Consider the following 72,089-nt stretch of genomic DNA (forward strand, 5'->3'; position numbering starts at 1 on the left):
CAAAATTATGCCTTAGTACATGGAATGCACTAAGTATGTGAGAATATGCATGAACAATAAGCTTAGGACATAGTCAGTATGAATCATGGTATTCAATACCAATATCTTTAAACCATGTAAAAAGCCATGAAAACAATACGCTACAAGAAAAAGGCTTATTAAAGACAAACATTTAGTGGCAGAGTAAAAATCTGGTCGCTAAAAGCATATTTTTGGGCATGAACTCTTTAGCTGATCTGTAATTCTGAGTTATATGTTTAAATACCCAAGGGATAGAATCTCGTTGCTAAAACTGTGAAAATTTGGTCCTAATAATTTGTACTGAGCGAGGCCAGACAAAACTTTCCTCCAAAATTAATATATTATTAATTATAATATAAAATTATATGGAAATAAAACACTTAACCATTCCTCCATTCATCTTTTCATCATTATAGTGACTAGGGTTTACTCCCCGTATACCAACATTCTCTCAAAATCGCTAAATCACCTCCATTTTTACAACTTGTTCTAATATTTGTTAGAGTTTAATCTTGATTTCTTCATTCCAAGTGACAATTTATGTCGAGAATTGTTCTTCAATCTTCAGTACTTCTCAGGGGTTACGAATCTTTTATTTTAGGTAATTCTTCTACATTTGTTTTTCGACGTCGTTGTACCGTGCGATTGAGTTCGGTTTCAAGATTCAACAATTTGATTTTAGTGGAAAGATCACATATATGGTAAGATGTTTTGGAAATAAGAGTTGTTCACTTCAACCTCCGCATTGAGAGGGGAAGGAGCCATTTCAATACGGTTCAAAGAGATTTCAAGAGCATTAGCTTGAAATTTGTAAGTTTTCTTTCCTTAATTCAAGGTTCATTATCTTCTTTAATTGTGCTTGTGTATGTTTCATTTCATTTAGACTGCAGATCCTTTCTTTCACTCACTATTTTAGACTTAATTAACATTCTCAAATATCTATTTTAGACTTACTAGGTTTGGTGTTAATGCTTGTGAGATTTTACTTCATCTTATTTGTGATTTAACATTGAGTCATTTTTAGAATTTCTTTCAATGTAGCTCTTAATATCATTGATGGATACATGATATTTTTGCTTTTTTTATTGATAATTGGGTGTTTATGCTATAATACATTTGCCAATACTATTATATCCATGTCAAAAATTAATATTAACCACTCCTTTATGTACTAAAAGAAAGTTTTAAACAACAGGGGTTGTTGTACTTTTTACCAATTGATAATAGATAACGTGCTTAACCATATTTTCTAGTATAGGATGATTTTCTAGTCTATGTACATTCTTTATAAAACGAGTGATAGTAATGTTTGCTAATATTAATCAATCATGTGATTTTATCAAACTATGGCTATTCCAAGTGGTGGAAAAACTATTTGCTGCTAAAGTGATTGTAGATTGATTGAAGTTATAATAAAAGTGAAATATTTATTGTGCAAAGTCTTTGTAAAAATGGTAAAACTAAAATTTGTAATTTTTGCCTTTGTTATATGGTTATAGAGAAAAGTCTAAAAATAGTCCATCTTCTTTGGTTTTACAATCAAAGTTGTCCCTCTTTTTTCACATGAAGCACTAATAATCATCTATGTTTAAAATATTGGTGCACTTTATAGACTTCTTCGTCATTTTCATGAATCTTTAACATTTTGATACACTAAACATCTGTTTACTATTCTCCTCTCGTATATTATTCTACTTCCTCTCGTATACTATCTCTCATAAATTGGACCACTTCTTAAATTTATGTTTGTAGATGAAAAGTCTTCATTAGTACATTTTAATATTTATTTTCATGCTCTACATCTTCACTCTTTCAGTGTGCATATTCAAGAGTTTGTTGATTCTTTCATTTTATCCTATGTTTCTCTTTCTCATAACCAATTGATCTGCTTAGCCATATTTTGTACTTTGAATATAGATCTGAGAAAATGAATGAAAGATAAACAATATGTAGAAGAAAAAGTATTAACTAGGAAGAATAGTATAAGCTGCTAGGTTGTGATTATCTCATAAAAAACTTTGGATTTTAATTAAGTCTCTCTATATGCATAAAATTTATAGTTCTTTATTTCAGTCTATGAATTTTGGGGTGTGTTTCACTTCTGACAATAAAGCAGTCATAAGTTTGTCTTGATAATCATAGAGATGTATGCCTTCAATATTGTACTAGTTCAATATATTCAAATTTTTAGCAAAACTTGAGTGTGGAAATGGAATCTATTGAATATGTATGATAATTCTTATTGTACTTAAAGGTTTCTATGATATCAGAGTACTTTTTAAATTCATAACTTGATCTTACTTTGGCATATTAGCCAAAGTTCAAGTGTTTATTCTCGAATGATGTTCTGCTATTTTGAAATTGTCACTCACAAGAGTGAAATGTAGAGCAAAATGAAACAAAATGGTGGAAATCTAAGACCAAATTGATGCATCTTTATTAGTAAATAAGAGTTTCCTTGAGCTTCTTCATGTGTACATTGTTCTTGTTACTTCAAGATCTTAACTTGCTGAAAGAATACATCTCATAAGGATTAATTAGAATGTTAAATTGCTTAAAGACGTCACAGAGAAGAGTAAAGGTATACCAATATCAAATTATGGAGGACTTTTAGTGCTCCATGTCAAAGAAGAGGGATGACTTTGAGTCTAAAATTAAAGACAAAGGGAGTATTTTGGTTCTTTTCTCTTTTGTTTTAAGATATGCTTTGGGGGAACACTGGAATCTCTTTCTTTTACTTGATAAATGTGGTGCTGTGGTTGAATGCCATGAAAGAGATGTAACATGTTTCTAGGATCTCCTCAAGTATGTTGCTTTAATATGTTCATTATTGTTGTATTTGTAGTTCTATGAAGTTTATGATGATATTTTTCCTTGGTACAATAGTTGTTACTACTATCTTGTCATGAATGTGATGGTTGCTTCGTCGAGGGATATTGTGCCAATGAAATGATAGACTTTCTTCTTACAATCTTGAAAAGTAATTATTCTTTTATTCTTCTAATCAACTTCAATATTTTTTTGGCTTATTCTTTCTCCCCACCCCCATAAGTTCTTTACTTTATTCTCATTTAGGAAAGGACGGCAAAAATTCTCTTTGATTCTTTTTCCTACTTCCACAGGTGTACATTCAGTTCATAAAATAATCATGACATAATTTGAAATAAATTTGCGAGAGCTAGGCAACAAGTTCATGAATTTCTTTCACAATTTTTACTTGTCAATTTTATGCTTATGGTACATGCGAAAAAGAATTTATGCTTCTGTGTGTTGATTATCTATCAATAAACTGTCCGACAATTATTTTAGGTTCAAATGGTAATATGGAAATATGTGGGACAATTTCTAGGACAACATAGTTTAGGTTCAAATGGTAATATAGGAATATGTGGGAGAATTATTTTGGTTATAAAGATTCAATAATTGTTAATCATTAATTTATCTCCTCTTATTATTGCATCAGTCGTATTACTGCCTTTACTTGAAGTTCCTACCCTTCAACATAATATTCCGCTGATAGTTGGAGTTCTTTTTGGAACTATTCTATGTAACGCGGCCTTTTGGATCTTGGTTGTAAGTTGTAACACTTAGTTGCATGATTTCCTACATATTCTAATAGACATAAGCATTTGAACATTATTTGATGTAAGGTTTTAAATAATTGATTAAAATTTAATGATTTTCTAGAGTTGCTCTGAAGTTGTTTCTGGACATACCTTCAATTCACTTGGAAAAAACGGTTTGTGAAAGTTAAAGGTATAGCTATAAGTGGAAGTTATTATTTCACTTGCTTGCTCCTATGAATAATATCTTAGTACTTCAAATATTGATGATCAGATCATTATGTGTGAATATTGAAATTCACTTGGATAATCATGTTGCTATTGAGTTGTTTGTCCAATATATTCGCACAAAGCTTTCATCAGCATGATCTTTGCAAGATATATCCGAATTATTCAGTCAACTTTTCAAATGAGAAGTATGCATACATTAATTTGAGATAATGTTATTTAAAAGAATGGCTTTGTTAATTTTATTTTGATCATCTTATTCATCTGTTTGTGGCGCATGGTCTTTTCTATTGGCCCGTCACTGAAAACCAAATAGTCACTCCAACAGGGTCAGTGTACACTAGTTTTTATTTTTTATAATGTTGTTTAGTATCCACTATTCGAAGGTGAGATTACATCAAGCGTTAACATGTTTTCTACACCTTAGAATCTTATTTGTAATGGCAAAATATTTCTGAAATTTCATCATGTTAGTTAACCAATTTTTCAGTTGATTTTTGTAGTCTTTTCTGAATGGAATGTTTAATACTTTTACATGTTATGGAAACTGAAGTTTACAAGAAACAAATTTTTGAGGACAAACAGATCAACCATCATTTTTCTAGGAATGTTGAAATATCCTATAGCCCTTTGTAGGGATATTAGCTATGGAGATTTTTTTCTAAGGATTTATGTACAAAAATACTGAGACTAGCTTACATCAGTAACGTAAAGTGCGAGTGATTGATGTTGATCATCTTTTGTAATGACCATATTTATATATATATGAAAGCAACATTTTTATTTTAATTACTACATTTTCCAGTTACAAATGAAATTTTAAATTAGGGGCTAAATTGAGAGTTGATAATCTTGTTGTGAAAACTCTCTAAGAGACCATATTAAAACTGGACCCAAAAATAGCTTAACAACCAGCTTAACAGTAGTCGCAAAAACTATTTAACAACCATTAATACACTCCCTGAAATATTCAATTAGGTAGCCAAAATATGGTCCCTAAAAGCGTTTTAAGGAACAATTTTCAGGTGGTCTCAAAATCCCTTTAACGACCAACAATATTATCTCGTCCTTAATGGCCTTTAACGAAGGAGGCTGTTAGGATGGGGTGGCGACCAAATTTTTCCCTTTGCTATTGAGCTTTTTCCTGTAGTGTTAAACATTAAATTCATTGGTCAATGCATCAAAACATAATCATCGTTTAAACTTTCTTTAACTTATGTGGGATAGGGTCTTTAATCGACATAAAAGACCATGCAAGCTAATACATGAAATTCGATGAAACCCATATCAAAAGAGGAAGACCACCTTGCCAACGTACACTTCTTGATGGTACTCACTCTGTAATTGTTCTATATGTGGATCCACTAGCTTCTCCATATTGGCTGCTTCAAACCCACACGGACAATGTGGTTAGGGTCTAAAGGTTGCTGCTAGGATTCTCTTGGTTAGCTACAATGGAATACCAGATTGAACCCTACCTTAAACTGCTCTCGGTGCTTAGTCGTTATCCCAAAGGAACTTTCCTGAAAACTGTCTTTAATCATCATAGAGAAAAATATCATAATAGATATAAATCCAAATTTCACAAAATAGCATATAAGTAACTCATCTATCATCATCATAGTAAAATCATAAGAATAACCATCTAACCTCATCATTAATATCTGAGGAATTGCTATCACAATATTTAACTTCTTTAACATGATTAATCAATGAATTAACGTTATTGCACTACAAATTTTTGAATAGTGCATCATTGAAACATCTTTCATACCTTCTTGCTTAAAACCATCTTTGAATATCATTGATAAACCTTTCATAGAACTTAACTTGAAAATCATGATCATAACTCATAAATCATGCTTAAACTATCATATAGAATAAGTCTTTCAAATTCATCTTAAAATCATGCAATGTCATGTGAATTGTGCATAATTTAATAAATAATCATAAACTATCCACGAATAAGAATACCCAATGCAATTTTCATAAAATTTTAAATAGAAATCATAAAGAATTTTGGAGAGAAAATTTGGGATTCCATGGGTGAAAGGACCCAAGGATAAATTCCCACATACCTTGACCTTAAGAAGCCCAAAATTTTAGAGAATTGAAGCTTGACCTTGAAGATTTTCTTAGAATTTGCTTGAGGAAGAAGAAGACTTGGAGAGCACACTTCTAGAGAGAGGGTTTACATTTAGAGTGTTTTGGAGAGAATGAGAGGGTTAGAAGGGGTTAGGGAAGTAAATAGGTTTGGATATAGTCCCAAAAAACTATCCACATTCATTAATGAAATAGGAGAAAAGACCAAAATACCCCTAACTTAAAACAGGAATCATATTTGGAAGGGGACCCACCACGATCCGTGAACAACATAGACACCACATAATAGTCTCAAACTCTTCAAAGCAAACACAACCCCCACCAACTCCAAATCATGAGTTGGATAGTTCTTTTCAGGCACCTTAAGTTTCCTAGAAGCATAGGTTACTAGTCTATCATTTTGCATCAAAACACAACCAAGACAATTCCTCGAAGCATCACAACATACAACAAACCTATCGGACCTTTCCGATAAAGTTAATATCTAAGCAGAAGTAAGTCGATCTTTAAACTAGTTGAAGCACTTCTCACATGCATCAGACAATTGAAATTTCACCTTATTTTGAGTCAAAGTAGTTAAGGGCGATTCAATGGAAGAAAATCTTTCAACAAATCATCGATAATAGTTGGCCAACACCAAGAAACTTCGAATATCAGTAGGAGATAAATTTCAAGCCCAATTCTTCATCGCTTAGATTTTATTAGGATCAACATGGATACCATCGCCAGAGAAAATATGGCAAAGGAATGCAACCGACCTCAACAAAAGCTCACACTTACGAAAGTTAGGAAAACATGATGATTCTTGACAATTTGGATGACAATCCTAAAATAATCGGCATGCTCCTCTTCACTTTGAGAAGTAAAAAATATATCATCAATGAATATAATAATGAACATATCCAAATACTGGCTTAAACTCCCTGTGTATCAAATCTATAAAAGCTGCAGGAGTATTTGTTTGTCTAAAAGACATAACCAAAAATTCAACGTGACCATACCATGTTCTGAAATTCATCTCAAAATGTCACATTCTCTCACTCGATGTTGATGACAACCCGATCAAAGATCGATCTTTAAGAAATAACTTGCTCTTTGAAGTTGATCAAACAAGTCATCATTTCTTGGGATGTGATACTTATTATTGATTATGACCTTATTCAACTATCGAGTATTGATAAACATGAGAAGTGAACCATCCTTCTTTTGGAGAAAGAAAAACGAAGCACCCTATGAAGAAATACTCGGTCTAATGAAAACCTTATTCAACAAATCCTTTAACTGATATTTTTGCTCCTTAAGTTTCGCCAGAGCCATTCTATAAGAATGGATAGATATATGTTATGTATTGGGAAGAAGATCAATATTAAAGTCCATCTTCCTTTCTTGGGGAATTACTGAAAGATCATCGAGAAACACTCTCAGAAACTTATTTACCACCGAAATTGACTCAAAAGTTGGAGCTTAGAAGTTCGTATCCCTAACCCATATAAGATGTTAAATGCAACCTTAATAAATCATTTTTCGAGCTCTAAGTATTGAGATGAATTGAACATTAAACAAGAAATTATTACCTTTCCATTTTAGGACTAGCTCATTAGAAAACTGAAAGTTAACCAATCGGGTTGTACAATCAATGGAAGCATAACATGCATGAAGCCAATCCATATCGAGAATGAAATCAAAATAGGTTATATCATGGTCTATAATATCAACTGAGTTGATTTTATTGAAAACTATGACTGGATAATTTTTATAAACTCTTTTAGCCAAGACTGAATCACAAATAGGAGTATAGACAAAAAAAGACTCTAACAAAATTTTAAGACTAACATCATATTTCATAGCAAGAGAAAGAGTAAATAAATATATAGTAGAGTTGAATCTAACAATGCTTAAACATCAAAGTCAAAGACTTATAACATACAAGTGACAACATCGAGAGAATCCTCTACATCCTATCGAGCTTGAAGAGAATAAAATTTCTTTTGGCGCTGACGTCCAAAACAAGTAGAAGCACTAGGCTAAGCCTGACAACCATCTCTACTGTCGCCTGAAACCAAAGGCTAATCCGTCACTTTATGGCCAATCTTTCAACAACTAAAACAAGAATCATTGTCGGCTCTACACTTTCTCGAATGAACCTTGCCACACTTTTGGCAAGAGGGGATAGAAGATCTACTAGAACCACCTCTTTGAGTTTTAGGGTTCGACACCCTATCCTTGTTATGATTTGACCCATAGCATTGGATGAATTCTAACCATTGAACCTTTGTCGAAACTTAGACTTTCCATTTCCACCAACCTATGAGAAGAATCACCACTCGACGTGGGTGAGAGTAGCCACCACTATCCATTCAAGCTCTTTTAGACTCTGTATCCTTCTCCTTGAGTTTTTCCTTCTCTATTTGGTCGGCATATATCATCAACTGTGAATATCCATCGTCTTGATAAGATGGTACTTCTACACTCTTTAACTACCAAATATGAAACACCCTAGAGAAACTTGCTCATACAAACTTTAGAGTCTGCAATAATGAATGGAGCATAATTTTAAGACCCTTGAAGTTGGAAAGACCTAAAACAAGGTTCAGAAGATGAAATTTCAGAAAAATGCAGCCTTTGTCACCATGTGATGACCACAAAGGCCATCATTGGTCGTGTTCTTCATCATGGTCGTGGTGTGCTGCTGTGATGGAGGTTCAAGAACTAAGAACATACAGGCATATGTCTAAGACAAAGACCATGACTCGTGGTGAGCACCAGGAGTTGTTGTGCCCTTCGTGGTTGACACCTCCCTAGAGACGCCCAAACCTTAGCCCAAGCCCATCATCACGGATGACCTTCATGAGCCGTAGTGCCCATAATGGATCGTGGTGGGTTTTGTGTTAGGAATCCATGAAGAGCCTCTTGTCCACAACTTAAGTTAGGGACCACATCCTCACCACCACGGGTCGTATTGCCTTTCACAGACCATGGTGGATCCCATGGTGCACAAGACCCCTTTTTCAAAAGTCCGGTCCAGCTTTATGATGGGGACCACGACCCATATTGGTCTTCAAAGGCCTTGGTGATGGTCCATTTTAGTTGCGGGTTTAGCTTTAAGTTGGCTTTATTTTGGTCTTTTTGCTATATATCATTAATGTCTATTGATGTTTTTTGTGACTAGTGTCTCACCTATTAACTACCCTAAAGTGTTCTAACCCTTTCATTCTCAACCTATCTCCCAAAATCCAAAACCTTCTCCCCCTAGTTTTATCTTAAAGGCCTTCTTCTTCCTCAAGCAATTCACGGGATTCCTTCAAGGTGAAGCTTCCATTCTTTTCAACTTAGTGCTCAAAAGGGTTAAGGTATGTGGGACTTTATGCATGTATACCTTTCACCTATGAAATTTCAAAGATTTTTTCTCAATTCTCTTATGATTTCTTCTATTAAAAGCCCTAATTTCATGATTTACATTAGGTCTTCTAAATTATGTTGTATTTCAATGCTATTAGCCTAATTATACATAATTCACAACATATTGCATGATTTCAAGTTGAATTTTAATGACCCATCCTATATTCTAGTGTCAATTATGATTTATGATTATCATTTTAAAGTTATTTGAATGAAGGATTTATGAACAAGTTTTAAGATGCTTTGTGCAAAGAAGTTTATGAATGCCTTATGAAAGGTTATGAATAATATTTTAATGATGTTTTAAGCAAGTTTATGAGAAAGGGTAACTTGAGATCCTTGAAGGTGACTCAAGACTCTAATGAAAGATTGACTTAAGATCCTTGATTAAAAAGGTGACTTAAGGCTCTTATCATAGTTTTATGAAATAATTCTTAATGATGAAAGTCCTACACCCACATAACATGAATCACATGATAATGAGCTATTCCTATGAACAAGATTGGACGAATTATGATTATGAAAAGCTTATAATTATTACACGTATAATTTATGATTATAATATGTTATGTATTCTATGGGATGATTTACTTAGCACTAAGTGGACTTTGAGGTGGAGGCTCGACCTATGCCCTAGTAGCAACCTTTAGATTCTTAAACTATGTTGCCACCATAGGATTACCAATATGGCCTAACAAGTGGGTCCACATATAGCATATGATGATAATAATTGGATGGAGCCTACCTTGGCTAGTAGCCTCCCCCCTTCTTGATGTGGGGATCATCGGACTCTATGTAATAGCTTGCATGGTCTTAATGTCGATTACAGTTATCCTCGACATATGTAAGTTATTATGATGATTATGATGTTTTGATGCATTGGCCAACAAGATAAATTTTTTAATGTTTTCATGGTTTACTCATGCTTCGATTACAGGAATTTAGCATGCTCGACATCCAATTCCTCAAGACTCATAGAAAATAATATACAATCTCCTAAACATGCTCAACCTCACGAGGGAAAAATCATAGCCTACCTGTAAGCTGACCACGCGAGCTCCAACTCATGAAATTGGAGCTTTTCCTTTCTGAGTGGCCTCCGAATATTGCCACGCTATCAATAATAGAATTAGAATGTTAATACGATTGTTGACACTAAAATTATTAAATTCAAAGATGTGCCAATTACGGTGTCTAAAGCGGACAATGGGGGACCCACATCCAAAATTCTGAACATGACCACAAGAATATGTTTAAAGTAGCACCCCAAGCTCACAAATCAATTTTATAAATAATGCGGGGTTGGAAAACAATGTAAAATGAGCATGCAACCAAAATTCACAAAATTTGAACTAAAAAATGAGGATGGCAGCAACTTTACGCAGCTATTTCTCACAAATGACATCCCCTCGACCCAAACCAAACATACCACATTGTTCCTTACAAATAACCCCACAATTAACCTCAAAATTCACTAAAAAGAGTTAAATTGGCCAAGTTACAATTCACCAAAGTTCAACAAAATATCACTCAAAAAATAACTAAATCAGTAGACAATTAAGTATATTTACCTCACATGAAGATTTTCCTCATGTTTCTGAGGTTACCACTAGATTCCTTACGAAATTCTCTTGAATTTGGACCATCGCCTGAATTAAGCTTGTAATGAAGGAGATATCTATGTTTAAAGTTGAGGAACAAATTCTGAAATCATCCTCTGTCTTTTATTAAAAGACCAGGACTTTGCCTTTAGAAATGCGCCTACTGTGCTTTCCGAACGCCGAGGCCAAAGACTTGCACCTCCGTGAATGCAGTCGGACCTCCACGATCGCGGCGAATGGCCCGCGATCACAGAGAGCAATTTTTTCTGCACCAGATTTTAGCTAAAAAGCTGATATTTCTTAGGCCTTGTTATACTAACAGGGTGCTCAAAATTCATTTAGAATCCCATTCGCGCAAACGAGATATGCTACCCCATCAAATTTTCCGTTCTGGACTCAGTGGTGCAGTCTAAATTTCAATAAGAGGATGTTACGAAAGAAAGTGGGTCCCACACACAAGGGCCATTTTGAGCCAAATTCCACAATGGACCACGAGATTAGACCAAAAACCTCAAGAAGCGAGCAAATTGTCGTTCTAGATCAAACTCGACATTTCAGAGCTAACAGCGATGTCAGAATTTTCATCCGAGTGCATTTTCCATTAATGTTAACCAAAGTCAACTATCGGGTAAATTTCAAAGAAAAAACCCTCGGTACTCATGCCAACAATGATACTAGCCTAATTTGGCCATTTTGGAGATCCTAGAACTATCCGAATTCCGCTTAGGTCATTTTCCTAAAGCTATAATCGAAGTCAACTTTTCAAGTCATAAAAGCTCCAAAATAGGGACATAGGCCTAAAACCCAAATGAACAACTAGGCGATCCAACAAACAGTGCCTTCAAGTCATAAATCACTTGGGGTTGCTACAGGAATGCTTTATTCGATGGAGTTAATGCTTGAGTTCAAAAATGACTTGGAGGGCTATTACAACCTCCACTACTAAAAGAACTTTTGTCCGCAAAATTAAGAGTCAAGAAGTACCTGATGGCTCAAATAAGCCGGTGAACTATGACCCTATCTCATGCTAGGTCTCCTAGGTATCTTTCTTGCCTGGACGATGCCTCTAATGGACCTTAACCACAAGAATGGCTCTAGAACGCATCTGTCTGACATCTCTGGCCAAAATAACAACTGGCTCCTCAGTATAGCTCAAATGATCATCCAAGTCAATCCCTTCATACTTCAACACATGTGACTCATTTGGAACATACTGGCGCAACATTGAAACTTGAAAAACTTGATGAATAGATGAAAAGCACGAGGGAAAATCTAACTCAGATGCAACCTCACCAACTGTCCTCAATATCTCAAAAGGACCAATATACCTGGGGCTAATCTTGCCCCGCCTCTCAAATCACATTGCGCCCTTCATGGATGATACATAGAGGAATACTCTATCACCAACGACAAATTTAACTGGGTAACTGTAGCTACGAAGCTTGAACATAAGTAAGCTGGACCATGGACTTTGATCGGGTATCTATAGCTAAGAGATCGGACCAAATGAGAATCAACAACCAACCGTGAGTCATAGGGGTTAACCCCAAACAGAGTGTCATCAATGCACCGCTCCAGCCTGAACCAAATATAACTTGAATGACCGAGCAAACTTCCAAAAATCATGAACCAAGTGATACAGGACCAATAGGAGAATAGGGTATTATGGAGGTAAGGTCACAAGATGATTTATTTTCTAGCTAAGGCTCAGATTATCAGAATCAACTCTGCTACATCAGTCTACAGGGAGCTTACCATCCGAAACACCGTCGAAGAAGTTCTAAGGCTCAACGGCACTAAAATCGTGCAAGTCTAAGGCAATACTAGTATAATCCTCTAAGGCGAAACATGCTTCCAAACATATAACCATAAACACAGTTTCATCACAGGATAGGGATAATCCAACAACCATAGGAGTTATGCTTAAACAGTCTAATAATTTAACAAAATACTACTTAGGACATGGATTCTAGGGCAATTTATCATGCTCGACATCCAACACCTCCAAACTCATAAAACCTATATACAATCGCCTAAACATTCTCCTTTACATGAGGGGAAAATCGTAGCCTACTTGTAAGCCGACCACGCCCTCTCCAACTCATAAAATTGGAGCTTTTCCATTTCGAGCGGCCTCCGAATGCTGCCACGCTTTCAACAATAGAATTAGAACATTAATATGATTGTTATGACACTAAAATTATCAAATTCAAAGATGGCCAATTTTGGGGTATAAAGTAGATAATGGGGGACTCGTGATCGAAATTCTGAAAGTGACCATAAGAATAGGTTCAAAACAGCACCTCAAGCTCACAAATCTATTTGATAAAAAGTACGGGGTTGGGAATCGACGCAAAATGGTCCTGCAACAAAGTAGTGTAGCCATCTCGAGTGCCTTCTAAATGCCATTGAGGCCTTGATCACTTAGGACCTTGAGGACCCTAGACATGTACTAAAGTAATAATAACAGTTCATAGAACCAGGGATACCCATGGTCACATAGTCCTTAGGACTAGGAGCATGTGCATCCATTACTTCTCAACCTATGGGGTTCAAGGAAAGTAGTTCAACTTACTACAAGAGTTTGGCATTCAAAAGCGAATAAAAGATACGGATTACATTTAGGACTTAAAAGTGGAGTTACCCCAGAGCTCGTATCACATTTTACTTACAATTAGGACAAGCCAAAAGAAGAAAAAGAATAAGATTTACCTAGCCTTTACTTTTCCTCAAGGAGTCATCATTTACATATATTGTACCCGGCTCGTCATGGGCTCGGTATCATAAACTTATTATTGCATTACCTTACAATCATAGCACCACACTTATGTCAAAGACATATCAATAGGAAAGAAGGGTAGCTCTACGTACTTATGCCAAAACATGCCAAGAGAAAGGAGATAACTTTACATACTTACTACTCTCCATCATATAGAAGCCTTGAGAGGAAATAACTCAACTAGTATAGGAATTCTACCATCGAGAAGTGAATAAGACTTATGAGTCATGCTTGGGGTTCTATGAATGGAATTATCCCCACATTTCGTATATCAATCACTTAAGGCTAAGAGATGCCAAGAGAAAGCTTCACATACCTTTTTCGGGATTAATTGAAATCCAGCTTACCTTGATACCTCCTTAACCTATTTGACATGAAAGTAATACTAAGATTAATAGCCTTTCACTTTCCAATTTCCAACTCTACACCCAAGTACTCATAGGAGTTATTTCCTTATCCATTGCCCTCGACTAGTTTGTTACTAGTTCCGAATCTACCGAAAATCGGGCAGCATCTCCCCTTAACTTCAACATCCCAGAGATTTCAAGTAGGAAAAAATATCAACAAATATACACCCAAAAAAAACCAGCAGCATATTTACAAGTAAATCACTTCAACCTTACACAATACAAGCTCCAACAACTAGCTTCAAACTACGATACGAAAATAGAGTTTTTAATCTTTATTTCACAAAATCTTTAACCATACCAAACGGAGGGTAGTGTGGCTGAAACTAGAAGCACCCATACCCTTTTTAAAAAACTTCAAATCCCTACAACATGCAACCCAACCAGCTGCACCCGCAGCACCACAACGACAACCCACTACTCGACTTCGATTTAGCTATAACCACTTCAATTTAGTTTGTTTCTAATGTCAATCATCCTTATGAAATTTTTCCACTTCCAACCTTATTTAATACATGTAATATACGTCATAACAACATCATTAACCCTAATTTGAAATGGAAGCCCTTACCTTGCCCGAAACTCATCAAACTCATCGAAACTTACCTCAGAAGTTCCTTAAGCGCACCTACAACTTTGTGGTTTCTTGGTAACGTTTTGTTGATGCTCAAAACCATAAAGTTTCATCACTAATACCTTCGTAACATCATGGTACACCCTATATAATTAATTCACGGAGAAATATTGAAGAACTCACCTTTTTTTCCTTCCAAACCCGTGGCTCTATTCCTCTCTAGTTTCTTCTCTTCTTGATTTTTCTAGAGGAATATAGAACATAATGAGTCATAAGATATGTATATATATAGGCTACTTTAGGCGGGGACACATGTCATCCCCTAAGTGGTGACACATGTCAAACCCTAAGTGATGACACGTGTCAAGTCCTCATTGAGCCAACACATCCCTTCCTCCAATCATGGGCTGCCACATGGCATGTGGGGCCCACCTTATTTTCTCCAACTACTGCAACGTGGCACACCCCCATACTGCCATGTGGCCCCTTCTTTTCCTCCTCGTGGGTTCATAATCTCGTCTTCTTTTATGAACCTATGTAATCCTTGCTACGTAAGCTTGGTATGTACTCCAGTAGCTTAAGTATGTAAGATTTCCATGTTGGAAGCTTATGTAAATAAGTCAAGTCTTATGACTCATTATTTGGTCTCCAACTTCTTCCAGATTCTTCTAACTCTATTTTCAATCTTCTCTACTATGGGGTATCACATTCTCCTTTCCTTAGATTTATTTGATAGAGTTATAGATTATTCGGCTCACATGATAACTCTTAAGAAGCTTAATAGTTCTTAAGAAGCTTTAAGAAGCTTTAAGAAACTTTAGGAAACCTTAAGAAACTTAAGAAGCTTAGATCCTTCCAAGAAACTTAAGATCCTTTTAAGAGACTTAAGAATGCATTCCAAAGTACAAAAGTACGGGGTGTAACATCCTTCCCCCTCTTTACAACATTTGTCCTCGATGTGATGGCTCGATGAAAGTTATCCTACGAGAAGCAACCTATCTTCAACCTTTGGGACACTGATAGTGATGGCTCGATAAAAGTATATGTTATTGCAATGGAATAGAGAAACTCTCCATATAGTCTGTATAAGATCTTGAGGAAGGTCTTGGTTCACATTCAAGGACGAATGTTCTAAAGGGGGGAAGGATGTTATATCCCGTAGTTTTGTACCTTGGAACGCGTTCTTAAGTCTCTTGAAAAGCTCTTAAATTTCATGGAAGGATCGTAAGCCTCTTAAGTTTCTTAAGGTTTCCTAAAGTTTCTTAAAGCTTCTAAAAGCTTCTTAAGACTTCTTAAGAACTCTTAAGCTTCTTAAGAGTTACCATGTGAGACGGATAATCTATAACTCTATCAAACAACTCTAAGGAAAGGAGAATGTGATACCCCATAATGGAAAAGATTAGAAAAAGAGTTATCAGAATCTAGAAGAAGTTGGAGACCGAATGATGAGTCATAGGACATGACTTATTTACGTAAACTTCCAACATGGAAATCTTACATACTTAAGCTACTGGAGTACATACCAAGCTTACGTAGTAAGGATGAGAAGAGAGTGCCATGTGTCAACCTGAGAGAGTGTCACGTGAAAGCAGTTGGAGCAAGGGTGGTGGATCCCATATGCCACGTGGCAATCTGTGATTGGAGGAAAAGGGTGTGTTGCCCCAATGAGGGCTTGACACATGTCACCACTTAGGGGTTGACACATGTCACCCCTTAGGTGTCCTATATATATATATATGTCGTATGACTTATTAAAGTTCAATACTTATCTATAAAATTTAGAACAAGAAAAAAGAGAAGAAACTAGAGAGGGAGAGAGCCACGATTTTGGAAGGAAAACAAAGTTGAGTTCTTCGATTTCGCTCCGTGAATTAATTATCTAGGGTGTACCAAGATGTTATGAAGGTGTTATTAATGAAATTTTATGATTTGTAGCAGCCCAAAACGTTAGAAAACAGCCACAAAGTTTTAGGTGCGCTAAAGGAACTTTCGAGGCAAGTTTCGATGAGTTTGACGAGTTTCGGGCAAGGTAAGGGCTTTCCTTTCAAATTGGAGTTTATGATGTTGATATGAGGTATATTACATGTCTTAAATAAGGTTGGAAGTGGAAAAATAGCATAAGGATGCTTGATGTTAGAAACAAACTAAATTGAAGTAGTTGTAGGTAAATCGAAGTTGAGTAGAGGGTTGTTGTTTTAGTGCTGCGGGTACAGCTGGTTGGGTCGCGTGTTGCAGGGATTTAAAGTATTTTAAAAAGGGTGTGGGTGTTGCTGGTTGCTGTCATGACCCAACCCCGTAGGCCGTGACTGGGGTCCGACCTGGACCCCCCGTATACTTACCTATCAGCTGTGGTCACATTGAACTGTAAATAAGACAATATCATATAACAGAGCCCCATTGGGCAACAACGTTTTCATAAACTTGTAGCCCTTTTCATTTGTATCATAACATGACAGGGCACGCAAGCCGACAGGGCTGCCATAACATAATAACATATATCATATATCATGTAGACCCAGCTGAATCAAACTGACACACACAACCCACATATACATGTCTGCAGACCTCTAAAAATATAAATGACAACATATGGCGGGACAGGGCCTCCGCCGTATCCCTGAATAAACAAAACAATTTTATACATCATTGGTCCGTATCCAAAAAAACTAGGCTCCGACATAATGGAGCCTCTTCCAACTGAGCTGAACGAAATCCTAAGCTGACGGACTCCCAAAACCTATATCGGTACCTGCGGGCATGAAACACAGCCCCCCCGAAGAAAGGGGGTCAGTACGACATATGTACTGAGTATGTAAAACATAATATGATACAATTGGAAGCATATCTGAAATAGAGAAGCAGGGGATAAAATGTCAAATCAGAAATCAGTACCTGGAAAAGTAAAATCATGCATGCTCAAATTTTCAATATAGCCGGCCCTACCAGGGATCCGGTGAATCATATCTGTAGTATCAGTATCAGGCCCCGTGCCATCGCCATCTTATTACAACACATCATCATCATATATATACATATGTACCCGGCCTTCTCGTGAAGGGCTCGGTGGACAATGTAGTGAATTGCACGAATCTTATAGCCAGCCTGGGACTCGGAGAAGAAGTGTTACAGTATACACGAGTAGAGTAGTGAGAAACAAAACACAATTTAAATCATTATCTGAGACTCAATGAAGTCATCAAGCGAATCATCACTTGGAGGTCAGGGTAGGAATGTATTTGTTTCAAGTGCCCTCTAACTCTCACTCGGGGCTATATCAGTTAAGATCTCAGGTACCCTAGACGCATACTAAAGTAAGGCCAATTCACTTATGGAATCAGAACATTTTTTATCAAATAGTTTTAAGACTTGGAGTTTGTACATTCATACCTCTTTAACGTATAGGAGTTTCCAGGGAAATAGTTTAACTACCGTAGAGTTCAACATCTAGTAGTAAATAAGAGGTACTTAAGAATGGAATTACCCTGGAGCTCGTATCACATTTAGCTTACAACTAGGACATGCCAAAAAGAAAGTGAGTAAACTCTATGTGGTCTGTACTTTTCTTCTGGTGGTCATGACATACATATCTCGTACCCGGACCTTCATGGGGCTCGGTGAACCACCATGGCATTGTAATATCATTTTCGTATCAAATACATTTCAAGGGAAATGAGAGATAGCTTCCCACACATTCTATTCTGACACGTAGAAGCCCTACTAGACAATACTTAATCTTCACAGGAACTCTAATACTGAGCAGTGGGTAGGGGTTATGAGGCGTACTTGGAATCCTAGGAATGGAATTATCCCCACAGTCCACACACAGTTCACTTAAGGCCAACACTTGCCAAAAGAAAAGAAAAATAGTTGTACGAACTTATACCAAAACATGCCAAGAGAAAGCTTTACATACCTTTTGGGAGTTACCCTTTATCATGCTCGTCTCGTCGTCTTCTGAACCTATTCAATATGAACGTAATATGAATATCAACTACTCTTAACTTTCCAGCATCTTAGGTTACACCTTAATGTTAATGGAATCTATTTCCTTAGTCGTTTCCTCGACTAGTTCTTTAGTTTGTTAAGGCGTTAACGAAAATTGGGCAGCACCTCCCCTATAATATACCCTATTCGAATTTCCAATTAGGTCCCTAATACCTACAGCCAACCAACAACAACAACCTGCATCAATTCAGACCAACAATATACAACATAAACTCCAAACGACTTATTTAAAAATACGGTAGCACAATAGGGCGTCTAGCCTTTATTTTGTAACGCCTTTCATTATACGCAATGAGGGGTCGTGTGGATTCAACTAGCAGTACCCTAACCCACATTAGAACATATTTAGGCCCTGCAACAACACATCAAACCCCTGCAGCAGCACCTCACATGAACAACACTATCCTTCGACGACAATTTAACTATAGCGATTTCAATTTAGTTTATTTCGAACGTCGAGCATTTCTATGACATTCTTAAACTTCCAGCAGCATACAAGGGGTGTAATACACCATATAACCATACCATAAACTACAATTTAAAAGGAAAGGTCTTACCTTACGTTAGACTTGTCAAACTTGCCAAAACTATCCAAAGTGTGAAATCTGGACAGCCTACTGTCTTATATTGTCGCTTAGTTTCGGAGGGGTAATTGAGAGAAACAGGATTTGTGTCCTCAATAAAAGTTATAGACATGTTTATCAAGGTCGCAAACAATTTTGAATTACCCCTACATCAATTTTGTACGAAAATATATGACCAAAACACCAACAGCAGTCCGTGTAAGATTTCCAAAACCAAAATCTGGGCAGTACCTCCTCTACACTTCATCACCCTTTTTCGAGCTGATACAAGTAAAACTGGATTTTGGAATCTAAATGAAAGTTATAGAACCATGAAATACCTTTTGAAAACATATTGAATCACCCAAAAAGAAGCTATACACAAGAAGTTATACCAATATTATTAACCACTGTCCCTTCTAAAAACAAGTTTGTTAACTAGCGTTTTCTCTTTAAGTTTCTCTTAGTTTTCCAAGTGTAGAACTGAAAATATAGTTCCGTAAGCATCGTAATATATATATATACACCCCCACGTATTTTAAGGAACACTGTATATAATTAATTCACGGAAGAAAGTTGGAAAACTTACTCTTAAGCTCCCAACGCCAAGGCTGCCTCTTTCTCAAGTTTTTGTCCCAAGGGCTGCTGCTATTTTTGGATAATGAACAACTTAAGAGTCATATACACATATATATATGAGTTGACACGTGTCACGTGTCAGGCCCTTATTGGGCAACCTCAACATGCGGCCAATGGGGGTGCTGCCACGTGGCTGTGGGGTCCACCTCCCCCAAGCAGGTGGGTCACCTACTTGACCCCAAGCAGGTGGGTCATCTGCCTGCTTAGGTGCTTCCACGTGTCACCCTCCTATTGGCTACCCCGCGATTTTTTTTTCTCTTCCTCGTGGATTCGTAATTTCGTTCGTAATCTCGTCTCACTTTAAGAGCCTATGAAATCCTTGCTACGCAAACTTGGTATGTAATCAAGTAACTCACGTATGTACGACTTCTAACTTAGTAGTTTACATAGATAAGTCGAGTCCTACGACTCGTTACTTGGCCTCCAACTCCTTCCGACTTCTCTTGACCCTATTTCCAATCTTCCCTACCACGGGGTGTCCCATTCTCCCTTCTTAGAGTTGTTCAATAGGGTTGTAAATTAAGTAGCTCACATACTAGCTTCTAAGTAACTTAAGGAACATTCCGGGTTCAAAGATGTGGGGTGTAACAGTTGCAGTCACACGACCCTCCGTTTGGTATGGTTAAAGATTTTGTGAAATAAAGATTAAAATCTCTATTTTTGTATCGTAGTTTTGAGCTAGTTGTTTGGAGTTGTATTGTGTAATGTTAAGGTGGTTTACTTGTATATATGCTGCTGGTTGTTGTTGTTGGTATGGTTATTGACACTATGGCCGAGTTAAAATCTCGGAGATGTTGAAGTTACAAGGGAAATGCTGCTCGATTTTTGGTAGCATCAGAACTAGTAACAAACTAGTCGAGGGTAATAGATAAGGAAATGACTCCTATTAGTACTTGGTTGTAGAGTGAGATATTGTAAAGTCAAAGGCTATTAATCTTACGATTAATTTCATGTCAAATAGGTTAGGGAGGTATCAAGGCAAGCCGGATTTCAATTAATCCCGAAAAAGGTATGTAAAGCTTTCTCTTGGCATGTCTTTGGCATAAGTATGTGAAGCTATCCTCCTTTTCTTTTGGCATGTCTTAGCCTTAAGTGATTGATATACAAAATATGGGGATAATTCCATTCATAGAACCCCAAGTATGACTCATAAGTCTTATTCACTTCTCGATGGTAGAATTCCTATACTAGTTGAGTTATTACCTCTCAAGGCTTCTATATGATGGAGAGTAGTAAGTATGTGAAGTTATCTCCTTTCTCTTGGCATGTTTTGGCATAAATATATAGAGCTACCCTTATTTCCTCTTGATGTCTTTGACATAAGTGTGGTGCTATGATGGTAAGGTAATGCAATAATAAGGTTATGATACTGAGCCCATGTTGGGCCGGTTATGATATATGTAAATAATGACTCCTTGAAGAAAAGTAGAGACTAGGTAAAGCTTATTATTTCTCTTCCTTTGGCATGTCCTAATTGTAAGTAAAATGTGATACGAGCTCTGGGGTAAATCCACTTTTAAGTCCTAAATGTAATCCGTATCTCTTATTCACTTCTGAATGTCAAACTCTTGTAGTAAGTTGAACTACTTTCCTTGAACCCCATAGGTTGAGAAGTAATGGATGCACAAGCTCCTAGTCCTAAGGACTATGTGACGACACGGGTATCCCTAATTCTATGAACTGTTAGTATTACTTTAGTACATGTCTAGGGTCCCCGAGGTCCTAAGTGATATAGGATTCAATGGCATTTAGAAGGCACTCGAGATGGCTACACTACTATTCTTGTCCTCGAACGATAGCTTAATCTTCTTACATTATCGAGTCTTTGATAATGATTTATATTGTATATGGTTAGTCACTACTTTATTTATCTGTACTGTAATACATCTTTCACCGGTCCCGGGATGGCTATAATATAATTATTATTATATGGTATATGGATAGTGCCAATCATTCCTCGGCATTATTATATGATATGTGGATCGGACCGAACATTCCTTGTCATTACTATATGATATGTGGATAGGACCGAACGTTCCTTGGCATTACTATATGATATGTGGATTGGGCCGTCGTTCCTCGACATTATTATATGATGTGCGGATCGGGCTGTATGTTCCTCGGCATGTACTTACTATATACATGGATCAGGCTGTTCATTCCACAGTGCTAATAATATATATGTGCTTATGATGACAGAATGATGTAGGTGGTACATCGAGTCCCCTAACGGGCCGAGCATAGTACGTGATGGTAATATGTATGACTTTCTTTTATATGAAGTGAGGACGGTAAATGGTTAAATGTTATACTTTCCCCCTGCATCCCTACGCCAACTGTAATTTCCTTATGATGTTTATGCTTTACATACTCAGTACATATGTCATACTGACCCCCCTTTTTCGGGGGGCTGCGTTCATGCCCGCAGGTACAGATACACACCTTGGGGATCCGTCAGCGTAGGAGTTCCATTTAGCAGTTCAGAAGCTCTCCATTGTACTGGAGCCTAATTTTGGTATTAACCCTCGATGTATATATTTATTTATTCACGGGTACGACGAGGCTCTATCCCACTTTAAGTTACTATTCTTACTCTTAGAGGGTTGTGGACATGTATGTGGGTTGTGTATGGGTTGTATATGCATGTATATATCGTGGTACCTATGATAATCCTTGTCGGCTTATATGTTATCCTGCCTGTTGATGTGCTATAACTTAAACAGGGGACATATTTACTTATTGATAATAGGGATATACGCGAGTGCCCAGTTAGGGAAACCATCACGGCCTATGAGGTTAGGTCGTGACAGTGAGGATTTACTAAGATACCTCATAGCCTCCTATTCATAAATGTGGCATGCTCCACACCTATGAATAAGACTTTACTCAGAGCGGCATGTTGGACTCCCTAGGATACTTCAAACGTTGTGATCTGATACCAAGTTTTCCATGACCCATACTAGGGCCTAGCCATAATATGGTTATTAAGATTCCCGAATAAACCCAACCAAGCCTATAATTATATCATAAGCATACATAAGATAAAGAATAGGTGGAAACTCATAGAACTCCAAGAATATAGGATATCTAGAGAGAATCATGACAATGTAGACTCTTTTACCCAATATGCCCAACATGCCTATATATGGCTACATAGGCGGGGACTAGGACATGTTCCTAGGTCACCCTAAATAAAGCAATGACATGACATAGAATAGTCTTTAATCATCATCAAAGTCTAGGGATAACAATAAAAGAGAGAACTACTCGGCTTGCCCTCGAAGCATGAGGACTCACCACACAACCTTCACAATGGATCATCGACTAGACAAAAGAATAAAATGGAGTGTCCATCCCTACATTGTGGTAATATAGGCAATAAAGTATGTGTTAGTACATTTGAATAGACTAAGTATGTAGGCAATGCAATGCATAAAAAAACCATGTTGTGCACTAACCATTTTAAATAGCATGATGAACGGGTTAGTAAAATCTTAAGTAAGCAAGAGAAAGATCAAAGCACTTTAAACCATAAGAGTATCATATAAAAGTAAAGGATAAAGGTAGTCTTGTAAAGCATCATAAGAACCATACATATGTGGGAGATAACCGTAACCGACACTAAGACCATGCGATTTAATACATGTAAGCCGATGATCTCCACATCTAGAAGGGGGGAGGCTAATTGCCAAGGTAGGCTCCGTCAATAGTTATCATCATTAATTTCTATATATGGATCCACTAGCTAAGTCATATTGACAAACCTCCGGTGGAAACATAGTTTAAGGGACTATACGTTGCTACTAAGGCTTAAGTCGATCCTCCACCTCAAAGTCCTCTCGGTTCTAAGTCAACATCCCAAGGAATATATATCACAACATAATCATAAATCATATGCTTTTCATAATCGTACTTCATAAGCTTATTCATAGGAATCTCTCATTATCATGTAATTCATGTAATGTGGGTATAGGCCTTCCATCATTAAAAATTATTTTCATAAAATATCATTAGGATTTTAAGTCACCCTCATTCATAATGCTTGCTTACATACTTGAAATCCATGATCATAGCTTATACTTAAAATTAGGGTAGAAATATGGATCATGACAAATATGGTATTAGAATACAAGGTTCAAGTTTCTTTGGGAGTCCAACATGCCACGTCAAGTATAGTCTTATTCATGGGTATGAAGCGCACCATATTTATTAGTTGGAGGCTATGAAATGACTTAGAAAATCTTCACTTCTTTCATGATCTTATCGTGCGATAGAGTTAAAACCTATAGGGATTCCTTGTAACTCATGTACTATGTATTTCATAATATATCTCATCAAGAAGAGAACATAAAGAAGATTGATCAAGATAGTAGCTCTTTCGTTCTTGTTGGTCCACCCTCAGGTGTTGATATCTCTGATGTGGAGCTTCGTTATGTCCTCATGTTATTGGATCAAGTTGTGGATGCTCAATTGAGTAAACAAAAAGTAACTCCTATGAGCATAAATATGAAGAAAAGGAAATGTGTTAGGAGAGGGAATGAATTTAATCCTCAGAAGATGTCAACAGGGAAACATACGGCTTGAATTCTTGGAAGAGTGATGGAAGGAGAAATATTACCCCTCATGCTAAGGCTTTGATAAAAATCATTTAGGGGAGTGGTTGGGTATTACAGTAGGTTGTTATAGTTGTTGCAAGAGTGGACATAAGAAGAGGGATTCTCTAGTGGATTCTAGAAAGGGGAGGGAGTCCAAGAGAGCTCGTTTTGAAGGTGAGATTTCTCAATCCAAACCCAGTGGTGATTTTAGTGGGTCTACTATCCCCAAGTGTTCCATGTTTGGGAGAAACCATGGAGTTAAATGTTTGGTTGGTACAAATGCTTGTTTTGGATATGATAAAATGGGGAACAAGGTCTCCAAATGCCCTTAATTGGGGGGGGGGGGGGGAGGACGTCCTCAAGGGAAAGCTACTCAAGGTGGACAAGCTCAACAAGGTGGTGGCCCATACCACAATAAGTTCTATACACTCCAAGCTAGGCAAAACGTTGAGAAGTGTCCCAATGTGATTACGAGTAAGTTGTGGGTCATTGACTTTGATGTTGATGTTTTACTTGATCCGGTGCCACACTATCTTTTGTTACTCCTTACCTTTCTATAAGATTTGATGTATGTCCTAAAATATTTCTAGAGCCTTTTTTCGATTAATACCCCGATTAGATTCGATATTTAGGGGTATGTTTGAGTTATCCTAATGAGGGTGGTGTTCTTGTTTGATATGGTTAGGAATTATGATTGATAGTGCATAAGAAATTGTGGTTGATGAGAAGATCGAGGTAATCTTACAAGGGGGAGATAGAGTACTTCATTACCAAGGTCATATATGTGTTCCAAATATTGATGGCCTAAGAGAAATTGCATTAAGTAGAGCCTATAGCTTTCGATGGATGAATTAGGGTAGATTAGGGAGAGAATGGGTGGTCTGTATTATGATGATTGAAGTATACTTATTCTATTTAATATTGTAGACATGAAGGAGGATCTAAACATGATCTTGTTATGTGCAATAGATAGGTAAGAGTATATTGGTGTGTTATTTGGTAGGAGGTAATACAAATGCGGATGTAGAGATTCTAAGGTAGACATGGAAATTCTTAAGTGATGTTGACTTTGAGGGAGACATAAATTGGTTTGAATAGTAGGGTTGAATGTATGGTTGTCGATATATGAGTGATTGTAGTATGATATTGATGACTTCTTGTTAAGAGTTTCAAATAAGTGTATTAGAGTAGTTATACAACTAGGCTTGAATGTGGTATTGATGGCATGTGGGTGAATGTATGATATACTGGGTGTTTCTTGATTAGGTCTCAAGGTCTATTGCAAATGGTAGTTAGAGGTAGTACTCTTGGGATAGAATTTCCCTATAGAGGTAGAGCGCCCTAAGGAGTAATGGTGAAGTGGTCTATGATCTTGAATTTTCATTGGAGTTTTCCTCGGTTCATCCTGTATTCCATGTATCAATTTTGACAAAATGTGTTGGTGGTCATAATGCTATGTACCTTTGGGTAATGTGAGTATTGAACAAAACTTGGCTTATGAGGGATTGCCTGGTGGCTACTAGAAGAGGAAGGAAGATGGCTCAGGCTGCTTCATTTGGTATGTTACGAGTTTCCTTTGGTTATGATAATGGGGGGTATGGATTGATTTTGTATTCATCATGCGATGATTGACTTGATAACCCAAGTGTTTGAGTTTTCACGTGTCACGACCCAACCCCATGGGCCATGACTGGGGTCCGATGTGGACCCCCGTGTACCTATCCATCGACCATAGTCAAATTGGACTATGTATAACGTGATACTGCTCACAAAAACCTCAATGAGTTAAAACTTTTTCATGTTCATATAGCCTCCTAGATATAGGAACCAAACACATGAACCCAATGGGTGGTAAAATATTCATACACGTGTAGTCTCTTTCATTTGCATCATGTCATGAAAGGGAAAGCCAGCCGACAAGGCTGCCACAACATAATAGCTTTTATAACATATCGCCTAGGCATAACTGAAATAAACTCCTAAACAACCCACACACATATGTCTACAGACCTCCAAGAATAGGAACAACAACATATGGCGGGACAGGGCCCCCGCCGTACACCTGCATAAACAAATATATACATCACAGGACCAGTACCTAAAAGCTAGGCTCTGAAACAGTAGAGCACCTCCAACATAGATGAGCGGAAATCCTAAGCTGGTGGATCTTCGAAATGAACATCTGTACCTACGGGCATGAAACGCAGCCCCCGCAAAAAAGGGGGGTTAGTACGATACATGTACTGAGTATATAAGCATACATAACTGAGATAACAACTAAAACAGAAATGCAGGAAACGAAGTATAGCATTTAATAGGGTACTGTACCTGCATCTCATAAAATAAAGTTATGTATCCATTATCACGTACCGTATCCGGCCCGCTCGGGGACTCGGTGTTACAAACACATCATCTATCATGATAGGCATATGCATATTATTAGCACTGTGGGATGTACAGCCTGACCCATGTATATAGCAAACACATGCCGAGGAACGACGGCCCGATCCATATGTCATATGATAATGCCGACGTACAATGGCCCGATCCATTTATTACATGATGATGCTGAGGTACGATGGCCCAATCTATATAATGTATAATAATGCTGAGGTATGATGGCCCGATCCGTATAATGCATAACCTATCGTGGAACGTACGACCCGATCCTTATATAGCAAAATATGCCGAGGTACATTCGGCCCGATCCATATATATATCATAATGCATATACGTGCACGCAAAACTCTGTAACATATCAAATACCCCTTAGATATCATCATAAAACATGTTCAAGAGCTCCTAGGTATAGGAGCTTACACATCCCAATACTATTCAACCTATAGGAGGCTCAAGGGTCGTAGTTCAACTACTACAAGGCCCTTATCATTCAAAAGTGGGTACAAGTCATGAGTTACATCTAGAATCTATCAATGGGGCTATATCCAAATCCATGTCCTATAGCACCTGTAGTCTAGTCTTTCTAGAAGTAGGAAAAGACAAGCTTTACATGCACCACTTCCTATCACATGGAAGACTTGAAAAGTAATGACTCAACTTTTTACAGGAGTTCTAATCAGTAGGATGTGAACAAAAGCCTTAACTCACACTCAGAGTTTTAAGAGTATAATAAATTCAAACTTTATATACACAATACTTACATCTAAGTCACGCCAAAAGAGATGAAGAATAACTTTACATACACTACTTCTCAGCATATAGAAGACTTGAGGAATGGAAGCTTAACTACTTTAAGAGTCTTAACATTCAACAGTGGACACGAATTATGAATCATGAATCAAGTTCAGATCTCATGAATAGAGTTACCCCAAGCTTCATACACACATCACTTGTCACTTAGATTTAAGACATGCCCAAAAGAAAGAACAGATAGGCTTTACATATTTATACCAAAACATGCCAAAAGAAGGAATAGCTTTACATACCTTTTACGGACTTCTCTTAATCACGTTCTCGTCGTTGTCCTCCAAACCTATTTAACATGGAATCCATACGAATATCAACCACCTTAGAATTTTTCAGCATCTTATATTACCTACGAGTACTCACAACATTCATTTCCTCCATCGCCTTCTCGACTAGTTCTTTAACTAGTTAAGGTGTTAACGGAAATTGGGCAGCACCTCCCCTATAATATGCTCTATCCGAATTTCCAATTACACTCCTAATAACTACAGACAACCAACAACAACCCGCAGCACATGTATAAGAAGTTCACACCAACATAATAGAATACAAACTGCAAATGACTCGCTCGAAACCACGATACCAAAATAGGGTTTCTAGTTTTCATTTTGCAAAACCTTTAACTATACGAAACGGGGGTCGGGTGGATACAAACAGAAGCTCCCAAACCCCTTTTAGTATATTTTTAGGCCCTGCAACACAACCACAACCTGCAGCACCACACCACAAGCACAACACCTTGCTTCGACTAGAATTCAACTATAGCGACTCCAATTTAATTTGTTTTTAACGTCCAGCATTTATATGAATTTGTTACACTTACAGCAGCATAAAAGATGTATAAAACACCCTATGATAACACCATAAACTTCAAATTGAAAAGAAAGACCTTACGTTCCCCGAAATTGGCCAAAACTAGCCAAAACCTAGGCTCGGAAGTTCGTTAGAGTGCTGAAAAATAGTGGACTGTTTGTGTCACGTTTTTGCTGCTCCAAATAGAAACTTTTTGCTATTAAACACCGTCATATCACCATAGGATACCTTAAATAATTAATTCACAGAACAAAATTGGGCCTTACCTCTTTCTTGGCTCAAACCCGTAGCTAGTCTCTCTTTTTCTCTAGCTTTGTCTAGTTTTTCTTTTGCTAAGTATAGATGCTGAAATGAACAATTAGTCAGCAATATATACTTATATACACCTCCTTAGAAGGTGCCACGTGGCAGCCCTTAAGGGTGCCACGTGGCAGCCTCCTAGGGTGCCACCTCAATCATGCACCCAATCCAAAACCACCACGTGGCAGCATGGGCCCCACCTCAAGTAGGTGTGTCACCTACTTGGTCCAAGTAGGTGCATCAGCTGCTTAGTCAAAGTAGGTGCATCACCTGCTTGCTTCCGAGTAGGTGCTAAGTGTTACACCCCGTACTTTGGTACCTTAGAATGCTTCTTAAGCTTCTCAAGTTTCTGGGAAGGCTCTTAAGTTTCTTAAAAATCGTAATGTGAGTCGGATAGTTTATAATGCTATCAAATAACTCCAAGGAAAGGAGAACGAAATGCTTCATAATAAGGAAGATTGGAAATAAGGTTATAAAAATTCGAAAGGAGTTGGAGGCCGAGAAATGAGTCGTAGGACTCGATTGACTCGCATAAACTACCAACTTGGAGGTCTTACGTACTTAATCTACTCGAGTGCGTGTTGAGACTAAGTATCAAGGAATACATAGGCTCTTAAAGTGCGATGAAATTACGAACCCACGGAAGAGAAATAAGGAAACGACGCACCTACTTGAAGCAAGTAGGTGACTCACCTACTTGACACATGGCAACACGTGATAGGTACACATGGCATCACATGAAAGTGACACGTGGCAGCAGGTGACACACCATGGGGTGGACCCCCCCCACCTGCCACGTGGCAACCATAGATTGGTTGCATAATTGAGGTGGCTGCCTAAGGGTGTGACACGTGTCACCCTTAAGGGCTGACATGTGTCACTCTCCAAAAAGATATATATCTATGTATGGATGACTATTAAGTCATTTTTAGCCAAAAACTTGAACAAAAATAGAGAGAAAAACGTGGAGAAGAAAGCAAAGACAGCCATGGTTTGGAGAAATACTAAGTTGGTAATACGAGTATAACTTCTTGTGTAAGTCTTCTTTTTGGGTGATTCAAGATGTTTTGGAAAGATCTAACATAGGGCTACAACTTTCATTTATCCTCTAAAACCCAATTTTGCCTTTCTCTGCTCGAAAAAGGGTGATAAAGTATGGGGGAGGTGCTGCCCAGATTTTGTTTTGGAAATCCTACACGGACAACTGTGAGTATTTTGGGCATATATTTTCGTACAAAATTGTTGTAGGGGTAATTAAAAATTGTTTGCGACCTTGATACACATGTCTATAACTTTCATTGAGGCCACAAATCCTGTTTCCCTCAATTACCCCTCCGAAACTAAGCGACAATATAAGACAGTGGGCTGTCCAGATTTCGCATTTTGATAGTTTGGGCGAGTTTGACAAGTTTAACGTAAGGTAAGGCCTTTCCTTTTAAATTGGAGTTTATGGTGTTGTTATAGAGGGTATTGTACATTGTGTAAGTGGCTGGAAATGTGAAAATATGATAAATATGCTTGACATCCGAAATAAACCAAATTGGAATCGCTATAGTTAAATTGTAGTCAAAATGAGGCGTTGTGCATGTGGGGTCTGTTGCAGGTGTGTGATGGTGTGTTGAAGGTCCTAAAGGTATTCTAAAAGGGGTTTGGGAGCTGCTGGTTGCATCCACATGGTCCTCCGCTTCGTACGGTTAAAGGTTTAACAAAACGGAAACTAGAAACCTTACTTTGGTATCGTGGTTTCGAGCGAGTCTTTTGAAGTTTATGTGGTATAAGATTGATGTGAATTGTGTATATATATGCTACAGGTTATTATTGTTGGTTGGTTGTATCTATTAGGAGTATAATTTGAAATTCAGATAGGGCACATTATAGGGGAGATGTTGCCCGATTTTCGTTAACTCTTTAACTAACTAAGGAACTAACCGAGAAGGCGAGCAAGGAGATGAGTTCTATAAATATTCATGTGTAACCTAAGGTGCTGAAAAGAATAATGTTGTTGATACTTTTATTTCCTCTATGTTACTTAGGTTTAAAGGACGACGAGACAAACGGGATAAGAAGTAACCCGTAACAGGTATGTAAAGCTAACGTTTCCTTCTTTTGGCATGTTTTGGCATACGTATGTAAGGCTTATACTTTATTTTAGTATTTCTTTGGCATAAGTATGTAAATCTTATTCCTTCTCTTAGCATAATTTGACATAAGTATATAAAGCTAATCGCCCTTTTTGGCATGGTTTTTACGAAACAAGTATATGATTTCCATATGATTCCCAAGAAGTCCTATTCTTAAAACCACTAGGATGGCCAATTTTTTGACTTCCAAAAGATATTTTGTTATGCCTTGATACATATATATTATTCCCAGAAGTTCTATTTTGATATAGTCCATAGTGACTTTCAAAAGGTACTTGATATGACTTTTGTCTCGATTTTGAAGGAAAGCTCATTTTGATTATTCCGTCGAGTCTCAATATGATTTAAATTGCATATAGTTTCTCACTACTCCACTCGTGGATGCCTCAATGTTTCCTTCACCGAGCCCGTGCCAGGTTTTGTTATCGTGCGTACTTCTCTGCATTGTTTGCCGTGCCCTGACGTGAGGGGGAAGGTATGACCTGTACATGGGTTTTGTGGAGTTATGATATGCCATGTACACATATGGTATGATATGATCTGATATGACCATCTGATATAATATGATATGTTACAGAGATATTCCCTACTCTAGTGTTATGATGTGTTGTGGCGCTAGTGAAGGGGCGGCGACCACGTTTTGTATTTGTTCACCGAGTCCCTTAATGGGGCCGGATGTGGCATATGTTTTTCTGCATACATTATCGGTGATTATGAAAAGCATTTTGATATTCTGGATATTTTGCTCATTTTTGCACATTCTGCTCTGGTAACAACTTTACTTATTATAGTCCATGCTTTATATACTCGGTACATTTTTTGTACTCACCCCCCTTTCTTCGAGGGGCTGCGTTTTATGCCCGCAGATACAGATGCTCAGTTTGCTGATCTGCTCGCCTAGGACATCCACCCTGTTGGTTGGCAATGCTCCTTGTCCAGAGCCCTATTTTGGTACTAGCATTTTGTTGTACATTTGTACATATTGGTTAAGGGTACGGCGGGGGCCCTGTCCCTCTATATGTTGTCGTTCCTATTCTTAGAGGTATGTAGACATATGTGTATGGGTTGTTTAGGAGTTTATTTTGGTTATGCCTATACGATATATTGTAAAAGCTATTATGTTGTGGTAGCCTTATCGGCTGGCTTTCCCTTTCATGACATGATGCAAATGAAAGAGGCCACATGTGTATGAATATTTTATCACCCACTGGATTCATATGTTTGGTTCCTATATCTAGGAGGCTATATGAACATGAAAAAGTTTTAACCCATTAAGGTTTTTGTGAGCAGTATCACGTTATACATAGTCCAATTTGACTGTAGTCGACAGTTACGTAAATGGGGGTCCAGGTCAGACTCCAGTCGCGGCCCACGGGATTGGGTCATGACACTAAGGCTCCTTCTGCCTCTCCCGTGGGTTCGTAATCTCGTCTTACTTTAGGAGCCTATGTAATCCTTGCTACGTAAGCTCAACATGTACTCCAGTGGCTTAGTTATGTAAGTCGTCCAAGTTGGTAGCTTACGTAAGTAAGTCGAGTCCTACGACTTGTTATTTTGGCCTCCAACTCATTTCAAATCCTTATAGACCTATTTCCAACCTTCACTCTTAAGGGGCGTCACGTCCTCCTTTCCTTAGAGTTATTTAATCATGTTATAGATAATCTGGGTCACGGGACAACTTTCAAGAAGCTTAAGAAGATGGTCCGAGGGTATAACACCACGTTAGTTGAAGCGTTGTCTTATCATGTCTATCATTTTGAGTTCCCAAGTTCTTGTTAATCTCATGTCGTTTCCTATGCACATATGTTCATGAAGCTGGTTTTAAAATTCATGTTTTATGTCACATTTGAAAACCCCATATTCTATGCATGTTGATGTTTTATTACATTTATGTTGGGTTGTTAGTCCTCTTTCCATGTCCGTTCTAAGCTAGTCGAATCACATTTAAGGACGAATATTCCCAACGGAATAATATTGTAAAGACCCAAAGTTTGAAAAGTCAAAACGAAAGAAAATTCCATGAAAAGGAATCTTCCCAGAATTTATGACTTAGTATACGAGTCGTAGGAGCAGCTCGTAGGAATGATATTGAGGTTGGAAAATCGACTAAGTTTGGACTTAATTTACAAGTCAAGCTGACAACTCGTAGGAAAGGTGACAACTCGTAGACTGTGTCATACATTTGATCTCTGATTTTGTGAAATTGACAAGCCTCAATACTTTTGAAATGACTCAATAGGAAGAGTCGTAGGATGAGTTACGAGTCATAGAATGGACTCATAAAAGGGGGTCCTAAATTCTGAACTTTAGCAAAGTGTGGGAAGGTTTGACTAGTCATTTGTGTGACTCGTGTAAGTTTTTACGACTAATAGACATGATTCGTAGAGACCAACTTTCATTCCAGTAGCCTATGATTTTGGTGCACTATTTTGACGAGTCATAATGACGACCGATAGATTAAATGATGAGTCATAGAAGCCATCCATAAGGTCATAATGGTTGATTATTCATTGTACATAAGTGTTAAGTTCAATTCCTAATTGTGGGAATATATTTGGAGATGTTTTAAGGTCACAGGAATCTTCTAACACACAGACGAGTTGAAAGCTTCCTTAACGATTGAGTTTCGGTAAAAGATTTTACATAGGTCAACTTCAAATGATCACATCTCCTAAAATATAAAGAATTAGGTATCCATAATCTATAAAATTAAAGTTCCTTGAGTCTTCTTTCCAACTCCACTAAGTTTTTTTCATTTGGAGTTTGTAGTAAAAGGTTATGACAATTTTTACTAGAGGCTGCCAGATCAGATAAAGATTATGACACAACTCTACGACCCATAGAGTTTTCTATAAGTCATAGAAGTAATTTTCTCAGAAACATGCTGCACGACTTATAAGGCTATTTTGGTCCTTTTCCGTGACTTTTAACCCTATCATAAATTGTTTTTGGGTGTTTTAAAGGAATATATCATACCTCGAACTAGTTTTTCCCTCATAAATCCTCTTAGGGCTCTCTTGCTCTCCTACACAATCTTATTGAAGGATGACCTAGGGTTTCCAATTTTTCCATCAATTTCAAGATCTAATCAAGGAATCCACCCAAGGTATGTAGGTATTTTATCCTAGGGTACATTCACCCATGCAACCCAAAAAATTCTCTACTTTTTAAACAATCAAATTATGTATTCTTATGGGTTTTATGATCTCTATTTCAATTGCATGCATTATGATTATAATTATCCTTATGAGTCTATTTTAATATAAATAGATGGTTATTGCATTGAGTTGAAGAGTTTTTTCATGAATTTTCCTATATTGATCTTTAGGGTTCATAATATGAATTATGGTATTTTCAATTATACTTTCAAAGGATATTATCTTTGTGATTTACGTATGGTCTGATAAAAAGTATATGACCATGCATGGTTTTACTCCAATTTTGTGATTTCAAGTTGAATTATGAAAACCCATGCATTAAGCTATTTCCTATGATGAATTATAGTAATTATGATCACGGAGTTCAACATTTTCAAGGTATTCTTATTATTTTCAATTTAATTGATTATGTCTATGAGTTTTACACTAAATTCAAGTATGAATTATGATCATGAATTATAAGCATATTCAAACTATGATTTTCATGCAAGTTATGAAGATAAGCGACTTAGGGGCCTATATGGTGACCTAGAGCCTAATAATATGAATTTTGTAAGTATGATTTGAAATATGGAAGGCCAATACTCATATCATTTGTATTCCTATGATATGTTTACGATTATGATATGACATGTATGATATCCCAATATTCCATCAATGCTTTTGAATATTTTCCTATAAGTGGGTCCTGATTAGTATGGTACCCGGAGTACCATCAATGATCATGGATCAATTTGTTTAAAAACCAAAGTTCATTAGTAGTATGGGATATGGGTATGTCATCCTCAAGTTCCTTAAACTATGTGCCATTGTAGTTTTCTGCTATGTCATAGCGAGTTGATATATATATAGTATATGTACATGACCCTCCTAGCTGGCTAGAGTCTACCTTGGAAAGTAGATTCCCCTTTCTTCCATTGTATGGGCGGACATCGGAATTCCATTTTATAGCTCGTATGGTCCTATTTTTGGTTATAGTTCCCATCCCACATATGTATATGCTTATTATGTTAATTTATGAATTTCAACTATCTTGTAAATTCTTTGACCATCATGTTGTTCTCATGGCTTTACCGATCCTCTTAGTTATGTACATTCTTTGATCATTGCATTTTATGATTTATATTGCATGTTATGCACACATACTTAGTACATTCAAATGTAAAAATGCATATTTGTTGCCTACATTGTCTCATAATATAGGGATTGAGGTTGAGGATCATATCCATACACGTGGCTAGTTGAGCTTTCTCATCAATGTAGTTGTGATGAGTCCTCATCTATCGAGGACTATTTAAGAGTCGTTGTTTCTGAATTCAAAATTCATGCTATGTGTTGTGTCCAAACGCATATGCAAGTGCACGCAGTCTCAAAAGTAATATAGTGACCCACTTTAAGACTCGGATATCGAACCCACAGGGAAATGCAATAGGGCATTAGTTAGCTTTTGAATGAATCAAATTATTCATGTGTGTTTTCAAAGAGTTGCGTTCATTTATGTCTATAAAAATAATTTTAACAATACGATATGGGGAAATGATTCAAAGATATTAGAGAAATTTTATCAACGTAAAGAAGAGTCTGTTACATCCCGTACTTTTGTACTTTGGAACGCGTTCTTAAGTCTCTTGAATGGCTCTTAAGTTTCTTAAGGTTTCCTAAAGTATCTTAAAGCTTCTAAAATCTTCTTAAGAACTCTTAAGCTTCTTAAGAATTTCCATGTGAGCCAGATAATCTATAATGCTATCAAACAACTCTAAGGAAAGGAGAATGCGATACCCCATAGTAGAGAAGATTGGAAATAGAGTAATAAGAATTCGGAAGAAGTTGGAGACCAAATGATTAGTCATAGGACACGACTTATTTACGTAAGCTACCAACTTGAAAATCTTACATACTTAAGCTAGTGGAGTACATACCAAGCTTACATAGCAAGTGTCACATAGGTTCGTAAAGTAAGATAAGATTATGAACCCACGAGGGGGAAAAAGAGTACTATGTGGTAATATGAGAGAGTGCCACAAGGAAACATGAGAGCGTGCCATGTGGAATCAGCTGGGAAAAGGGTGGTGGACCCCCACATGCCACATGGTAGCCTGTGATTAGAGGAAAGGGGTGTGTTGGCCAAATAAGGGTTTGACACGTGTCACCACTTAAGGCCTTACATGTCTCACCACTTAGGGGTTGACACGTGTCATCTCCTAAGGTGGCATATATATATATATATATGTTGGATGACTCATTATTATGAAAAATTCATCCTTATCTCCAACAAATTCAAGAAAATTCTAGTGAAAGAAAGAAGAGAAGAAACCCTAGAGCTAGAGAGAAACTAGTGGCGGCCAAGGGGAGAAAAAGGTAAGTTTTCTGATTTTGTTCCATGAATTAATTATATCTGGTATATCATGATAGTATTAAGGTGTTAGTAATGTAAATTTATGATTTGGGGAAGCACCGAAAGGACAACAAGCAGCCACAAAGTTGTAGTCGCGCTAAAAGAACTTCTGAGGCGAGTTTCGGCGAGGTAAGGTTTTCCTTTAAAATTGGAGTTTATGATGATGTTATGAGGTATATTAAATGTCTTAAATAAGGTTGGAAGTGAAAAATTTCATAAAGATGCTTGACGTTAGAAACAAACTAAATTGAAGTCGTTATAGTGAAATTGAAGTTGAGTAGTGTGTTGCGATTGAGGTGCTGCGGTTGCATATTGTTTGGTTGCGTGTTGCAGGGATGGAAGGTGTTTGAAAAAGGATGTGGTTAATTCTTGTTGCAGACACACGACCCTCGTTTGGTATGGTTAAAGATTTTGTGAAATAAAGTTTAAAAACTCTATTTTTGTATCGTAGTTTTGAGCTAGTTATTTGGAGTTGTATTGTGTGATGTTAAGGTGGTTTAAATGTATATATGCTTCTGGTTGTTGTTGTTGGTATGGTTTTTGACATTGTGGCCGAGTTGAAACCTCGGGGATATTGAAGTTACAGGGGAAATGCTGCCCGATTTTCAGTAGCATCGGAACTAGTAACAAACTAGTCGAGGGTTGGATAAGGAAATGATTCTTATTAGTACTTGGTTGTAGAGTGGAATATTGTAAAGTCAAAGGCTATTAACTTAGTATTACTTTCATGTAAAATAGGTTAAGTAGGTATCAAGGCAAGCCGGATTTCAATTAATCTTGAAGAAGGTATGTGAATCTTTCTTTTGGCATGTCTTTGGCATAAGTATGTGAAGCTATCCTTCTTTTCTTTTGGCATGTCTTAGCCTTAAATGATTGATATACGAAATGTGGGGATAATTCCATTCATATGACCCCAAGTATGACTCATAAGTCTTATTCACTTCTCGATGGTAGAATTCCTATACTAGTGGATTTAATGCCTCTCGAGGCTTCTATGTGACGGAGAGTAGTAAGTATGTGAAGTTATCTCCTTTCTCTTGGAATATTTTGGGATAAGTACGTAGAGCTACCCTTCTTTCCTCTAGATATGTCTTTGAGATAAGTGTGGTGCTATGATGGTAAGGTAATGCAATAATAAGGTTCTGATACCGAGCCCATGACGGGCCAGGTACGATATATGTACTGATGATTCCTTGAGGAAAAGTAGAGACTAGTTAAGCTTATTCTTTATCTTCCTTTGGCATGTCCTAATTGTAAGTAAAATTTGATACGAGCTTTGGGGTAACTCCACTTTTAAATCCTAAATGTAATCCGTATCTCTTATTCACTTCTGAATGTCAAACTCTTGTAGTAAGCTGAACTACTTTCTCGAACTCCATAGGTTGAGAAGTACTGGATGCATAAGCTCCTAGTCCTAAGGACTCTGTGACCATGGGTATCCCTGATTCTATGAACTGTTAGTATTACTTTAGTACATGTTTAGGGTCCCCGAGATCCTAAGTGATATAGTCCTCAATGGCATTTAGAAGGCACTCGAGATGGCTACACTACTTTTCTAGTCCTTGGATGATTGCTTAATCTTCTTACATTGTCGAGTCTCTGATAATGATTTACATTGAAAAAAAAAAAAAAAAAAATTTGAAATATTCATCTCACTTGAGACCATCACTTTGCTCTGTTCAACATCCAGCAGCGGCTCCTGCGTTTTTCGTCCTTGCTCGTCCGATTGAATCTGACGAGCGACTACTTTAGAATTGGTTTTCTCTTAAACCAATTTTTAACCCGTCTTTAATTTATTGTTTGTTGTTACATTGATTCACACTAGCACTAAGAGAGCCCCAAATTCCAAGAACCTTAACCCCTTAGCTAATCAGATCTTCTTCTCGATTTCAGTATATAATTATCTTCTTCTTCTTCTCTATATTGTTTTCGCTTTCTCTTTCTTGGTGTTGTAATTGGGTCTTGCTTTGATTTTTCTCTTTCTCTGTTACTTGGGCTGATTATTGTTTCTATTTTCTCACTTGGGTGTGAATAATTTTTGCTGGGTTTCTTCAGTCAAAAATTAGGGTTGCGAAATTTGAGGATTCATTGCTGAATTGGGACTTCCCCTTTTCCCCTTTACCTGTTTATTTTTCTTTGTTTTGCAGGTGTACAGATCTGTACAACTCCGGCGAGGTTGAAAATCAGTGACCTAGAAGGAGCCAAAAATCCACGCACTGCTGCCAAATCTACTACAAAAATTCTAACATCGCAAATTAGAGATACAAATCGTGCATCTCTCTCAGATCTGGCCTAGATTTATTGTTTTCAGCGTTAACAGTATTTTCCGGCGTGAACCAGGTTCATTTCGATTGGAGTTGGTACCTCCGATTTTCATATATTTTTTGATCATACACCAATTGTTGCATCTTGCCAACTTTAGACTTGTGAATAATTTACTAGTTCGTGTGTGTTTTCGTGGCTTTGGATAGTGATGGTAGACTAGGGTCATGTTCTCGCTCATGGACGGGGACGAGGGTAAGGAGAGGTAAGTGGGTTAAAGGAGCGTCTAGACTGAGAATAGGTTCTTGGAACATTGGGACGTTAACGGGTAAATCCATAGAACTGGTTAAGATTCTAAAGAAGAGGAAGATTAATATAGCCTGTGTCCAGGAGACAAAATGGGTCGGCTCTAAAGCTAAGGAGGTAGACGGGTATAAGCTTTGGTTTTCTGGTAAATCGAAGTATAGAAATGGGGTAGGCATTTTAATTGACAGTGATTTAAGGGATCAGGTGGTGGAGGTTAGGAGAGTCAATGATAGGATGATGTCGATTAAAATGGTCGTTGAAGGGATCACGTTGAACGTTATTAGTGCTTATGCGCCGCAAGCGGGCTTATGCGAGGAGGATAAGAGGCGCTTTTAGGAGGAGTTGGACGAGTTAGTGGGAGGCATACCACCCACTGAGAAGCTTGTCGTGGGAGGGGATTTCAATGGGCACATCGGATCTATTTCGGGAGGGTATGATGATGTGCATGGGGGCTTTGGCTTTGGGGACAGAAATGGAGGAGGAACCGCACTATTGGATTTCGCAAGAGCTTTCGGGTTAGTGATAGCCAACTCGAGTTTTCCAAAGAAGGAGGATCACTTGGTAACCTTCCGTAGTTCAGTGGCTAAAACTCAGATAGATTTTTTACTCCTCAGGAAGGATGATAAGGGTTTGTGCAAAGACTGTAAGGTCATCCCGATCGACAACCTTACAACCCGACATAAGCTCTTAGTGATGGATTTAGGGATAAAGATGACAAGGACGAGGAGGGTCGGGGAAGAACAACCTAGAATCAGATGGGGGAGTTTGACAACGGTTAGTGCCCTTGAGATGGGAGAGAAATTGAAGGATATGGGGGCCTGGGATAGTAGTGGGGATGCGAACGATATGTGGGATAGGACAGCTAGTTTTATTAGGGTTGTAGCAAAGGAAGTGCTAGGAGTCTCGACAGGTAGTCGTAGTCGGCATCGAGGGGACTGGTGGTGGAATGGAGAAGTGCAAGGGAAAGTGGAAGCAAAGAAGGTGGCGTATGTTAAGTTGATGGAGAGCAAGGATGAGGTGGAGAAGTGGACGAATGGAGAACTGTATAAGATAGCGAGGAAGGAGGCGAAGTTGGCGGTTGCAACGGCGAAAATGGCAGCTTTTGAACGTCTTTATGCTGAACTGGAAGAGAAAGGTGGGGAAAGAAAATTATTCAGGCTAGCCAGGGCCCGGGAGAGAAGGGCACGCGATGTGGATCAAGTGAAGTGCATTAAAGACGAAGACGGAAAAGTATTGGTAGAGGAGACCCTTATCAAACAAAGATGGCAGTCATACTTCCATAAACTTTTGAATGACAAAGGGGACAGAGAAATTGTGTTGGGAAATTTGGAACATACAGGAAGGAGTCACGATTTTGGGGGTTGTAGGAGTATTACGGTCGATGAGGTTAAGGATGCTGTTCGTAGGATGCGCTGGGGAAGAGCGACCGGACCTGACGAGATCCCTGGAGAATTTTGGAAGAGTGCGGGCTCGGTAGGTTTGGAATGGCTGACTAGGTTATTTAATGTCATCTTTACGACGGCAACGATGCCCGTAGAATGGAGATCGAGCATCATGATCCCGCTTTACAAGAATAAAGGGGATAGCCAGAGCTGTGACAACTATAGAGGTATTAAGCTTCTAAGCCATACTATGAAAGTGTGGGAAAGAGTGGTAGAGATGAGGGTGAGAAGAGGCGTGTCTATTTCAGAGAACCAGTTCGGATTTATGCCAGGACGCTCAACTACAGAAGCCATCCACCTTATGAGGAGACTGATGGAGCAATATAGGGAGAGGAAGAGAGACTTGCATATGGTGTTCATCGACTTGGAAAAGGCTTACGATAAAGTCCCACGAGAGATACTGTGGAGATGTTTGGAGGCTAAAGGTGTACCTGTAGCGTACATAAGGGTGATCAAGGACATGTACGAGGGTGCCAAAACCAGGGTAAGGACAGTAGGAGGGGACTCAGAACACTTCCCAGTTATGATGGGGTTGCATCAAGGATCAGCTCTTAGCCCATTCCTATTTGCCTTGGTGATGGATGGATTGACGCGACAAATTCAAGGTGAGGTGCCATGGTGTATGCTTTTTGCGGACGACATAGTCCTTATCGATGAGACTCGTAGCGGAGTTAACGCTAAACTGGAAGATTGGAGACGCACCTTGGAGTCTAAGGGGTTTAAGCTGAGTAGAACCAAGACAGAGTACCTAGAGTGCAAGTTCAGTGAGACACCTCAAGAGGTTGGCGCGGAAGTTAGGCTCGGGGACCAAGCCATCCAAAAGAGAAGTAGTTTTAAGTACCTTGGTTCTATCATGCAAGACAGCGGAGAGATCGACGAGGATGTCACACGCCGTATTGGGACAGGATGGATGAAATGGAGGCTTGCCTCCGGTGTGTTATGTGACAAGAAGGTGCCACCACAACTTAAGGGCAAGTTCTACAAAGTGGTCGTTAGACCAGCTATGTTATATGGGGCAGAGTGTTGGCCAGTTAAGGTCTCCCACGTGCAAAAGATGAAGGTTGCCGAGATGAGAATGTTGAGATGGATGTGTGGGCATACCAGGAGTGACAGGATTAGAAATGAGGCTATTCGAGAAAAGGTAGGAGTGGCCTCGGTGGAAGACAAGATGCGGGAAACGCGACTGAGATGGTTTGGACATGTGAAGAGGAGAGTCCCAGAGGCACCAGTGCGGAGATGTGAGAGGCTGGCCATGGATGGTTTCAGAAGAGGTAGGGGTAGGCCGAAGAAATATTGGGGAGAGGTGATCAGACAGGACATGGCGCATTTACGACTTACCGAGGACATGACCCTAGATAGGAGGGTGTGGAGGACACACATTAGGGTAGAAGGCTAGTTCATAGTGGTTTTATTCTCCCTTATTCGTAGGCGTATTAACGCACTATGATTTCTGGTACTCTGCTGTATGTTATTTATGGTATTTATGTTATTATCCAATAATAATATCTACTGTTTTTTGTGCTTTGATTGTACTATTGTTTGGATCGTTTTCATTATCTACTTATTTACTCTAATATTCTTGTCTAACCTTGTTCTATACTTCTATTGAGCCGAGGGTCTTTCGGAAACAGCCGTCCTACATTGGTAGGAGTCAGGTCTGCGTACACTCTACCCTCCCCAGACCCCACGATGTGGGATTTCACTGGGTTGTTGTTGTTGTTGTATGGTTACTCACTACTTTATTAGGGTATACTGTAATACATCTTTCACCGATTCCCAAGCTAGCTATAATATAATTATTATATGATATATGGATCAGACTGAACGTTCCTCAGCATTACTATATAATACGATGATCGGATTGAACATTCCTCAACATTACTATATGATACGTGGATTGGACCGAATGTTCCTCGGCATTACTATGTGATACGTGGAGCAGACCAATCATTCCTCAGCATTACTATATGATACGTGGATCGGACCGAACATTCCTCGGTATTAATATGATGCATGGATTGGACCGAATATTTCTCGACATTATTATATGATATGTAGATCGGGTCATCGTTCCTCGGTATTATTATACAATGTGCTAATTGGTACATATGTTCCTCAGCATGTACTTACTATATAAATGGATTGGGCTGTATGTTCTACAGCGCTAATAATATATATGTGCATATGATGACAGAATGATGTAGATGGTACACAGAGTCCCCAAAATGGGCCGGGAACAGTATATGATGGTAATATGTGTGACTTTCTTTTATACTATACGAGTACGATAAATGCTTAAATGTTACACTTTCCCCCTGCATCCCTACGCTAATTGTAATTTCCTTATGATATTTATTCTTTACATACTCAGTACGTATGTCGTACTAGCCCTCTTTCTCCGAGGGAGGGGGGCTGCGTTCATGTCCGCAGGTACAAATACACACTTTGGGGATCCATCAATGTAGGAATTCCACTCAGCAGTTCAAAAGCGCTCCATTGTGCCGGAGCCTAGTATTGGTATTAACCCTCGATATATATGTTTATTTGTTCACGGGTACGGCAGGGGCCCTATCCCGCCTTATGTTACTTTTCTTACTCATAGAGGTTTGTGGACGTGTATATGGGTTATATATGTATGTGTGAACAATTGTTCTTATATATTATGATAACCTCGTCGGCTTATATATATTAACTTGCCTGTTGGCACGCTGTGACTCAAATAGGAGACAGGTTTCCTTATAGTTAGAAAGGGTACACACAAGTGTCCAATTCGGGCACCCATCACGGCCTACGGAGATTTGGGTCATGACAAAAGTGGTATCAAAGCGGTCCTTCCTAGGAATGTCTACAGACCGTGTCTAGTAGAGTCTTGTTTATCGGTGTGTTGTGAACCACATCTATAAATAGGAGGCTACAAGACATTTAAGATGTTACCTTTCTTTTACATCTAAGATCGTGCTATAGATCCAAGTAATAGGAAAAACTCCTTAAACTAACCTTGGATTTGAACAGAAGGGCAGCATCAATAGAAAAAATTAATTGATGATGTTGGGAGTGATAAAGAACGCAAGTAAGCAAAGGTATGAAAGAGATATGTTGAGTATGATAGTGAGCTTGAAATGTAAAATTGAAAATTGAAAGGAAAGTAGACAGGAAAGTGTAACAAATGCAGTTTGAGTTAGACACAGGAGGTAAGTCCATTATTTTCATACGGTTATTGATATTGAAAGCCCTATGTAGATATGATATGAATAGTAAGGAATATAGAGGAAACTCTGCCAAATTTTTTTCTTTTTTTTAAGATAGAAAGAGAATGAGATATACGGTTGTAATATATCTTGAGAGATCGTATCCACGGTAACGATAAGGATGAAAACACATGAAGCAGAAAGGGGTATTGTGTATATGTACCTCCACTTTGGAAAATAGCGGGATCCCTCGAGGATAGAGAATAGAAATTGCAAAACAACTGATGGATTGTGAAATTATCAAAGGAACAAGTGGTATCCATTAGAAAAATATTGTGATAGACAAAACGTGAGACATGTGTCATTAGAGTATAAGTGCCCCGAATAGAGAATCCGACATGATTATAAGCACTAGTGACATACTGATTGGGATGAATGAAATGTTTCTTTAGCTAATCTACTACATTAGTTATATGACTCGAGTACCAGTACTTGGACTAGATTAGGTACTAGTTATTGAGAATTCTGAGCACCCCATGGTTATATTAAGGTTTCTTATAGGGGCAACCTAAAGTATAGATGAGTTAATAGAAGGTGTAGACATGGTGCAGTATATCAAATGTGTTAGAACAGAATCACATGCATATGAACAGTTGAAAATAAACAGAGGATGACATAGGTACACCCTAAAGGGGGGAAGTGGACAAGAGAAATACAAGTATGAGAGGAAATCAACTGACACTGTCACATGTTGACGGGATTGCTTAAATTTAAAGCGAGATCCCATACTGGCACGAGTTAGCAAGAGCTCAAGGCCAGCAATAAATAGATAGAAGCCACGGTATCTAAGACTATGCGAAGAATCATGGGTGCCTACAAAAAGGGGTGAATACGATAAGAGAGTAGGATTGAGCAAACAAAGGGCCGTGAAAAGGGTAGTAGGGCCTAGTTTGAGTAAAGATTAAGATATGGCAACAATGTCATTGGTCAATGATATCAGGACGTACAAGCAGCAAGGAGAATAGAAAATCTCCTACGATAGAAAATGAGTAGACCAAGGAGTACGTAAAGGAAGAAAAGAAAGAAGTAGGACAAAATAGCATTAGCACGAGCAAGTCCTAGTGTGAAGTCGATATGTAAAGCAAGATGGGCCGGGAGATGAAAAGACTGTGTTTACCTCATACTAGTGGTATAAGAGTAGTTGTGCAACCTATGAATAGTTATACACTACATAAGACCAAGCGGAGGAGTACATGATGAAAAAGAGTGATGATATTTAGGAGACGTAATAGGGGAATACGAAGAGAAGTTAAATCAAATGGCCAAAAAGGACATAGTCATGGTTGAATTAAAAATCTAGCCCGACACCGATTGTAAGAGAGAAGAAGAGAGGGCAAGGAGAAACATGAAGACTAGCAAGAAAATGCTAAGGTAAATCTTAGGCTAAGATGAGTACCTTCACACATTATTGCAAGGATGGCAATGAAACGTGACACAAGGACTTCCTAGGGACGTCACCCATCCTAGTACTATTCTCGTCCAAGCACGTTTAACTTCAGAATTCTGGTGGGATCCGGTGCGTTAGTGCTGCTATGATCGCACGAGATAGGAGAATCTAAACTAGCGGCAAAGCAATGACATAAGATTATGTACCTAGAGTGTTATAAGTTACTATAAAGGAATTGTAAAAGAGCTTAAGCAAAACAAGTAGGATTAGCCGATTACTAACAGATGGCGCACTTATATTCCACAGTTCTTCAACATAATACTAGTTAATGATAAGGCAAACCATGGAATGGATATACAGGTCATTGTGTGAGGGGACTTCAGCACAACTTGGTAGCCAACTCTGATGGGCAAAATGCAAAATCCAAAAAGGTAAGGGTACCAGTTGATGTCATCTAATGAAGGCAAGAAGTAATACACTAGGTCAAAAATTCCACAATACAACCGTGTCTATAGGATTCACTTTGCACTCTATGGATAGATGATTCTATATGAAATGTTATCCGTAGATTAACAATATCAATCCATGTTCCTTTAATCAAGGACTACCTGTTTAGCCAAGATGATTTGAATTTATAGGTCGAGAGGGTGGTGAGAGCTTACGGAGTTCTCATAGTTGGTGTCTAGAATGAAGGAGCCCAATTTACAGCTAACTACTAAAGATTAGTCCACGAAGAGATTGGGAAGACAGCTAGGTCTTCATACACTATTATACCCTTAGATCGAGGGACAGATCACGCTTACTAGCTAAATGCTAGAGGATATATTGTGGGCCTATACGGTTTACTTCAAAGGTGTCATGACCAAACTCCGTAGGTCATGATTGGTGCCCGATTTGGGCACCCATACGTATCCTTAGTCCCACTGAGTATGTTAGCAGAATAAACAAATGAGGAAATCAAAATAGATCGCTAGAGAGCGCACAAAAATAGATGTGGCACACAAAGGCCGTTAAGGAAGTCATTGAACACAAGCCCAAAACACATATACAAAACCTACAACACAAGTCTATCGACCTCTACAAAATGATAGCATAATCATATGATGGGACAGGGCCCCATCGTACCCTTAACCATTATGAATAAATATATAATAGAAAGGTTATTACCAAAATAAGGCTCCGGATAAAGTAGCACTGCCAACCAACAGGGTGGATGTCCTAGGCGAGCGGATCAGAAAACTGAGCATATGTACATGCGGGCATGTAATGCAACCCCTCGAAGAAAGGGGGAGTCAGTACAGAAAATGTACTGAATATGTAAAGCACAAACTGTAATAAGTAAAATCATTACCAGAATAGAATGTGCAAAAATAAGCAAAATATCCAGAATACCAAAATGCTTTTCATAACCACAAATAATGTATGCAGAGAACATATGACATATCCGGCCCCATTATGGGACTCAGTGAAGAAATCGTGGTCGTCACCCCGTCACTGGTACCACATCACATCATAACTCCAGAGTAGGGAATATCTCCGTAACAAATCATATCATATCAGATGGTCATTTCAATTAATATTATATCATCTATGTACATTGCACATCATAACTCCACAAAACCCATATACAGGTCGTACCTTCCCCCTCACATTGGGGCATGGCGAACAATGCAGAGAAGTACGCACGATAACAAAAGGCGGCTTAAGCTCGGTGAAGGAAGCATTGAGGTATCCACGAGTGGAGTAGTGAGAAACTATATGCTATATAAGATACAAAACATTTCCAGAGACTCGATAGCGTAACTCCGATGCCAAGTCATATAAGAGAAATTGAGAGATAATCATAGTGCATGTCTTTCAGATGTCACAATGGTCTATATGAAAATAGTCTTTCTGAAATCGTTTCCATATTTCCATATATATTATGGGGATCAATGGAATAATTAAAATAAGCTATCATTGAAAATCAAGACAAGAATCATATTAAGTACCTTTTGAAAGTCACTATGGATTACATCAAAATGGAACTTCTGGAATTATATACTCGTATCAATGCGCAATAAAATGTCCTTTGAAAACCAAGAAATTGGCCATCCTAGTGGCTCTAGGAATAGGAACGTCCTTGGAACCATAAAAAAAGTCATATATTTGTTCATAAAAACCATGCCAAAAGAAAGATTAACTTTTCATACTTATGCTAAAAACATGCCAAAAGGAGGAAACATTAGCTTTACATACCTCTTACAGATTACTCTTAACACGATCGCCTTGTCGTCTCTTGAACCTATGTACATGAAAGTAATTCTAAGGTTAGTGACCTTCGACTTCCCAACTTGTAATTCTACTAGTTCCTTAGTTAGGAACCAATCCCTTATCCATTTCCTTAGACTAGTTCATTACTAGTTCCTTAGTTAGTTAAGGAGTTAACAGAAATTGGGCAGCACCTCCCCTATAACATGTCCTATCCAAACTTCCAATTAAATCCCTAATTACCAAATCCAACTAAAAACAACAACCTTCAGCACATATACAAGTAATTCACTTCAGCATTACAAGATACAAACTCAAACAACTCGTTCAAAATTACGATACCAAAATAGGGTGTTTAGTCTCTATTTGGTAAAACCTTTAACCCTACAAAACGAAAGGTCGTGTGGATGCAACCAGAAGAATCTACATCCCTTTTTGAACACTTTCCATCCCTTCAACACAAAATCAAACCACCTGCAAGCGCAGCACAACAACCACAACACACTACTCGACTTAGATTTAACTATAACGACCTTAGTTTAGTTTGTTTCTAACATCAAGCATCCTTCTGTAATTTTTATACTTCCAGCCACATATAAGATGTTTAATACACTCCATAACCACACCATAAACTCCAAATTGAAAGGAAAACCCTTACCTTACCCGAAATTGGCGAAGCTTGCCAAAACTTGCCTCGGAAGTTCTTCTAGCGCGGCTGAAACATCGTGGTTGTTTGTTGTCCGCTTCGTTCTGCTACAAACCTTAACTTTACCTTATTAAAACCCTCATAAAATGTACAAACCCTTACCAAAACGTGGGAGAAGAGAACCAAGCCATACCATGCTAAAACTTGTCTCGGAAGTTCTCTTAACATGCTGAAAATTAGCGAACTGTATGTATCTCTTCCTTGCTTCCCCAAAGTGAAATTTAACGTTATTAAACACCGCTATATCACCTTAGGATACCTTAAATAATTAATTCATAGAACTAAATCGGAGGGCTTACCTTGTTTTCCTCCAAGGCGTAGCTGCCCTCTTCCTCTCTCACGTTTCTCTCTCTTTTTTGGCTAAGGAAGCTGAAAATGAGATATTCTTCAGCATAACATATATATATACACTTCCTTCCATCTATTCTGTGGGTTCGTAATCTCGTCTTACTTTAAGAGCCTATGAAATCCTAGCTACAGAAGCTCAACATGTACTCCAGTAGCTTAAGTATGTAAGACGTCCAAGTTGGTAGCTTATGCAAGTAGATCGGATCCTATGACTCATTACTTGGCCTCCAACTCCTTCCGAATTCTTATAACCCTATTTCCAATCTTCCTTATTATGGGGTATCTCATTTTCCTTTCCTTAGGGTTATTTGATAGCGTGGTAGATTATCCGACACATGACGACTTCTAAGAAACTTAAAAGCCTTTCCAGAAACTTAAGAGGCTTCAGAAGCATTCCAAGGTACCAAAGTATGGGGTTTAACAAAAGGTATCTAGGACAATTGCCTACTATCTTCAAGATTACTTATGATACTAACTGTTATTCTAGTATCCAGATGACCCCGTATGAGACTTTGTAGGACAGATAGTGTAGGTCGCCAATTGGTTAGTTGATATTGGTAAAACACGACTAATGGGCTCGGACATGGTCCAATAAGTTATATAGAAGGTAAAGCTTACGTAGGAGAGGTTATTAGCCACCCAAAATTGATAGAAGTCATACATAGGTAAGCGTCGTCAACTTCTAGAGTTTCAAGTTAATGATTGGGCATTTCCGAAGGTACCAACCATAGAGAAAGTATTGAGATCCAGCAAGAAAGAGGAACTTAGTCCCAGATACATTGGCCATATCAGATCCTTTGCCGAATAGGCAAGGTTGCCTATGAGCTGGACTTACCAGCGAATCTGAAAGCAGTACAACCAGTTATCCATGTATCAATACTTTGCAAGTATGTTGGTAATCTAACCCGGGTATATCCCATAAAGGGTATCCAGGTCACAGATGAGTTATCCTCTGAGAAGCAACCTATCGTCATCTTGGGTTGGCGAAGTAGAAGATTGTGAACTAAGGACGTAGCTTCCGTCAAGGTATTATGGTGAAATAAAAATCGCGAAGAGATGACTTGGGAAGTGGAGGAGGAAATAAAACATAAGTATCCGTACCTACTCCTTACACTACAGGTAATCCCAACCTTTGGTACTCTGATAGTGATAGCTTGATGAAAGTATGTGTTATTACAATAGACAGAAATTTCCATATAATATGTATAAGATCTTAAGGAAGGTTTTGGTTCACATTCGAGGACGAATGTCCTAAAAGGGTAGAAGGATGTTACACCCCATACTCTTATACTTTGGAATGCGTTCTTAAGTCTCTTAAAAGGCTCTTAAGTTTCATGGAAGGATCGTAAGCCTCTTAAGTTTCTTAAGGTTTCCTAAAGTATCTTAAAGCTTCTACAAGCTTCTTAAGACTTCTTAAGAACTCTTAAGCTTCTTAAGAGTTGCCATTTGAGTCGGATAATCTATAATTCTATCAAACAACTCTAAGGAAAGGAGAATGCGATACCCCATAGTAGAGAAGATTGGAAATATATTAATAAGAATCCTAAAGAAGTTGGAGCCCGAATGATGAGTCGTAGGACACGACTTATTTAAGTAATCTACCAACTTAGAAATCTTACATACTTAAGCTACATACCAAGCTTACATAGCAAGGATTATATAGGTTCATAAAGTAAGATGAGATTATGAACGCATGAGGGGGAAAAGAGAGTTCCACATAGCAGAATGAGAGAGTGCCATGCGGCATCAGCTGGAGCAAGGGTGGTGGACCTCCCACATTCCACATGGCAGCCTGTGATTAGAAGAAAGGGGTGTGTTGGCCCAATGAGGATTTGACACGTGTCACCGCTTAAGGCTTGACATGTGTCACCACTTAGGGGTTGACACATGTCACCTCCTAAGGTAGCTTATATATATATATGTTGGATGACTCACTCTTATCAAAAATGCATCCTTATCTCCAACAAATTCAAGAAAATTTTAGAGAAAGAAAGAAGAGAAGAAACCATAGAGCTAGAAAGAAACTAGTGGCGGCCAAGGGGAGAAAAAGGTAAGTTTTCTAATTTTGTTCCATGAATTAATTGTCTAGGGTATAACATGATGGTATAAAGGTGTTATTAATGTAAATTTATGATTTGGGGCAGCACCGAAAGGACAACAAACAGCCACAAAGTTGTAGTCGTGCTAAAAGAACTTCTGAGGCGAGTTTCGGTGAATTGTTGGCGAGGTAAGGTTTTTCTTTCAAATTGGAGTTTATGATGATTTTATTAGTATATTAAATATATTAAAGAATGTTATAAGTGAAAATTTTCAAAAGGATGCCTGACATTAGAAACAAACTAAATTGAAGTCGTTATAGTAAAATTGAAGTCGAGTAGTGTGTTGCGATTGTGGGGCTGCGGTAGCAGATGGTTTGGTTGCGTGTTACAGGGATGGAAGGTGTTTGAAAAAGAGTGTGGGTACTTCTGGTTGCAGAAATATGACCCTCCATTTGGTATGATTAAAGATTTTGTGAAATAAAGATTAAAATCTCTATTTTCGTATCGTAGTTTTGAGCTAGTTGTTTGGAGTTGTATTGTGTAATGTTGAGGTGGTTTACTTGTATATATGCTGGTGGTTGTTGTTGTTGGTATGGTTTTTGACACTGTGGACGAGTTGAAACCTCAGGGATGTTGAAGTTGCAGGGGAAATGTTGCCCGATTTTCGGTAGCATCGAAACTAGTAACAAACTAGTCGAGGGTAATGGATAAGGAAATGACTCCTATTAGAACATGGTTGTAGAGTGGGATATTGGAAAGTTAAAGGCTATTAATTTTAGTATTACTTTCATGTCAAATAGGTTAAGGAGGTATCAAGGTGTTACACCCCACACTCTTAAGCTCGGAATGTCTTTTAAGCTTCTAAGAAGTTAGCATGTGAGCCGCATAATCTACGACACTATAAAACGACTCTAAGGAAGGGAGAATGTGATACCCCATAGTAGAGAAGGTTGGAAATAGAGTCATAAGAATCCGGAAGGAATTGAAGGCCAAGTAATGAGTCGTAGGACTCTATTTACCTACATAAGATACTAACTTAGAATTCTTACATACCTAAGCTACTTGAGGATGAACCAAGCTTACGAAGCATGGATTACATAGACTCTTAGAATAAGATGAGATTATGAACTCATGAGGAAGATAAGAGAAGGACACGTGGTAGAACCTCAAGCAAGCAGGTAACCCACCTGCTTGGGGTTAAGTAAGTGACCCACCTGCTTGGGGGGGACCCCACTGCCATGTGGTAGCCCCTCCTTGATTGCATGACACGGTGGCCCAATAGAGACTGGACACGTGTCACCCATAGGGGATGACACATTTCACCTCCTAAGGGAATGTATATATATGTAATATATGACTCCTAATTCAGTTCTTTATCCAAAAACTACAGCAGCAATAGAGACAAAACAAACCCTAAAGCTTAGAGAGAAAAGAGTGAAGGCTAGGAGAGGAAAAAGGGGTAAGTCCTAATTTCGTTCCATAAATTAATTATATAGAGTATACCATGATGATATGCAGGTATTAGTAGTAAAGAATCATGGCTTGGTGCAGCACAAAACGGACAGCAAGCAGCCACGGCATTTAAATCGCGCTAGAGAAGTTCCGAGGTGCAATTTTGGCGAGTTTTGGCCAATTTCGTGTAAGGTAAGGTCTTTTATCTCAATTTGAACTTTATGGTGTTGTTATAGGTTGTGTTATACACCTTTTGTTCTGCTGGAAGTGTACTAAAGTCGTGGAAATGCTCGACATTCAAAATAAACGAATGAGAATCGTTATAGTTAAATTGTAGTCGAAATGAGGCGTTGTACGTGTGGGGGCTGCTGCTGTCATGTGTTGGTGTGTTAAGGTGTTAAAAATGTGTTAAAAGAGGTGTGGGATCTTCTGGTTTCATCCCCACGACCCTCCGCTTCGTATGGTTAAAGGATTTATGAAAGAAGGATTAAAAATCCTCTTTTGGTATAGTAGTTTCGAGCTAGTCGTTTGGAGTTTATGTTGTATAGTGTTGATGTGAAATTATTATACATATGATGCATGTTGTTGTTGTTGGTTGGATTTATTTATTAGGGATATGATTGGAAATTCGTATAGGGCACGTTATAGGGGAGGTGCTGTCTGATTTTCATTAACTCCTTAACTAGCTAAAGACAAGTCGAGACTAGTCAAGAAAGGTGAATAAGGAATTGGTTCCTATGGGTAGTTGGTGGTAGAATTACAACTTGGAAAGTCAAATGTCACTAAAATTTGTATTACCTTCATGTTAAATAGGTTAAAGGAAGTAACAAAGCGAGCTTGGATGCGAGTAACCCATAACAGGTATGTAAAGCTATTCTTTTTTCTTTTGGCATGTTTTAGACATAAGTTATGAATGGTTTGTATGTGAAACTTGGGGATAATTCCATCCGTAAAGCTCCGAGTACAGTTCATAATTCTTATCCACTTTGTGATGGTAGAACTCCGATAATAGTTAGGCTATTGCCTTTTTAAGACTTCTATAGGGTAAAAGGTAATATATGTAGAGCCTAATGACTCGTGTTCACTTCTAAATGCTAAGGCTCTTAAGGTAGCTAAGCTATCACCCTCGAGCCTTCTGTACATGAAATAGTAATCGGATACATGGGAAGAATGAACTATAACTCCTATTCATTTCTTAATATCAAAGTTCTTGAAGTAGTTGAACTACTACCCTCGAGTCCCTATATAATGAATGCTAATTGAAGGTATGAGCTCCTGGGCCTGAGAACTCTATAATGACAAGTGTCTCTGATTGCATAAGACGTTTGGTATTATCTTAATAAAAGTCTATGACTCCTGAGATGTTACACCCCACAATTTTAAACTCAGAATGTCTTATAAGTTCCTTAGACATTATCATGTGAGACAGATACGCTACGACACTATCAAACGACTCTAAGGAAGGGAGAATGTGATACCCCATAGTAGAGAAGGTTAAAAATAGAGTCATAAGAATCCAGAAGGAATTGGAGGCCAAGTGATGAGTCGTAGGACTCGAATTACCTACGTAAGCTACTAACTTAGAAGTCTTACATACTTGAGCTACTTGAGGACATACCAAGCTTACGTAGCACGGATTACATAGGCTCTTAAAATAGAATGAGATTATGAATCCATGAGAAAGGGGAAAAGACGACACATGGAAGCCAATGGAGGAGCGACACATAGAAGCACTTCAAGAAATCAGGTGACCCACCTGCTTGGGGTCAAGTAGGTGACCCACCTGCTCGGGGGGAGGTGGACCTCATGCCACGTGGCAGCCCCTTATTAGCAGCATGTATGTGTTGACCCCACGCCACATGTCACCCCCTAAGGAAACCTATATATATATGTTAAGTGACTCTTAGTCACATTTTCTTTCCAAAACAGCAGCCAAAAACAAAGGAAAAATGTGAGAAGAGCAAAGGAGGCAGCCATGGTTTAGAAGAAACTAAGGTAGGTTTCTAACTTTCTCTCCGAAAATTAATTATCTATGGTGTTCCTAAACCATGTGGAGATGTATATATGTATCTTGCGATGTCTACAGAATGATAACTTAAGCTTTACACTTGGAACAAACAAGAGAAAGCTGAAGGAAAACGTTGTAGACAAGGAAAGGAGGGCTATGGGTTTAGAGGCTGCCAAGGTAAGACTTCGAGTTTTGTTCTGTGAATTAATTATTTGAGGTTCCCCACGGTTATATAATAGTGTTTTATAACCAAAAATTCCAATTTGGGGCAGCGGAGAAGGGACATAAACAGCCCGCTTAATTTCAGCACGTTTGGAGAAGTTTTGAGTTGCAATTTGGCAGTTTTGGTCAATTTCGGGTAAGGTAAGGTTTCTCCTCTTAATTTGGAGTTTATGGTATTGTTAAGAAGTGTATTATATGTTGTTTAAGTAGTTTTAAATGTTAAAACATCATAGAGATGCTTGACATTCGAATAAACTAAGTTGGAGTCGTTATAGTTGAATTGTCGTTGAAGTAAAGGGTTGTGCTTGTGAGGTACTGCTGCAGGGGTGTGGTGCTTTGTTTCAGGGCCTAAATTTTTTCTATAAGGGTTAGGGGCACACAAACCCTCATTTTGTATAATTAAAGGTGTTAAAAAATAAAGGCTAGACACCCTATTTTGATATCATATTTTGAGCGAGTCGTTTGGAGCTTATGTTGTATATTGTTGGTGTGAATTGCTTAAACATATGTTGCAGGTTGTTGTTGTTGGTTTGCTGTAGTGTTTAGGGATCTAATTGGAAATTTGGATAGGGCACATTATAGGAGAGGTGCTGCCTAATTTTCGTTAACGCCTTAACTAATTAAAGAACTAGTTTAGGAGACGAAGAAGGAAATATGTTCCATGAATACTAAGGTGAAACCTAAGATGTTGGAAAGTTAAGAGTGGTTGATATTCGTATTACTTTCATGTTTAATAGGTTCAAAGGACGACGAGGCAAACGGGATATAGAGTAACTCATAAGAGGTATGTGAAGCTTCTCTTGGTATGTTTTTGGTATAGGTATGTAAAGCCTGTCTTTTCTCTTTCTTTTGGCATGTCTTAGATGTAAGCAGGATATGATATGAGCTTTGGGGGTAATTCCATTCCCAGATTCTGAATATGACTTCAGGACCCTCACTCACTTTCGAATGTTAAACTTTAAAGTAGTAAGCTACTATCTTCGAGTCTTCAATAGGTTAAATAGTAAATGGAGGTACATGCCTCTATCCTTACGGGCTCTATGGGGACAGACGTTTGGATCTTATAAACTGTTTGGCAATATTTTGACACATGTCTATGGTTCCTAATGCTCTATACAGTCCTCCGTGACACCTAGCAGGTACTTCAACTTATTCCAAGTGATGGTTCACTTGATGACTTCATTGAGTCTCCGATAATGATTTAAACTGTGTTTTGTTTCTCACTACTCTACTTCTGTATACTGTAACACTTCTTTCATCACGCCCGGGCTGGGAATAGTAATCGTGCTTAATATACTACATTATTCATTGCGCCCTCAGTAGAGGGTCGGGTACGTATGTATATATATAATAATATGATGATGTGTTATAATAAGGAGGTGATGGTACTATAGATATGATTCACCAGATTCCTGATAGGGCCGGCTATATTGAAAATTTGAGCATGCATGATTTTACTTTTCCAGGTACAGGTTTTTGATTTGATATTTTATCCCATACTTTTCTATTTTAGATATGCCTCTAGTCGTATTGTGTTATGTTTTACATACTCAGTATATATGTCGTACTGACCCTCCTTTTCTCGGGGGGGCTGCGTTCATGCCCGCAGGTACAGATACAGGTTTTGGAGTCTGCCAGCTTAGGATTCTGCTCAGCTCAATTGGAAGAGGCTCCATTATATCAGAGCCTAGCTTTTGGTACTGACCACTAATGTATAGAACTGTTTTGTCTATTCAGGGTACGGCGGGGGCCTTGTCCCGCCTGTCATTGATATTGTTAGAGGTTTGCAGACATGTATATATGGGTTGTGTATGTCAGTTTGATTTAGCTGGGTCTACATGATGTATGATATATGTTATTATGTTATAGAATCCTTGTCAGCTTGCATGCCCTTTTATGAGGTGATACAAATGAAAAAGGCTACAGGTTTATAAAAGTGTTATCGTCCAATAGGGCTTTGATTCATGGCATCGTGTTGTTTGTAGTCTGGTTTGACTACACTTGATTTATATGCATTGTATGTCTATAGTTCGACTTGACCACAACTGATAGACTTGTGTACGGGGAATCAGATCGGACCCCAGTTGCAGCCTACGGGGTTGGGTCGTGACATGAGACACCATCGATATGGCCCCTAATGGCATTTAGAGGATATTTAAGATAATGATCATTTTGATCCTCAAATAATAGTTCATGATGATTGTTATACCGAGTCTCAGATAATTAGCTAATTGCATATGGTTCCTCGCTAATCTACTCGTACATGTTATTAATAAATCATTCACCGCGCCCCATGAAGGGCTGGGCATGATAAATTCACCGTGCCCCATGAATGGCGGGGCATGATAAATTCACTACGTCCCATGAAGGGACGAGCATGATATATGATGAAACGGTTATTCACCGCATCCCATGAAGGGCTGAGCATGATAAACAATGAAATGCTAATTCACTGTGTCCCATGAAGGGCCAGGCATGACATGATAAAACGATTTTACACCACGTCCCATGAAGGACCGAGCATGATATGCGATAAAATGGCAACTTCATCGAGTCCCTCGCTAAAGGGTCGGATACAGTATATAGGCCGGCAAATGAAAATATAGTGATACATTTGTAACCCTGAGTCCCACATCGGGTCGGGTGTGGTATGTGAGGAAGATATACAGGCCCTCATTTCACACAGTGCAGGTATAGTGACTCGTTAACTGTTACATTTATCTCCTGCACCCCTATTACAGCTGAAATCTCATTTACGCTGTGTTATGCTTTATATACTTAGTACATATATCGTACTGACCCTCATTCCCTGAGTGGGGCTGCATTTCATGCCCGCAGGTATAGATGTTCATTTTGGAGATCCGCTAGCTTAGGGTTTCCACTCAGCGATGTTGGGAGTGCTCCACTATTCTGGAGCCTAACTTTTGATATTGGTCATTTAATATGTATATATTTATTTGTCTAGGGGTACGGCGGAGGCCCTATCCAGTCATATATTGTTGTTACTATTCTCAGAGGTCTGTAGGCATAAGTATGTAGGTTGTTTGTGAGTTTGTTTCGGTGGTGCCTATACGACATGTTGTTAATGTTTTTATGTTACAACAACCTTGTCGGCTTACATGCCCTTTCATGATATAGTACAAATGAAAGAGGCCATATGTACATGGAAAAGTTTTAATTCATTCAGATTTTTATGAGTAGTATCACTTTGTTTATAGTTCGATTTGACACTAGCTGATACGTATGTATACGAGGGTCTAGGTCAGACCCCAGTTGCGGCCTACGGGATTTGGGTTATAATAGAAGTGGTATTAGAGCGGTTCGGCCTTAGAGTGTCTACAAACCGTGTCTAGTAGAGTCTTGTTTATCGGTGCATTGTGCACCACATCTATAAATAGGGGGCTACAGGACATTTAGGATGTTACTTTCTTTCATATCTAAGATCATGCGATAGAGCCGAGTCATAGAAAATAAAATTCCTCCTACTAACCTATGTTTTCAGCAAAAGGAAAATATCAATAGAAGAAAGTAACTGACGATATTAGAAGTTACAAGGTACGCAAGTAAGAAAAGGCATGAAGGGCATATATCAGGTAAGTTGTTGAAATACAAATGACATACAAAGTGAAAGGAAAAGTAACCAGTAAAGTTTAATAGGGGCAGTTTGAGTTGGACACATGAAGTAAGTCTATCATTTTATATTGTCATTGATATTAGGCGCCATGTGTGGCTGCAATATGAGAAGATATGACTATATATATGTGTGCCCAGTGAGGCATTATTGGCATTTTCTGCATGCAGGTGTTGAGATAGTAAGAAATATAGAGGAAACTCTGCCCAAATTTTCTTAGAAATAAGAAGAGAATGAGATATAGGGTTGTAGTATGTCTTGAAAGGTTGTGCCGATAATAATGATGAGATTTCACTAAATGAGTATGTCTGACCTCAAGAAATGAGTTAATTGCTGAATTAATGGCAATAGAAACTAGGAGGTCGATACTGGTATAGTAGAATAAAGTTGGAAAAGACCTATAAGCCAAAAAAGATGATTTAGAGAAGATTGATAGATCTGGATAAAATGATATAGTAAGGCATTTCCTGAATTGATACATAGGAATAAACTATGACGAGTTATAGTTGAAAGAAGTAACAGTATGATTAAGACAAGATTGCAAGGGAAAAAGAAATGTGATGGAAGTGACGTGTTAATAAGACAGCTTGTGAGATATTAAGGATAAGACTAGCTAAGAAGGGTAAGTAACCCATAGTAAGATTCATGAAGAAAGTTAAGCAGTGTTATACTATGGGACTGAATGCGAACAGGATACCATGTGAATATAATGGAGGTCGTTATGAGAATAAGTAAAGCTTAGTAAGGAAGTTCTAACAAAGGTACCCAAGATAGACATAGGTAACTAAATACGAGGACGGAATGAAAGGAGAATGTATGGTCATAGATTTAAAGAGATAGTACAATAATGTGGTGTTAAGGTAAAATATAAACAGATAGTGACATGGGTGCACCCTAAAGGGGGGAAGTGGCTTCAAGTGAGATCCCACACTGGCACGAATTAACAACATCGAAAAACCAGTAATGAATGGATAGAAGTCATAATGCCGAAGACAGTGTTTAGAATTATTAGTAAGGACCTTGAATAGTATAACATCAAAGAATGGGTGCATATAAAGAGGATGAATACGACAAGGGAATCATAATGAGAACTTAAAGATATTGTAAGAGATAGCCAGGCTACACTTGACTAAAGGTCAGGATGTTGGTAACAGAGTTACTGGCCACCGGCATGGCGAGATACAAGTAGCCAAAGAGAAAGGATAAAGAAACCTCTTCGATATTAGAATATGATAAGACTTAAGAGTAAGTGAAAGAAGTGAAATAAGTATGACAAAAGAGACTGTAAGTGCGTGTTAGGACAATGACACGTGTAGAGAAAAGTAAGCCAAGAGCAGAAAAGACTATGACTAAAATGGAACGCACTTCATGCATGTTGCACAAGAATAGTTTTCCAGCCTACGAACATTGGTATACTAAGAGTAAGATCAAATAATTGATAAACAGAAGGCGGTAGTTGAAATGTTATTTCCATATTTAGAATCTGTTAAAGAAAAGTGTAAGATGGTTAGAGGCAAAACTAGTAAGATATAATCAGAATTAAGGACAAAAGCCATATTAGAGCCCTGATGTTACACCCCACATCCTTGAATTCGGAATGTTCCTTAAGTTAATTAGAAGCTAGTATGTGAGCTACTTAAGTTACGACCCTATTGAACAACTCTACGAAGGGAGAATAGGATACCTCGTAGTAGAGAAGGTTGGAAGTGGAATTATAAGAATCCGGAAGGAATTGGAGGCCAAGTAACGAGTCGTAGGACTTGACTTATCTACGTAAACTACTAAGTTAGAAATCTTACATACTTAAGCTATTGGAGTACATACCAATCTTGTGTAGCATGGGTTACATAGGCTCTTAAAATAAGACGAGATTGCGAACCTACGAGAGGGAGCAAAAACTAGTTTCCGAACTTACGAAAGTCAAGCAGGCAGGTGACAACCAAGTACCTCAAGCAAGCAGGTGACTAACCTACCTGCTTGGGGGGGTGGATCCCGCTGCCACGTGGTGGCGTGTGATAGGCCGTATGAGCCTAGGTGGCATCCTAAGAGGTTGCCACGTGCCACCCCTAAGGGGATGCCATGTGGAACCTTCTAAAGAGGGGTATATATGTGGATTTGGATGACTATTAAGTCATTCTTATTCCATTTGAAGCTGAAACTCCAGCAACCAAAATAGAGAGAAAACGTGAGAGGAAGAGGCAGCCATGGTTTGAAGACTTTGAGGTGAGTTCTTCAATTTTCCTCCGTGAATTAATTATCTATAATGTTTTTCAACCATGTGGGGGTGTATACATGTGTATTAGGATTCCTACGGAACCATGGTTGCAGTTTACACTTGGAAAGAAATAAGAGAAAGTTGAAGGAGAAAATGTTAAGAACTAATTAACCAACCCGTTTTTGGAAGGGACTGTTGTTAGTAATATTGGTATAACTTCTTGTGTACAAATTCGTTTAGAGTGATTTAATATGTTTTGGAAAGGTATTTCATGGGTATATAACTTTCATTTAGACTTCCAAATCTAGTTTTGCTTTTACCCTCTCTAAAAAGGGTGATGAAGTGTAGAGGAGGTACTGCCCAGATTTTGTTTTGGAAATCCTACACGGACAACTGTGAGTATTTTGGGCATATATTTTCGTACAAAATTGTTGTAGGGGTAATTCAAAAAATTTTCCGACCTTGATACACATGTATATAACTTTCATTGAGGCCAAAAATCCTATTTCCCTCAATTACCCCTCCGAAACTAAGCGACAAAATAAGACAGTAAGCTGTCCAGATTTCGCATTTTGATAGTTTTGGCGAGTTTGACAAGTTTAATGTAAGGTAAGGCCTTTCCTTTTAAATTGGAGTTTATGGTATGGTTATATAGTGTATTAAACCCTTGTATGCTGCTGGAAGTTTAAGAATGTCGTAGAAATGCTCGACGTTCGAAATAAACTAAATTGGAATCGCTATAGTTAAATTGTCGTCGAAGGATAGTGTTGTTCGTGTGAGGTGCTGCTGCAGGGGTTTGATGTGTTGTTGAAGGGCCTAAATATGTTCTAATGTGGGTTAGGGTGCTGCTAGTTGAATCCACACGACCCCTCGTTGCGTATAATGAAAGGCGTTACAAAATAAAGGCTAGACGCCCTATTGTGGTACCATATTTTTTAATAAGTCGTTTGGAGTTTATGTTGTATATTGTTGGTCTGAATTGATGCAGGTTGTTGTTGTTGGTTGGATGTAGGTCTTAGGGACCTAATTGGAAATTTGGATAGGGCACATTATAGGGAAGGTGCTGCCCAATTTTCATCGACGCCTTAGCGAATAACAGAACTAGTCGGGGAAATGACTAAGGAAATAGATTCCATTAATACTAAGATGTAACCTAGGGTACTAGAAAGTAAAAGGCGTTGATATTCATACTACTTTCATATTGACTAGGTTCAAAGGACGGCGAGGCAAGCAGGATAAGGAATAATTCAGACAAGGTATGTAAAGCTTTCTCTTGACATGTTTTGGCATAAGTAAGTAAAGCTTATTCTCTTTCTTCTGTTGGCATGTCCTAGTTGTAAGCTGAATGTGATACGAGCTCCGGGGTAATTCCATTCTTAAGTATTTCTTATTTACTACTGGATGTTTAACTCTATGGTAGTTAAATTATTTCCCTGGAAACTCTTATATGTTTAAAAGGTATGAATGTACAAACTCATAGTCATAAAACTATTCGAAGACAAATACTTTGGAATTCTTAAGTGAATAGTCTTACTTTGGTATATGTCTAGGAACCTCGAGATGTAAGCAATGTAGCCCTAATGGCATTTAGAGGGCAGCCAGAATGACTGTATTGTTACTCGAATTCTTGAACAATAACTTAGTCCTCTTATAGAGCTGAGTCTCAAATAATGATTTAAATTGTGTTTTGTTTCTCACTACTCTACTCGTGTATACTGTAACACTTCTTCTTCGAGTCCCGAGCCAGTTAACAGATTCGTGCAATTCACTACATTGTTCACCGAGTCCCTCGCTAGAGGGCCGGCATTTGTATGTATATATGATGATGGCCTGGGGCCTGATACTGATACTATGATGATGTCCTGGGGCCTGATACTGATACTATGACGATGGCCTGGGGCCTGATACTGATACTATATATATGATTCACCGGACCCCTGACGGGGCCGGCTATATTGAAAATTTGAGCATGCATGTTTTTGTGATTCATAGAGTACTGGTACATGTTTCTGATTTAACATTTTATCCCCTGCTTCTTTACCTCAGATATGCTTCCAGTTGTATCATGTGATGTTTTACATACTCAGTACATATGTTGTACTGACCCCTTTCTCGGGGGGCTGCGTTCATGCCCGCATGTACAAATACAGGTTTCTGGAGTCTGCCATCTTAGGATCCCATGCAGCTCAGCTGGAAGAGGCTCCATTGTTTTGGGGCCTAGTTTTTAATACTGTCCACTGATGTATAAAAATTGTTTTATCCATTCGGGGGTACGGTGGGGGCCCTGTCCCGCCATATGTTATCATTTATATTTTTTTAGAGGTCTGTAGACATATATATGTGGGTTGTATATGTCAGTTGGGCTCAGCTGCGTCTATATGATATAATGTACATGTTGTTATGTTATGGCAGCCTTGTCGGCTTGTGTGCCCTGTCATGTTGTGATATAAACAAAAAGGGTTATAGATTTATGAAAATGTTATCGCCCAGTGGGGCCTGGTTACATAATATTGTTTTAATTGCAATTCAATGTTACCACAGTTGATAGCTAAGTGTACGGGGGTCCAGGTCGGACCCCAGTCACGGCCTACCTGGTTGGATCGTGACAGAAGTAGTATTAGAGAAGTTCATCCTCGGAGTATCTGCAGACCATGTCTAGTAGAGTCTTGGTTATCGATGTGTTGCGCGCCACATCTATAAACAGGAAGGTACAGGATATTTAGGATGTTACCTTTCTTCGACATCTGAGATCGTGCTATAGATCTGAGTCATAGGAAAATTTCTTATACTAACCTTGGATCTTAATAGAAAAACGACACCAACAGAAGGAAGTAATTGACGACATGAAAAGTTACGAAGCATGCAGGTAAGTAAAGTAAAGCCACGGAAGATATCCGTCGGGTAAGGTATTGAAATATAAAGTTGAAACCTAAAAGGAAAGAAGACAGAAGGTGCAACAAATGTAGTTTGAAGTTGGACATATGAGGTAAGTCTAGTATTTTTATATTATTATTAACATTGAAAGCCCTGTGTGGATGCGATATGAGATGACATTAAAAGCCCTGTGCAGCTGTGGTATGATATGTATATATATATGTTGGCCCTGTGAGGTATTATTGGTATTTTCTGCGTGCAGGTTTTGGGGTAAGTAAGAAATGTAGAGAAAACTCTGCCAAAATTTTCCCAGAATGGGGAAAAGGAAATGAAGTATAGATTTTTGAGATGTCTGAGAAATTATACCAAGTACCCCTACTGTGTTCAACTAGGGCTGTAAGAGGTACCCTTCAGGTCATTGATAAGGGGCACCCTTTTTACTTGAAGAATTTTATTTTGGAGGAACAAAAGCTTATTTAAGTAGTAAAGTTCAGTTTACGGTATCTCCAGCCGTATTTGTATTGTAGGAATATAAACAGAGGGATCAGAGTGAAGGATAGGATGTCCCGCGAATGAGTTTCACTCTTTTGAAAAAAATACCAAGCCCTCAACTCCTAATTGTAAATTAGACGAGTTGTTCATAACTCGAGGATAAACTCAAAAGGAGACCAGGTAGGTCAAGTACTAAAAGAAGTACTGTGGTGTTTAAGAGGTTTTGATTTCTTCCAACAATGATTGGAAAATAATTTATGATAACCGTTTATAGTTCTCCACCGACTAATTGGGGAAAGAGCTTCGAACAGAAGCACCACAAAGAGATGTCAGGAATTGAAGGCAAATACGAATTAAAAGGGGGATATATAAGTATGAATTGAATAGTATGATACGAGTATACAGGGATAAAGTGGAACCACTAGTCAAACGCACATAGTACGCGTTGACTAAGTTAAAGGCCTGCGTTGAGAACGCAGTAAGAGCATGGGGCTTACAATACAAAAAAATGACGCGTGTACACAACGTTGCCCCAAAAATAGTGGAACCCTTAAGGGACGAGGATGGAAAACTTAAGGAACAAATGATGCAACTTCTATTCGTCCCAAGAAACAAAGGATATAGGTTGGGACAAAGCCACTGCTTCAAGAAAACTTGGAATAGTTATCGTCGGAATACTAGTACTGCCTAATTGAAATTTAACGACTATAAGTACAAACAAATGAAAGTATGAGTACCCTCTAAAGGGGGGAAGTTAATGAGAAAATGGCAAAAGTAAGGTGAAGGCAATCGATATGGGAATATATCTGAGACGAACGTCTTAACTTTAATAAGGTATCTTGCCGAACCAAGTTAAAAAGGTCCGGAGGCTACCAATAGTTGGATGGAAGCCAGAATGCTACATAAGGCAGCGATAAGAAGTTGTGAAGAGATCCTGAACAACATAACCCTAGAAGGAGGCTACGTATAAAAACAAAATAGTGTAACCATGAAAGGATATCAAATAATTCAAGAGACACTACGAAGGAGAATGACAACATGCTAGACCAAAAGCCAAAACGTTGGTCATAGAGTTAGTCGCAAATGATGTTGCGATAGATAAATAACCAAAGGAAAAGGAATAAAAAGCCTCCTATGGTAGAAAATGAGGAGAACACAAAGCGAATAGAAGATCATGGAGCTTAAGGTCTACACCAATACTGGATGCACGATAACAGACAAAAGGACAAGGCAAAACATAAAGACTTGCGAGACAACGCTGAGGTAAATCTTGGGCTAAAAGTAAGTGCCCGCACATCATGGAAGGGATTACAAATGAAACACGACACGGAGACTTCCCAGAGAGGTCACCCATCCCAATATTACTCTCTCCCCAGCACGCTTAACTTCAAAATTCGAATGGAACTTAATATGTTAGTGCTGGTATGATCACGCGAGACAAAAGTATCTGACTAGTAACGGAGAAACGAGATGAGATTATGTACTCGGAGTATTATAAGATACGGTAAAGAAAATCGTAACAAGGTCTTAAGAAAAACAAGAAGGATTAGCTATTTGCTAACTGACGACACACTTGAATGCTACAACTCTTCAACATAGAACTAGTTAATGAGAGGAAAACCGCAGAATGGCTATATGGGCCTGTGGGCGAGGGAATTTCGACACCACTTGGTAGCCAACTGTGAGGCCGAAAAAGCAAAACCCAAAGGTAAGGGTACTAGCGGATGTAATTTACAAATGATAGGAAGCAGTGCCCAAGGTCGAAAATCCCACAATATGACCAGGACTACAAAACTCATTTTGCACTCTAGCGCTAGATGACGCTGGAGGGAATGTTACTTGTGGAATAACGATATTAGTCCCTACTCCTTCGATCAAAGGTTACCTAATCCGCCGAGAAGGTGTAAAATTGTAGAGTAAAAAAGTGGTAGGACCTTACGGAGTCCCCACAGCTATTATCCCAAGCAAAGGAGCCCAAGTTGCAACTAACTACCGAGAGGTGCAAAGATAGGTTAAGCCAAACTACCGAGATGGAATTAGTACTGCGGGTGAAGTAAGACATGGCCACGATTGGACCAAAGATTTACCCCGACATCGAGTGTAGGAAGGGAGGAAAGGCAGGGTAAGACATAAGGACTGGCAAGGTAATGCTAGGATGCTTCTTGTACCCTCTCGTATTCTTGTAAAGGTAAAGAATGACACAAGATAATGTGTCTAGAGGATTATAAGCGGGGGTAAGGGAAATTGTGAAAAGGTTTAAGTAAAACTGACTGAACTAGCTGGTTACTACAGGATAGCGAGCTTCTATGCCAAAACTCTTTTGGAATTACACCAGATCATGTTAGACAAAGCACAGAATGACTACGAGCGTCGTTATATGGAGGGAATGCAACATTATTCGGTAGCCAATCCTAAGGATTGGAAAAAGAGGGGAAGAAGGACCCAAAAGATCGAATGCCAGTTAAAGTTTTAAAAGGAGTCGAGAAAGACTATACGAGGCTAACGGTTCCCAAATTATCCACGTCATTACGCACCCATTTTATACTCGGTAAGAGTAGGGTGCTATATGAGTTATTGTGATTAGGCTAATGAATCAGCCCATTTGCTTCCAATCAAGAGCACCTATGCTGCTGAAATTAGAGGGAGTTATAGAACATGGAGAATGGTAAGGTTCCGTGAGGTTTCCTCATCTAATATCCTGGATAAAGGGACTTCAATTATAATTAACGCCTTGAGATCAGTCCAAGAAAAACTTGGGGGCACAGACAGGTCTTCGTACCGCATTTTTCCTTGAGCTACGGAACAGACTGAGCATACTATTATATGGTTGGCCTGAAGAGTAACTAAGACGATCGTCCACCACTTATTGAGTTTGCCCACGAGAAGGACCACCGTTCCAGTATTCAGATGACCCCCCTACAAGATGTTGTAAGGAAGAGCCCATAAGTCCGCCTGAGGGGGAAAAGACTAAGCTGTAAAGCCCTGACATGATTAAGCAAACTATTAACTAAAAGCCCAGAGTCGGCAGGAATGATATACAGATAATCGACGTCGACATACAGAGTTCAAGTTGATGATTAGATGTTCATTATAGGGTCACCTAGAAAAGGAACTTGACCCAGAATGTGTTAGACAGTATCAAGTTACTCATAAGGTGGGCAATGTGGCTGGTAAGTTAAGCTTACCACCTCAGTTGGAAACTATACGCCCAGTCCATTAGATACTGACGAGTCACCCAGGGTATATTCCATAAATGAGGTCCAGTAGATGGAATCCTATGAGGAGAATCCTACCACCATCCTAGATCGGCAAACTGGAAAATTGTAGACTAAAGACGTACCTTCCGTCAAGTTACGGTGGAAAAACCAAAACCAGAAAGAGGAGGATCGGGGAACTGAAGAGAACATGGAATACAAGTATTCGCACCTGTAACCGATGTATACAGGTAACTCCAACTCTTGAGCACTCGTATGTTAATAATATAGATGGGAATGCATGTGATAGCATAGAGGAAAGTAACCCCTCTATAATTTATATAAAGCCTTACAGAAAGTTGCGTTTAACATTCGAGGACGAATGTTCTAAAGGGGGGAAGGATGTTATACCCCACATCTTTGAACTCAGAATGTTCCTTAAGTTACTTAGAATCTAGTATGTGAGCTACTTAAGTTATGGCCCTATTGAACAACTCTACGAAGGGAGAATGGGACACCCCGTAGTAGAGAAGGTTGGAAGTGGAATTATAAGAATCCGGAAGGAATTGGAGGCCAAGTAACGAGTCGTAGGACTCGACTTATCTACGTAAACTACTAAGTTAGAAGTCTTACATACTTAAGCTATTGGAGTACATACCAAGCTTGTGTAGCATGGGTTACATAGGCTCTTAAAATAAGACGAGATTGCGAACCTACGAGAGGGAGCAAAAACTAGTTTTTGAACTTACGAAAGTCAAGCAGGTAGGTGACAAGCAAGCACCTCAAACAAGAAGGTGACTCACCTACCTGCTTGGGGGGATGGACCCCGCTGCCACGTGGTGGCGTGTGATAGGCCGCATGAGCCTAGGTGGCGTCCTAGAGGGCTGCCACGTGTCATCCCTAAGGGGCTGCCATGTGGAACCTTCTAAAGAGGGGTATATATGTGGATTTGGATGACTAGTAAGTCATTCTTATTCCATTTGTAGCTGAAACTCCAGCAACCAAAATAGAGAGAAAACGTGAGAGGAAGAGGCAGCCATGGTTTGAAGACTTTGAGGTGAGTTCTTCAATTTTTCTCCGTGAATTAATTATCTACAATGTTTTTCAACCATGTGGGGGTGTATACATGTGTCTTAGGATGCCTACGGAACCATGGTTGCAGTTTACACTTGGAAAGAAATAAGAGAAAGTTGAAGGAGAAAATGTTAAGAACTAATAAACCAACCCATTTTTGGAAGGGACTGTTGTTAGTAATATTGGTATAACTTCTTGTGTACAAATTCATTTCGAGTGATTTAATATGTTTTGGAAAGGTATTTCATGGGTCTATAACTTTCAGTTAGACTTCCAAATCTAGTTTTGCTTTTAACCTCTCTAAAAAGGGTGATGAAGTGTAGAGGAGGTACTGCCCAGATTTTGTTTTGGAAATCCTACACGGACAACTGTGAGTATTTTGGGCATATATTTTCGTACAAAATTATTGTAGGGGTAATTCAAAAAAATTTCCGACCTTGATACACATGTATATAACTTTCATTGAGGCCACAAATCCTATTTCCCTCAATTACCCCTCCGAAACTAAGCGACAAAATAAGACAGTAAGCTGTCCAGATTTCGCATTTTGATAGTTTTGGCGAGTTTAACAAGTTTAACGTAAGGTAAGGCCTTTCCTTTTAAATTGGAGTTTATGGTATGGTTATATGGTGTATTACTCCCCTTGTATGCTGCTGGAAGTTTAAGAATGTCGTAGAAATGCTCGACGTTCGAAATAAACCAAATTGGAATCGCTATAGTTAAATTGTCGTCGAAGGATAGTGTTGTTCATGTGAGGTGCTACTGCAGGGGTTTGATGTATTGTTACAGGGCCTAAATATGTTCTAATGTGGGTTAGGGTATTTCTAGTTGAATCCACACGACCCCTCATTGTGTATAATGAAAGGCAATTCATCATACTAACCTGGGATTTCAATAGAAGGACAACATCAATAGAAGGAGTGACTGAAGATGTTGGAACTTACAAGGCACACAGGTAAGCAAAGGCATGAAGGACCTATGTAAGGTAAGGTGTTGCAATACGGGTGACTTAGAAAGTTGAAAAATGAAAGGAAAGGTATATAAGAAAGTGCAACAGGTGCAGTTCAAGTGGACATACGAGGTAAGTCCATTTTCATACTGCTAATTGTGGGCGCCCTGTGTGGCTGCGATATGATATGATTTGAATATATACATGCATGCCCTGTGAGGCACTGTTGGCATTTCCTGCATGCAGATGTTGAGATAGAGAGATACAAAGGAAACTCTGCCCAAATTTTCCTAGAAATAAAAAGAGAATGAGATATAGGGCTGTAGTATGTCTTGAAAGGTTGCGCCTACCACAGTGATGAGATTTGATTAAACTACGAGTATGGCTGACCTCGAGAAATAAGTTAATTATTGAATTGATAGTAATAGAAACTAGGAGGTCGATACTGATATGGCAAAACAAATTTGGAAAAGGCTTATAATCCAAAAAAGATGGTTTAGAGAAGACTAATAGATCTTAATAGAATGATATTAAGGCATCGACTGAATAGATACACATGTATAAACTATGACGACCTATAGTTGAAAGAAGTAACAATATAGGTTCGACAAGAGTACTAGGGAAAGAGAATGGTGACGAATATGAAGTGTTAAGAAGACAACTTGTGAGACATTAAGGATAAGACTAACTAAGAAGGGTAAGTAACCTATAGTAAGAATCGTGAAAAAGGATAAGCAGTATTATACTCTGGGATTGGATGCACATAGGATATCATGTGAATATAACGAAGATCGTTATGAGAATAAGGAAAGCTTAGTAAGGAAATAACTAAAAGGTATGACGTGGTCCATGTGATTGGAATATAAAGATAGGTGTGGAACTGAAAAGTGAGCTATGGAATAAATAAGGAAGACTTATCAAGTTCTGTAAGGAAAGTTTCGAATAAAGGTTGTATGACAAAAAAAAGGATAGCTAGTACAAGGAAACAAAAAGTAATATGGAATTACTTGCGCACAACCAAAAAAAATGGATGCGAGCTGGAGGAATAATAAGGAAGTTCTAACAGAGGCACCCAAGATAGACATAAATAACTGAATACGAGGATGGAACGAAAGGGGAATGTATAGTCATAGATTTAAAGAAATAGTACTACAACATGGTGTTAAGGTAGACCTATTATTAAGGCAAGCTCGATATGCTATTAAGAAAGTGAGCATCGGGCGCACGAAATAGATGAAAGCTCAGGAGGCATAAAGAAGTATTATGTATACATGACTCGACCTTGATGCTTAGTGAGGTCCTGCAAGGAGAGAAAATATCGATTTGCAGAACAACAGCTGCATTACGAGGTTATTAGAAGAATAAGTGGTATCCACTGGAATAAGGCTAGTATAATGACGGAGCTTCAGATATGAATCATCAAATTATAATTGCTCCCGAGTTGAGAATTTGAACCAATTATGAGCACGAGCTAGTCTCTGATAGGAATGATTTCACAAAAAATATAGATATGGTGCAGCACGTTAAATATGTTGGAGTAGAATCATTTGCGTGTGAATAGCTAAAAATAAATGGAGGATGACATGGGTACTCCCTAAAAGGGGAGAAGAGGACAAGAGAAGTACAAGCGTAAGAGAAAATCAACTGGCGCTATCTTATGTAAATGGGAACGCTTAAACTTCAAACGAGACCCCATAAGGGATAGATGCAATCATACCCACGCTAATGCACCAGATCCTATCTAAACTCTAAAGTTAAGCATGTTTGGGTGAGAGTAGTACTAGGATGGGTGACCCCCTGGAAAGTGAAAGAGGAAATGAAACACAAGTATTCGTATCTATTTCCTACATCTATAGGTAATCCTAACCTTTGGAACTCCGATATTGATTTCTTGATAAAAGTATATGTTATGGCAATGGGATAGAGGACCTTTCCATATAATCGGTATAAGGTCCGGAGGAAGGTTTTGGTTTACATTCAAGGACGAATGTTCTAAAGGGGGGAAGGATGTTACACCCCGTACTTTGGTACATTGGAAAACTTCATAAGCTTCTTAAGTTTCTGGAAAGGCTCTTAAGTTTCTTAGAATTCTTCATGTGATTCAGATAATCTATAACGCTATCAAATAATCCTAAGAAAAGGAGAAGGAGATACTCCATAAGAGAGAAGATTGGAAATAGGGTTACAAGAATCCGAAAGAAGTTGGAGGCTAAGTAGTGAGTCGTAGGACTCGACGTACTTGTGAAAGCTATTACTTGGGACATTTTGCATACTAGGCTACTTGAGTACACGTAGAGCTTAAGTAGCAAGGAACGCATAGGCTCTTAAAGTGAGTTGAGATTATGAAACTATGGAAGAGAAATAAGGAGACGACGCACCTACTTGAAGCAAGCAGGTGATGTACCTACTTGAAGCAAGTAGGTGACTCACCTATTTGGGGTGGACCTCACACTGCCACGTGGCAGCTTTGGGTTGGAAGTTTGGATGAGGTGGCACCCTAAGGGGCTGCCACATGACACCTCTAGGGGGCTTCCACGTGTAAGCTCCTACGACAATGTATATATATGTATTACATAACTCTTGAGGTCATTTCTATCCAGAAAACTTTAGCAGCAACCACAAAAAAAAAAAGGAATCCTAAGTCTAGAGAGAAAAAGAGGACGGCTTGGAGAAAAAAATATGTAAGTCCCAATTTTGTTCCGTAAATTAATTATCCAGAGTATACCACAATTCTATGTAGGTATTATAAGTATAAAATCATGGCTTGGTGCAGACAAAACGGACAGCAAACAGTCCACGCAACTTCCAGCACGCTAAAGAGGTTTCTGAGGCGCAATTTTGGCTAGTTTTGGCCAATTTCGGGTAAGGTAAGGTTTCTCATTTAAATTTGGACTTTATGGGGTTGTTAATAAGGGTAATATGTACCTTTTATACTGCTGTAAGTATAAAAAAGTCGTGGAGATGCTCAGCGAAAGAAACAATCTAAATTGAAGTCGTCATAGTTAAATTGTAGTCGAAGTAAGGCGTTGTGTGTTTGGAATCTGCTGCTGGTTGTGTGGTGTGTGTTCAGGGCCTAAATTTGTTCTAAAATAGGTGGGGGATCTGCTAGTTTCAGCCACATGACCCCCTCTTCATACGGTTAAAGGTTTTGCAAAATGGAAACAAGAAACCTTATTTTGGTATCGTGGTTTCGAGTGAGTCATTTGGAGTTTATGTAGTATAAGATTGATGTAAATTGTATATATATATGCTGAAGGTTATTGTTTTTGGTTGTCTGTAGCTATTAGGAGTATAATTGGAAATTCGGATAGGGCACATTATAGGGGAGATGCTGCCCAATTTTTGTTAACACCTTAACTAGCTAAAGGACTAGTTGAGAAGACGAGCGAGGAAATGAGTTCTATGAATACTCGTACATTTAAGACGCTGGAAAGTCAAGGATTGTTGATTCTCGGATTGCTTTCATGTTAAATAGGTTCAAGAGACGATGAGGCGAACG

General features: G+C 38.5%; 1 pseudogene; it reads right to left on the bottom strand.

The window, feature by feature from the left end:
* Window positions 1-45,173: 45,173 nt before the first annotated feature.
* Window positions 45,174-45,293, bottom strand: LOC129881287 (5S ribosomal RNA; annotated as a pseudogene).
* Window positions 45,294-72,089: the final 26,796 nt, after the last annotated feature.

The sequence above is a fragment of the Solanum dulcamara genome, chromosome 2 (assembly GCF_947179165.1).
Source record: "Solanum dulcamara chromosome 2, daSolDulc1.2, whole genome shotgun sequence".
Lineage (NCBI taxonomy): Eukaryota > Viridiplantae > Streptophyta > Magnoliopsida > Solanales > Solanaceae > Solanum > Solanum dulcamara.